At 38.0% G+C, this 72,089-nt stretch overlaps 1 long non-coding RNA gene across 1 annotated transcript; it reads left to right on the forward strand.

Moving 5' to 3' along the window:
• Positions 1 to 932: 932 nt before the first annotated feature.
• On the forward strand, positions 933 to 31,293 carry LOC125388247 (uncharacterized). The gene is made up of 4 exons (XR_007228160.3): positions 933 to 1,045; positions 3,110 to 3,272; positions 28,783 to 29,046; positions 30,892 to 31,293. It is a non-coding gene; the product is annotated as an uncharacterized LOC125388247 (long non-coding RNA).
• Positions 31,294 to 72,089: the final 40,796 nt, after the last annotated feature.

Here is a 72,089-nt window from a genome sequence, read left to right on the forward strand (position 1 = left end):
GCCAAGCTTCTTAATTACTTTAAATATTATGAATGGGTGGCAACTATCATATAGATAGTTGATTTAACGTTCATTATTTGGCCACTGCTCAGTCTTAACACTACATTCTTTTTTTAAAATCTCAAGTTTCTTGGGAAAGATTCTCATTGTGACCTTGAAGTATCTCAAGAGAGGAAAAGACAGTCTTGCTTAGCTTTCCTCCCACGTTTCCATTGAGAAGAGGAATTTTAAATTTTTGAGAACTTTATGCGTAAGTACTGCTTCTATAGCACCCCTGCCTCTCCCTCTCCAAATACTCTTGAATCTCTCCTTTTTTCTCCCAAATTAATGGCCTATTCTTTAGTTATTAGTGACACTTGTGACACATGTATATACGCATATGTACGTACACATGCAATACAGCCTATTGAGTTCTTTTATCATTGTTTCTCAGGTATCTAGGCAGATCACTTGGAACTGGATTACTTACTCGGGTTCTTTTCCCTAGAGCAAACTTATCCCTCTGTCTCAACAGTCACCGACTGCCTGTGGCTAGAAGAACAACTACAAAAGCTACAGGCAGCTTGACTCCTTTGAGGGACAAGAGAGTCAGGATGCTGTAAGACATGATCTCCATGCAGGTTTACAATGCTTTCTTGAGTGTAAGTACAGTGAATTATCTCTGCGTATAAAGAAAGCAATAGTGATGTTATTGGGCATCTGGCCCTTGCCATTGGTTACAGAAAAGTCACATACCAGGAAACTGGAGAAAAAGTTTTACTCTTAATCTTCTCTTTATTTCTCATATGTAAGGTTATAGGTTAAGCAGATTTGGGAAGCCTCTGGGAAAATCACAGACTAGAAGTATGGGATGAGGCTGGTAGGGAGGAGAACAAGCAGAAGTACACTTGTTGATTCAATACTTCTGATGTTGAAATTGTCTCATTCTATCTAGGTTGGCCCAAGAGACTGTGAACATGCCTCAGGATCTACCCAAGCTAAGAAATCTACCTACAAGACTAGCTGCCTCCTTGGGATTCCTCAGGGAAAGTCCTGGTCTACTCAGGTGACTAGCAGGCTGCCTTGGCAGAGAATGTCCTCTGGTGTATATGAAGGAAGTTTGTGCAGTATTGAATAAAAAACAGTAGAAAATTCTGAATTTGCAGAGGTGGGAGTTTGGAGGAAAAGATACTCTGCTATGCAAAGATAAACTTGCTCTCAATTTTAAGAGAGAGGAAAAAAATGCAAATCCTAAAACTGTTACACTACAGAAATAATCGATAATTTCCAAAGAAAATCTAATTATTTTTGACATATTAGAAAAGGTAGTAAAACAATACAAACCCTCTAAATAATGCTATATTAACCTAATTAAAAATTGGAAATGCCCCAGTTATTTACAAGAGACTTTCATTTTAGTATAGCTGATAATCAATAACAATGTTATTTCTTTTATCTTATGGTCAAAATAGAGGGAGATACAGGTGGTTAATTCATAAAGAACAACTAACATGTTGATGGATTATTGTTGGTTTTTCTGATTTAGTGTGTACAATCTTTTCATTTTTTAAATTATTTTATTGCTTTTAAAAAATACCAATCCAAATTCCCATTCCCTCTCCTCCTTCTCCTCCCTCCTCATATCCTCCCACCTTTCCCCCCTTCAATCCTAAGAGAGGACAAGGCACACTGTTCTGTGGCAAGTCCAAGGCCCTCCCTACTACATCTAGGTTGAGCAAGGTATACATCCAAAAAGAATAGGATCCCAAAAAGCTAGTACGTGCAGTAGAGACAAAGCCCAGAGCCACTGTCAGTGGTCTCTCAGTCTGCCCCAACTGTCTACCACATTTAGAGGGACTAGTTTGATCCCATGCTCATTCACTCCCAGTCCAGCTGAAGTTGCTGAGCTCCCATTAGCTCAGGCACACTGTCTCAGTGGGTGAACCCCTCATAGTCCTGACTTTCTTGCTCATATCCTCACTCCTTCCACTCTTCAGCTGAACCTTGGGAGCTCAGTCCAGTGCTCTGATGTGGTTCTCTGCCTCTGTTTCTATCTGTTTTTGGACAAAGGTTCTGTGGTGATATTTAAGATAATCATCAGTCTGACTACAGAGCAAAGCCAGTTCAGGCACCCTCTCCTCTATTGCTTATGGTTTTAGCTGGGGTCATCCTTGTGGATTCCCAGGAATTTTTCTAGGGCCAGGTTTCTTGCTAACCCCATAATGGCTTCCTCAATAAAAAAAATCTCTTTCCTTGCTCTCATATCTGTCCTTCCTCCATCTTGACTATCCCATTCCCTCAAGCTCTCCTCAACTGTCCCCTTCTCCCCTTCCTTCTACCCCTGCCCCCGTGCTCCCAATTTTGTCAGGCGATCTTCTTTTATAGATAATCTATTTAGTATTGAAAAAAATGTCTCAGGTTGAAGAAATAGCCCAGTGGATAAAGTTCTTGCATGAGGTCCAGACTTTATGTTAAAGTGCCAGGCATGGCAGCATGTTTCTGTCTATAATCAGATTGTTGAAGAGGGGGAAGACAAAAAGATTCTTGGGAATTGCTGGTCAGTCAATTTATCCTAATGGGTAAGTGTTAGGTCACCCATTGAGAGATCATATCTCAAAAGAGGTTAAACAATCGTTTTGAGGATAAAACATGTGTGCATATGAGTGTGTGGATCTGTATTCACACATGAATATAGACTTGGCTAATTAGAAAAATCTATGTCTCACACTTGCCCAAGGGTTTTGTAAGGTTGCTTTTCTGAGTTAAATCTTCTCTTTTAGACAGAAGCATCATGTATTATCCCAGAAGATTGTGTCTAGGGTTTTGAACTCTGCATATTTTTTTGTAATACATACCATATATGAATATATTAGGAACATATCTAAATTTTCCTTCAGGAAAAATGGCTACTGTGATTGATGACACAAAGGGGTAGAGAAAAACTTGGGTGTGATGAATTGAGACTGACTGATTTTTTTTTTATTAAGAATGAAATAGAAAATCCTGGATGCATGTTAAAAATAAAAATATGTCAGTATAATATGGGAATGCCTGTTTTGTAATAGTTTTTATAAAACAGATCTAGGGCTTTTAGTCCATTACAAGTTTAAAATGAGCCAATTTATTTCAGCTGCCAGAAACCCTAATGTAGTTTCAGACTGAAGGCATAAAATCACCACGTCTGGAACAAAGGGAGTTCATCCGATGTTTTCCTTGTTTGATTGTGTCTGACAGACTGCTCTGTTCTGAAGGCAGAACATCTCAAAGCTGCTGGGATTGCAGAAGCCATTTAGGTATGTGCCCTTTGCCAAGGTGTAGCCTAACTCTTTCCTAAAGGTTAAGTTCACTCAAGTGTTTAGTAATGGAAAAGAGGTTTCATTAAAGGTTTAATAGTTCATTACTATTCAAACCACTGAAATTATAAAAAAAATATTTTCATGTTTAAAACACATATTTGATGCTATGAAGTAGAATGCAAAACTTAAATACAGCTCACTTCAAACGTCAAAGAAAAGTCAGTTGAGGTGGTGGCATTGAGAATTGTGTTGATGTCTCTTGAAGATGTGAAATCAGCATCCTTTCTAGGTACTCTGAGTTTTAAGTATGTGCTATAAGCACTAATACACACACACACACACACACACACACACACACACACACACACACACCTAATGGAATCCTGGTTTCATGGGAACTCATATTCTGAATGGAAGTTTGAGAACTACAGTATACCTTAACCTGAAGTTTTAGTTTGATAGGGGAAAATATTAGAAGGCACACGAGTGACCCTAGACTTTCCCTGACTTCTGTCCTTTGCTGACTGCAATTTGGGCTGTTATTTGATTTCTTTAAGACATAATGTTGTCATCCATACCACTATAGATTAATGCTGATATACTTAATTGATGGGAATATTAAATGGAATAACATGAACAATGTGCCCAGGGACATATGTGATATAGAGTACATGTTTATTGGCAAGTAATGATATTATTACAGATATCAAATGACTTGCTCAAATCTACCCAGTTACAGAGCAACTGATTAATAATCAGCCTCGTATCTTCTGAGTTCCACTCTTGAGTTCTTTTTAAACCAGTACCATTTGGGTACGTTACATAGAAAATTAACACACTTATTTCTATCTTACCAGTTAGTAAAATACTTTGCTCCTGATAAATAGTTTGGAAAGTGAATAAATGCAGAAATCAAACTAATAAAAGGCTACAAAAAAACCACTCTGTAATTCATAATATCTTAATTAAAACTGTCATATAATTTGTCGGTCCTCTTTTGAAATGTATAATTCTATTTGGTCTTAGCGTTTACTTTTCATCCACCCATTCAGTTTTATATCCTCTTTTCTCTATTTATTTTTGAAACAGAGTTTCTATCATGTTGTTGGAGAGATTTTTATTGGTATAGTGTTGAATACTAGCTTTATGTATTGGTGCTTTAGAGAACTCAGGCTTGAGCCTACTCGCCCTTTCAAACTTCCTTAGTCATCCAAACTTTTTCTAGGAAAAAAAATTTTGGCAAATATTTTCTGGGTTGCCCTTTTCCCTTTTGGCTCCAGTCTTTTTTGCTTCATAATTATGCTTGTTCTATATTATTTTCTATGGTTTTCTCTATACTCATTTCACAACGTATAATTTATTCTATTTCTACCTGTCTTCCCTGTATTTCAGAATCTACTGATCAGTTAAGTATCTGAGAGTGTTTAATAGGTGTGTGTGTTGAATTTGTGTCTACATGAACATATATGTGAGCAAGATGAGCTGTAAGTCTGTCTATAGTACTAAGAACTTCTAGAACACTGAGCTTTTGGGTTGTTAGAATGAGACGATTTTCTGTATGAGTTGCATGGGTTATTCATTTATAATATATCACTAGGGGATGGTTATTGGAGGAAGTTTTATACAGCATGAAAACATCCATTGCCTTTCTAATATCCACTGTACTTGAAAAGATGATCATTTCAGATAATCTGCAATCCAAAGAAATACGACTGAGTGTCCTTGGTCACACCATTCTGAAAGTACTGCTGAGAAACTGAAACACATTTCCCCATAAAATATGAGAGAACGAACAAGATCTCAGGGAGGCAAGCATATACTTTCTTTGTTTCTAGTATATTGTGGAATAAATGTAAAACACCAGCAAGGCTTTATCTGAAGGTCAAAAAGTTTTCAGGGTGTTGATTTTATTAACATCAGGTTTTCTGAATTAAGATTCAGAATTCGTATCTAAACTTGAGGCTGTGTGCTGTTCCACATGGCTGATTTTTCTTCCTGATACATCAGATATTCTTTTCTCATTGTAATTAATGCCAACCCACTGACATCAGCAGAATGTACATGAAATTCTGATTGAATATTCCATTAAACTCGACTCTTAGTTCTTCTCAAATGTCAGGAACAGAGACAAGAACATAATCAACCCTGTTTTACCAGGAACTGTGAACACTACATACTTGGAGCATGTTGAGCTTAGAGGGAAAATATTTGTGTACTCTTCCAGATCAAATATTCATTACTCTGAAGATCAGGAATTACGAAAAGGTGGAGTTTTCAGTGCCAGGCTACTAAGGTGTTAGATGCTCATGTTACAAGTTAGTTAGCAGTATGATGGCTTTTTTGGACTTCCTTTTTGACATTTTTGTGACGCTATTAGCCTTGGACACATGCATCCTGTAAGTTTGGATTCTCACATAGAATATGTTGGATGTTTTCTCAAAAAGGTCATCCAATTTTCTAAACCTCCAATGAACATATATTTCTATATGATTGCCCCCTTCACGTCCCTTCTCTGTATCTCTGCCATTGGATAACTCTTACTTATACCCTGACATTTTTTCTCTATCTCAAAGTGCATTTTTTCTCATCATAAATTTTTCTGTTCTACAGGCTAGGAGGCAGAAGTTTGGTCTGAGATGCTCACAATGCTCACAGTGGTTAAGGGTTATGGGTCTCATGAAGCTCACAGGTCTCATGGGTCTTTATAAGATCGTCACAAAATTGTTACCTTCTCAAGAATGTGCAAAAGGTAGAAAGTCGAATGAGGATGAACTCTTCAGTGATGTATCTGTTTAGTCAGCCATGGTGATTCTTCAGTGCAATGACTTTTCATGAACTCTGTATGGTTTAGGTGTGACTTTTTAGTGGTATAGCTGCATACAAATTGACAGAGGACTTGCCAGTAGTAAAATTGTCTTCGGGTTATCCTATGGACTGTATTGGTAAATGATGCCATAACTAACTTAGTTTAGGAAAGTATGATGTTTTCACAGTTATGGAGTCACCTAGAAATGCATTTCTCAGAACATACCTTATTGTTAAGTGACACATGAAAAGTTACTCATTAAGTATTAGCTAGATCAATGAACAGCTGCATATATGCATGAGGGTAACAAACAACTGGGGATCATTTATGTTTTTAGCACTCCAGCCTCAGTGAGGTATTCTAAATTAGCTTTAAAACAGAGGTAGGGTGTTAAAGACAGATATGGTAGAGGAAACCTGGATGTATGAGATGGAATATAGGGAAAGTAGATGGAAACAGTGAGCCATTTCTCATAGGATAGAGTGTGTGGTAGAGAGAAAACCTGAGTAAGACAAAGAGCTGAAGACAGACTCATATTTCAGCCTGCAGAGCCTCAAATATCAGGATCAGCAGTAAGACATTTTTTTATGTGTGTGTGTGTGTGTGTGTGTGTGTGTGTGTGTGTGTGTGAGAGAGAGAGAGAGAGAGAGAGAGAGAGAGAGAGAGAGAGAAAGAGAGAGGGAGATAGAGATAGATTGAGATAGCTAGATAGACAGACAGATAGATAAGCAGACAGACAAGTGAGAGAGAGAAGGGGGGGATAGAGAATGTGCTATGATGTACATGTGGAGGTAATATTTCCAGAGTTCTCTCCTTCCACTGTGAACTCAGGCTGTTGGGGTACGAAACAGACGTTTTACACAATAAGTCATATTTTCTGAGCTATGCAGAATATATGAAGAACTTTTGAGACCGCATTGAACTTATTCTAAGTCTATTTTGGAAGAGCTCTTAGTGACTTATTAAATGCATTAGAAGGAATGAGGCTTTGGGAGAACTATGATGAGCAGGCACTACAGTGATCTAACTCTAGGCAAGAGGGACAGTGACGAGAATGAGGAAACAAAGAGGGAGGCTTTGCTAGGATGTGGTGGCTAAGGATGAGAGGGAGTGTTCCTTCCTCATCAGTACAGGTCTGTGTTATTTCCATGACTTTGTCAGCTAAACTGTTTGTCGTTGGTGACTTCCTTTCTGTGGTGGTTTGAATAGAAATGATCTCCATAGTTTCATATTTTGAATGATTAGTCATCAGGGCGTGGTATTACTTGAGAGGGATTGGGGGTATGGCCTTATTGGATAGGTTTGCCCTTGTTGGAGGAAATATGTTACTAGGGGTGGGCTTTAAGGGTTTTAAAGAACAAGCCAGGCCTAGTGTCTCTCTCTTTCTGTTGCCTGAAGATTCATATGTAAAACTCACAGCTTCTTCTCTAGCACCATGTTGTACTGCATGACACCATGCTCCCTACTACAACAATAATAGACTAAGCCTCTGAAATTGCACGCAAGTCCCAATTAACTGCTTTAATTTATAAGAGTTGTCATCATCACAACATCTCTTCATGGCAATAGAATACTGAACAGGGCAATGTCCCAATACTCTTATTATATCAGTGACTCTCTTATGGTCCTTTTCTAAATAGTGTTCTCCTCTCAGGGTAGAACAAGGTTGTGGGAGCCTACAGGAGTGGATCCATTCCAGATTGACCAAAGGTCAGAGAATCCAAGCTTATTCCTGCTTCTTCAAGAATATAACAGTAGGCTTGATCAGGAGAGTGGCTGGCTACAGGATGCTTGGTCTAAGGTGTGGTCTTGCATGTCCTGCCTAAACAACAGAATAATTAACTCAGGATATAGTTGTTTGATACTTCAAGTATTGAAATAGGTAATTGCTCTGTTTGTCCTTTGTATCATGTTAAAGTAGTCCTTTGCCTTCCCATCCCCCCCCACTTTTGTATTGGGGTATATAAGTATATGGAAAATAAACATGGCCAAATTCTGATTTACTGGATTGCCCTCCTGGTTCTTTTCTGCTTTTCTATTCCTTTTCTTTCATATCTCTGTTCCTATTGCCTAATATTTCTGTGATTAGCTACTTGTTTGTAAACTCTCTCAATGGAAAGTTGGCTCAGAGGTACATAGTGCCTAACTGTGCACTCTCCCCAACAGAATACTTAACTCAGAATACACTGAATATTGAACATTGTTTGTGCTTTGTATCATGTTAAATCAGTCTTTTGTCTTTTTCCACCCTTTTAGAATGGGGTATATAAGTAAATGGAGAATAAGTTTGGGCAAATACAGTATTCATTGGATTGCCTTCCTGGTTCTACTTTGCATCTATGTTTCTTTTTTTATATATCTCTGTTCCTCCTGTCTAATGTTTCCAACCCTCATGCCTTTACCCTGGAATGTGCAAATTCCATCGAGGCTGGACCACAACACAAGGGTCCATCTAGAGTTATAGCAAGGACTTGACTACTGCTTTAAATTAGAGATAGACCAGTGCATTTAGTGATCTACATGATATCATTTGCACTTAGTGACTTTGTAGTTGCTCTGTAGGGAAAAGAAGAAATATAAGACTTCAAATCACTTTAGAGAGAAAGTAGAAACAAAGACTCTCTCTCTCTCTCTCTCTCTCTCTCTCTCTCTCTCTCTCTCTGTGTGTGTGTGTGTGTGTGTGTGTTGTGTGTGTGTGTTTTCATGTGTGTGTCTACATATGTGTGTGCATTTATGTGTAAATAGAATTAGCTCATTGGTTAAAATGATCCATACTAGTGTAATAAGTGACACCATCTCAAACTACAATGAGCTTACAATTTATAAAGAAAGGACCACTTGCAAGAGAAACATCCTTTTTAATTATATTGCAGCATGGCTGAATCTAGTACCACGTTTTCTGTTATATCTTTCGTTTTTTATTTTTTATTTTTGGGAATTTTCTCTAACAACACAAGCTTCTTACTCATTCCAGAAACCACTCAAAATGCAAGAGTCATTTTCTTTAAGCTCTCCAGCTAGAATGTTCTCCTTATAGGTGATGATGCAGCTTTCTCTGGGTCCTTGCTCAGGTCTCTTCTCAAAGGGAGTATCTGTTCTCAAAGTATCCTGACTCCCATCCTCAGCATGTACAGCATGGTGCTGTCATTCATCACTCCCCTGACCCTGATTTTGCTTTTGTGATCCCTAATGATCCCTTATGACTGAAATTCACCCACTTATTTAGTGTCTGCTTGTACTTTTCATTAGACTGTAAGCTCTGGGAGGGCGGGGTTTTCTTTTGTATACAGCTATGCCACCGACAAGTGAAACATTTAAATAGGTTGTCAACATAAATGCTTAAATGTGTGAATTTACCTTGTGAGTCAGGTTGATCAAATATGAAAACTGGGTTTCAGATAGTTGGGGTGACTTGCCTCAGGCAAAGACTTGGAATCAAGTCCTCTTAGCTCTAAGTTTGTAGGTATCATATTTGATCACTTAAGTGTTCTCAAAAAGGGTGTCCTTGGCAACTCTTTAGTCATAGATTATCAGAATAGATTTAATTTCATGCATACTTTTGAATACTTTGTTCTAAATCCAGTGATTTATGCAGATAATACAAATCTTTCTTTTCAAATTTATTTTCTTGTTTCTCCAGAGAAACCTAGTGAAATAAAGAGTTTTATATTTTTGCTGTATTCAGCAAGTCTCAACAGGACAGATTTATGAAAAGTGGTATTGCAAAATGATTTTGTCTTTTAAGCATAATGCAAAAAAGCCTTAGTGTTGAAGAAGGGAAAGGAAGCTTTTTATGCTTCTCTGAACTTATTTTGCCACTAGCTTCTGAATTTAAAGAGACCTCAGGGCCATGATCAATCATCTAGGATTTAGGAACAAAGAGGAAAATGATAATGAATGTAAAACCTTTGTATTTGGAGTCACTGTGGCAATCTGAACTATTTTGCACTGAATGAGCAGGTTCTTTCCCCCCATTTGTTAGTATGTCTATCCTCCTCCTGCCAAGAGATTCCCACTTTCCCTGTCTCTTTTTACTTCTTAAAAATTATTTTTGTTATGTGAGAAAATGCCATTTCATTTTTTGCTTCTTCACTGAAAACTGATTCACTAAATATTTTAAATTGCCTATTCGCTGTCAGTTACTATATTAGAACTAATGAGCTAAAACTATAATGGGTCCATCAAAACTGGCAAACCATGATGTTATCCTAGGAGTCCAAGTGGGCTCTTGATCCAGGCTCAAAAAGCCAGAGTGGGGAATGAGGAAACGATGTTGGAGATGATTCCTGCAAGCTAAAGCAGAAGCAAAATCCAGAGCATAGAGATCAGTTGCATAGGGAAGTCCTGTTTAGGTATCAGAAAGTTTCAATTGTTTTAATAAGAATTTATTTTTGGTAGATTCTGAGAGCAATTAGTGCATCTAAGAGAAAATGTTGATGGTGTTTCTAAGCAGAATGGAGCCAGCGTCCAGGGACACTAAGAAGCTTTGATTTCCTAAGTTTATTGGTTAATAATGTAGGGCAAAGACTGAGGAAGTGGACTCTTGTATGATGACCCCTGTTTCTCTGCTGAGCTACATATAGGTGGTACTTTGCTGTTTCGTGACAGAGAAGATAAAGGAAAGGGAGATCTTTGGACATGACATGTTTGATTACTAGTTAGAGATGTACAAAAATTATTCAGGTTTCTTATCAGGAGGTCAGGATCAAGAATAAGTGAATATATACTTTTGGAAGTTTGTTATTGGAAAGGAAAAGTGAGAAAAGTGTTGATTTATTTAAGAGAGCATTTATGAAATGTGAAAAAGGGTCCAGTATGGTCAGTTTTTTCTTTTTCTTTATTTAAATAACTTTTTCATTTATTTTACATATCAAACCAGTTTCTCCTCCCTCCACTTTTCCATCTACTCCCTCCCCATTCACTCCTCCTCCATCTCCATTCAGGGTAAATATATGGTACTGGTGTAGGAGGTCCTTCTGTCTATGTGTTGCCTTCATTGGTTAATAAAGGAACTGCTTTGGGCCTATAGCAGAGCTATAAGGGAAGAGAGCTAGATGGGGAAAACTGGACTGAATGCTGGGAGGAAGAAGTCAGAGTCAGGAGAAGTCGTGGTGCCACCACCGCTGTACATAGACTTGCTGAAACTTTTCTGGTAGGCCATGGCCTCATGGTGATATACAGATTAATAGAAATGGGCTAAATTAAGATGTAAGAGTTATCCAATAAGAAGGTAGAGCTAATGGGTCAAGCAGTGATTAATTAACACAGTTTCTGTGTGATTATTTCAATTCTGGGTGGCCAGAATGAGCAAGCGCCCCTTCCTTACAACACGGTATAGCTAAGAAGTGGTAGAAAGAGAAAGTATGTTTTAAAAGGTAGAAGGAGATGTAAAATTATGGCATTACAGAAGCAAATACATTGAAAACAGTGAAGAAAGGAATTAAAAAAATGTCCACTACATTTAACAGTGAAAAAGTCATTTGAGGCTCTTGTCAGGAAAGTTTAATCTGAGCTGTCTCCAGGAATCAGGATTGTTATATGTTGATGAGTGACTGGGAATAGGAAAGAATGAAAATTAAGGATGATTACTCATTTCAGAAAGTCAGGACATTGTGGGAATAAGGGGACAAGAAGTAAATGAAGGGGAGGAGGAAAAGGTAAGTTGGGAGAAAATGGAAGAGTGGAGGTTCCAAAGAGTTAAAAAAAATGCTGTGTAATAATGGGTGAAAGATCCACAGAGATACTGTATTTGAAAACAAGGAGCTGAAATTTAAGGTTTTAACGTCTTCCTGGAAAAAGGCAGTTGTGGGGGGAGCTTTAAGAGTAGGCGGCCAGGAAAAAGAAAGGGAACCATCAAAGTCGGGGGGACTAAGGATGTATGAGCATGTATGTGCTTCTCCATAACACTGAAAATAGCTTTAGAGCTGAAGGCTGTTGAATAGCTGTTAGTGGCCATAACTATAGTCATTATGGTTCTGTCACTGAGACAAAACACCTAAGACAAGAATACAAAAAAAAATCTTTTTACTTAGTTTCAGAAGTTTCATTTCACAATTGGTTGACCTTGCTACTTTGGGCATGTGATAAACACCTTCTCAGAGGAGAAAACATACTGGACTGAAGTGTCTTTACTGAGGTAGACAGGAAGGAAAGGGAGAAAGAGAATGAGGGGGAGGGGGAAGGAGGGGCAGGTCTGAGCACTCCCTTCAGGAGTTTACATCACATTTCTGATGACCTACTTTCCTTCTGATAGGCCCTGCCTCAGAGTTCTACTACTTCCCAGTTGTACCATCAGCTAAGTGACCACACCTTTCCACACATAAGCCTTTGAAGGAAATTTAAACACCCAAACTATAGCAATAGCAAAGAGGTCCCAGGGGTTGATGTACAGGAGGAGGACTAACCAGATGGCAGGAACATAAACAAGCATTTGAATTTATAGGCATGGCTTAAGTTTCTTAAGAATGCAAGAAGCTAATGACATGAAAAGTGGCTGGAGGAAAAGTATGAGCTGTCTGAGTATTTCATGTGGCTTAAGAAAGACAAGGGCAATAAGGAAAGGTTGTTTTGAGCCTGTTTGAGGGAAAGCAGAGTATTAAATAGGGACTATAACATAGAGGACTGTGTGTGTGTGTGTGTGTGTGTGTGTGTGTGTGTGTTAAGAACAGAGTACCTATGAGAGATTGTTTATAAGGAGAACTTAAAAGTCGGAGAATGACTTAGGGTGAGGAATGAGTAGACAAGGAAATCCAGAGGAAGTAGGTTGTGAGTAAAGGAAAGGATGTGAAAACAGCATAGGGCTGTGGGAATGAATAATAAGAATGAACAGTTGAGGTACTTTTCCTATCTATGACACCTTCCCTGAGAATAGGAATTTGAGCATCTTTGGATTTGGTCTGGAGGGTCTTTCTGCTCAGGAATGGAAGCATATAGAATCTCAAGACACCAAGAGTAGATCCAGAAGTAAGAGACAGAACTAAAAGACAGCAGCTGGGAATATTAGCACACTCCATCCCAGTAGTGTGAGAACAGAAGGATGGAGGTGAGATGGAAAGGCCAGAGAGGTAGATGGGTCCTGCTCCATTCGCTCTGACTTTTAAACTGGTATTTTAAATTTGTATTTTGTGCTGGGCATCAGGCCAAAGCTGGTTTCTTGCTTACTCCTGGCTCCACATTCAATTCAGTCATTTATTACCTCTCACTGCCTAGGGTTCTAACAATCAGATAGTCATTCCTCCAAACATACTTATCTGAATCTTTAAAACATGGTCCACTACATTTCTGTAGAACTTTAAATAAATCACCTAACAGTATTTGCGAGAGAGGAAGAATATCAACATTTATCAAATTGGTTGACCAACCCTGAACACCTGAGTTTAGACAGGTAAGAAATGATCTGTCACCATGGGAGGAAGTTTGCTGTTATTTGAAGTATTCAACTTGAAATATGAACCTGTCTAGAATTTCCAGGGGCATTTTGAAAATGGAAACACTGTGACAGAGAACTTAGTTGTCATTGTGGCATTATAGTATTGCATAATACAAGCTTCATATTGGATTGATCTTGGATTAGAACAGTGCACATGGTGCGAAGTGGAGACAGTCCAGTGATGATTATTATTGATTAATCTGGTTGATTATTCAAAGACAGGGCACATGGGTACAGAATAAGTCTAAGAAAGCTGTCAGTTTTAGTTAACCAAAGGTAAACTCATTTGTAAGTTTCTAATTTCACTGATTTCAGTCGGTTGAAAAGGTAGTTCTCTTTCATTTATTTTTATCTTTAATTTTTGATCTTCTCTTTGTATTATAAGTATTATAGTTATAGCAGTGATGGTGCCCCTCAGCTGATTATGAATTTTGCAAGGAAGTGAAAATAATGTTCCAGTGGATCAATTAAGAAGTGGGATAGGGTGTGGGAGGAAGTATAGAGAATATAGAATACAGAAATTCATTAATTCATCCATGCACACATATAGTAAATATGTATTGAAGACTTAGCATTTGCTGACACTTATTTTGAAAGACATAGAGGCAATTGATAAGGAGAAATGAGAGTAAGATGTAAGACAAACAGTAAGATATAAGTGGTTAAGGCTGTTTAGTGGAAAGACCTTTTGGAAATAGAAATATGTAGAGAAGCTTAAGTGGGGAGTAAAGTTCAAAATAGATAGAAAATAAAACGCAGGAAGAGTAGTTCTCAACAAGAGAATAGAGTTATGTAGGGGAGTCAATTAATCATTATTAAGCCACAACTGGCCAAAATGCCTAGAGCAATTGACAGTGGGGTTACAGCATCAATTGATTCATCTACACAAAAACCCTATGCCTACAGGAGAACACCATGAAGAAGGGCTGGAAATGGTAAGAACAAGAAGATTAGGCTGATACATCTGCTTTGACTGAGTTTTCTACATTTGACAAGGAAGCTACACCCAGGAAATGTCAACAATATTGTTGCCTAATCAAAACCTAAAAATGACATTGTCAATTGGCATACCAACATGGACTGGAGAAATCTCACAAGGATTCACCCTTAGAAGAGCTATATGTTGCTGAAAGAGGAAGAATCAGTCTTTTTTTAGGGATGAACCTTCAGAGATTAGTCAATACCTGATTAGTCAATATCTTTCAACACATATGAAAAATACTAAGTTACCTCAGCAGGTTGTGTCTATAAACTTATATACATATAAACATTATATATATATATATATAATTATAATTAAAGATTAAAAGACTACTTGAGAAGGAGTGGGAGGGACCTGGGAGAAATTGTAGTGATGTGTGTGTGGGGGGTGGGAGGAGAGAGAGAGAGAGAGAGAGAGAGAGAGAGAGAGAGAGAGAAGAGAATGATGTCAAAACAGTATTCATATATGAAATTCTCAAAAAGTAAAAGAAAAGATTTGTTATGAGTAGACCTCCTCACCAGACCAGAAGAAGTACAGCCTGTGAGGTCATAACCTTTAAAATGTACAATCCCTCCTCCCTCACTTCAATTATACTCCTGGAGCTCGGCCAAGTCCTTTGGCTATGGATCTCTGCATCTGCTTCCATCAGTTACTGGATGGAGACTTTCTGATGACAATTAGGGTAGTCAGCAAACTGATTACAGGAGAAAGCAAGTTCAGGCACCCTCTCCATTATTGCTAGGAGTCTTTGCTGGGTCATCCTTGTGGATTCCTGGGAGTTTCCAGGTTTCTCCCTAACATCAAAATAGATCCCTTTATTCATATTCTCTTTCATTACTCTTCCCCTCCATGCTAACCCTAACCCCACCAATGTTCCCATTCTCTTGTTCCACACTCCCTCACCCCTTACCCCCCCCCTACACGCCCCTAGTTTACCCAGGATATCTTATCTATTTCTTTTTCCCAGGAAAAACCATGTCTCCCTCTTAGGGTTCTCCTTTTTACCTAGCTTCTCTGGGGCTGTGGATTGTAGCCTGTCTGGTATGAGCGAGCAAGGGAGGTCAAGATCATGACAGGTAACCCACAGACACAGCTGACCTGAGCTAGTGGGGGCATATGGACTCTAGACCGACATCTAGGGACCAACCTAGTCTCTCTATATATGGGTGACAGTTTTGGGCTCCCTAATGGTGGAATCAAGACCTATCCCTGGGACTTGAGCTGGCTTTTTGGAACCTATTTCCCATGCTGGCGTGCCTCACCCAGACTTGATGCAGGGGGAAGAGCTTGATCCTGCCTCAGCTTCATATGCCACATCAGACAGAGGGCTGATCTCCAAAATATATAAAGAACTTAAGAAATTGGTCATCAAAAGAACAAATAATCCAATAAAATGCTTTAATTTTTTAAAGAACAAAACCTTCTAAACTTTATTTGAATGTACCTTAATTCATCTTGCTCTTGAATGCAGTGTCTTTATGATTACACTAAGGTTCCTATCATCTAATATTGCAGGTGAGTATAGCATCTACCTTTTAATAACTTAAACTACAAACTTTTGAATTAAAACATTTTAAATTAACAAGGGAGGCAAAATTAAGGAAGAAGTGATTTTTTTCTAGGGTTAGGTTCTTTTTGGCTCTTGTTTCATGTGACATTTGAAGTGGTAAGGAGAGGTTTGTACTAATAACATATAGAGCGCTATTAAAGGCTCTAAATGATCTTTGAAAGAATACAGCTATCAATGTAATTTAACAAATGATATGTCAACTGTAAATCTAGAAAAAAGAAGAATGAATGACTTAGCTCTAGAAAACATGCTAAGCTGATTTAATATCTACTGCTGTAAAGATGACAAAGTCACAGCCAGCAACAGTAACACTAACAGACAAATTGTTAATTTGGCAATTGGTAAAATTTAGTCAGATGTCTTCAGTCCTATTTTGTTTTAGATAGAATAAGACATGGGGTTAAGCATTTTAAAGATGTTTTAGAACCATTCTCCTAGTTGAGCTTTCCTCACAGAGACTATGATGTTCCTAAAGCTAGCAACAACATATTTTCTCTTGAAAATAAAGGCACAAGAGATATTATTTTATCTTCTTTTTATTATTAAAATCTGCTCTCAGATAATTTTCTGTAATATTGCTATAAAACAGAACTTATAATTGACTTACAAAATAGAGTTTGAGTGCTCTAACGGTGGCCAGTGGCACACTGGAGAGGCAAAGAAACACACTGCTGATCAATCTATAAAGATGGATACCTGAAGAAGCTGGAGCCTGATGTTAGCAGCGGTAGTGATTGGTTCACACCTTTATGAAATAATGAAGGCAGCAGGACCCACTCTTTTCTCAGATCTCCTTATATCTAGGCCACCCCCATCCCCAAAGAGACCACCTACTCACCTACAGGTTACATCTTCATCTTACAGCTATCCTTTTGGGGAACACCCTCACAGGCTTTCCAAGATGTGTGTGTATCTGAAGGTAATTGACAATGAAGAGTAACACTGCACACTCCGTCTGTCACTGTGGTTGCTTTATTTATGTGTCCTGATGCCAGCATTAGCTGCTGATTACAGAGCTCGGTTTGTAACACATTAGGACTCATGTTTATCCAAATTCTTATTATTTTTCTTCAAATGTTGAATGCAGAAAATATTGGGAAGAAAAGCAGGGACTTAGGAAATGAAACAAGAACATTTAAGATTACCAGGGGTTTTGGCTGGAGGCTTCTTGATAAGCTTGCTCTCAACTAAATTGAGAAAAGCTGCCAGTTCCATAGGACACTTCTAGTGGAGGCTTCCAACTAGCTGGCTGTGCATGCTAGAACAGCTCACAAAATCCCCATTTTTTATGTCCCTCATAAGTGAAATGAGGATACCAAACCATAGGCCTAAGAGAATTTGCATCTGTTTGAGTTTATAAAGTGATGGCTTTGCAATCCTCTCTGCTCAGATTGTCATTGTGACCTGTGGACACTAAGGTTTGTGAAGCATAATATAGGGCACTTAATAATAATACGTCTGTACACTGTGACTTTATTGTTTTAGGTATTTTTTGATTATTTGGGCATTTCACATCATGATCTCCTTACCATTATGACCTACACCCACACTAAAAGTAGAAGATGGAAAGTAGAAACAAAAAAATAAAAACAAGTCCAAAATTTGTGTTGCCCATGTACTAACTAGCACAACTCCAGTTGTTAGCACCTTAAAGAAAACTGAGTCAGTTCATTTTTATAGACTGTTGCAATTAGCATCTTCCTACTGGAAGTCACACATGGGGTGCTTATTTATCTGTGTTCAGTGTTGGCAGAAGGATACTGTGTGTCACCACAGACATGTTACCTGTAGTATTGGCTGTGCACTGCTATTCAATCACTAAGTGCTGGACAATTTGAGGCCATGTTTAGAAGAGAAGACACCCAAGTTGATGAAGGTAAACATATATTTGAAGACCTGGGAGCCAGGTCATCAACCCAGAGTTCAGTGTTCCTACATTATGTTCATAGCAAGTGTTTCTGAGCATCTAAAGTGTAACAGCATTGATTCAAGTCACGGTCATTAAAAGCTATGAACTCTGAGTTAAAACATAAGATGTATCTCACTTTCATTTTCCTTCTTTGCTGATGTTTGACAAAATGATAGTGTTTAATTTTGTGCTGCTCAGAAACTCCTTTAGTATAAACTATATTTCTGCTTGGTCAGACTATAAACTGTAAGATTTAAATGAAAAATTGCCTGCTATATGTTTTAATTAGAAAACAGCATATATCAAATAAAATATAATGCAGTGTTTATAGAAGATGTTCATTGCTAAGGATCTGTCCTGTGTGGTCCCTTCTGTCTTTTTGGTATGATGATCTACAAAATTAGTTGTTAATATAAAACATAAGGTTAGTTCTATGCTTTCTAAATCTTTTGAATATTGTAGCAAGTGATATTAGCTATGTGTTTGATCATTGATGATGTGATTTCAGATTCTCAGGAAATTTATTTTACTTGGGAGATAATACTAATAAAATGCACAGGTGTGGAAGAGATTGCCAGTTGGTTAATGTGACAGGTTGCTAAAATGTACAGGTCATTAACCTAGTAAATTATGTATGCTAAATAATAAGAATCATTAAATGCACTAGGTTGTGAATGCATGGAGGACTAAATCTTATCCTTTTTGTTTACTTCATTGGAACTTAAGACGTTGATCAGATACAGAATAGAAGCTTCTTAAGCATTTGTCGTTTGAATATATTTGAATACATATATTAGCAAATTAATATTATAGTTAGAAAACTCAAGGAATTTGAAAAAGAATTTAACCAGGTCTGGTGGTTTGCACTTTAAATTTGAATCACTTTAATCTTTAAAATATCTTCTATTTTATTTATTTTTGAATAATGTCTTATATTGCATCCCATTTCTTTACTGGTGGTTTTTGTCTTTTCTGAAGTCTTTTGGAAAGAATTGAGACTCTGCACGAACATCTATGACTATTAACATCACACACTGCTGGTAATATTTACTGTTAAAAAACAAAACACTGAACTGGCTTTTTAAAATTGATTTTTATTGAGTTCCACATTTTTCTTTGCTCCCCTCCCTGCCTCTCCACTTTCCTTCAACCCTCTCTCAAGATCCCCATGCTGCCAATTGACTCAGGAGATCTTGTCTTTTTCTACTACTCATGTAGATTAGATCTATGTATGTCTCTCTTAGGGTTCTCATTTTTGTCTAGGTTCTCTGAGATTGTGATTTCTAGGCTGGTTTTCTTTGTTTTATGTTTAAAAACCACTTACGAGTGAGTACATGTGATACTTGTCTTTCTGGGTCTGGGTTACCTCACTCAAAATGATGTTTTCTAGTTCCATTCATTTGCCTGCAAAATTCAAGATGTCGTTATTTTTTCCTGCTGTGTAGTACTCCATTGTGTAAATGTACAACATTTTACTTATCCATTCTTCGGTTGAGGGGCATTTAGGTTGTTTCCAGGTTCTGGCTATGATTTTAACATCAGATGATATAAAGGTAGTTTGGAGAAAGATCAGGAATGAGACAACTGTAGGTTGGTTGTTTAGCATTAAGGATATGAGAAAGGTCAAAGTCTGCTTTGGAAGACAGACTAGACAGGAGGGAAACAAGACATAAGGGAGACAAGACGGGCAACTGAAACAGGTTTTCCAGAGGCAGACAGAGAATCTCTTCAGAAGACTGATTTCAGGACCAGAGACAGACCCTGAATTTCTTTAATTTTAATTTGCTTATTAATCTATAAAAATACAGACCAGTTTCATTAATTTAAATTTCTTATCCTCATATCTATCTTTAAACTTATCTACTTGTTATGCATCATTTGTCCTCTAATGTGAATAAGTTTAAGAGCAAAATCTGGTAATTGTATGGTATTAAAATTATGAAAACAAGCTGGGCAATGGTGGTACACACCTTTAATCCCAGCGTTCGGGAGGCAGAGGCAGGTCATTCTCTGTGAGGTCGAGGCTAGCCTGTTCTACAAGACAGGACACACTCCAAAGCTATAGAGAAACTCTGTCTCAAAAAACAAAAATTATGAGAACAAAAATATGAAAATGTTGCTGGTAATAAAGATGCTGACTGGAGGACTTAGAGACCATATACATGTTGCCTTCTTTGTAGAAGCCTTAATTTGAGATCTTGATAAATTTAATTCTGATGGAAATGGTATGAAGGACACATGGAAACATTTGTACAAGCTTCTTCAGCTTGCCATCTGCATCATTCCCTCTGAATGCTTACTGAAGTTTCTTTATTGGTGCCTTTGACCTTGTTGGATTCGATAGATGAGACTCAGGGTCCACATGCAGGCACAGATGTGAGTACCACAACATTGTTAATATTTCCTAGTTTGTTTTGTAATAATGAACAAGCTCCTAACACATGTGAGCTTTGGTTTCTCCACTATGAAGTAGACCGGTGGCCTTCATTGCTTGGTCTCTATAGAGAGAAGTGAGAGAGCTATATAAGTGCCGGATGCTTTGTGGCTATTACTTTTCCCTCCCAGTCCTTGCCTCAAGAGATGTATTTCACCTTGGTGATTTGGTTTCCCTTCGTCGTTTCAGCTTGTCAAGAATTCATGATCACTAGAAAGATCATTTACAGAACTGAAGCTCATAAAATGTGCCATTTAGACAATGCTCATTAGAAATATCAGTCACCGTAAGTTCTAACCAAGCAACAATCGGAAATACTGTGCGTGACAAAGCATTTTGCTAGGCAACAGCCCATTATGTTTCACATTTATATGCAGTGCAGATAGACTTGCCATCATTTCTCAGTGTGATTGCTGACTGCTCTGAGCCAGGGTTGGTTATCTTTCCACTCTCCACATATTAGGATTCCTGAGTATTTTACAGATGTCTGCTATAGTCTAACTTAATCATGTCAAATATAACTGAGCCAATAGGCCCATTTCTTTGTATTATTTATACTTCATTTTATGAAATGACACAGCTTGAGTATCCGCAAGACTTAATTTGAGGTATATCCTTCTGACTGAAAACCGTGCTGCTGTTAGCTGTGCCTGCCACATAGGGACCCTGACTAGAGGTCACACAAGTAATCTGTCCTGTGATGTATAAATATTAAATGATTGTAACTCACACAATTAATCGAAAGGATGTCTGGATCCCTTGAAGTCTCAGTCCTCTGTAGTATACATTTTCCCGTGAGAACTATTGCTACATCTCAGAAGCAGAGAAGAATTTCAAGCATAAATCACAATGCATAATATGTGTGCTCTAGTTTCCTTTCCATCACTGTAACAAATATGAATATTTAAAGAAACAGAGGAAGTAAGGATTCATTGGACATACGCTTCCAGGTTCAGTCTAATTTTAAGGGAAGTCAGGGTAAGTATTTGAGCAGCTACTTGAAATAGAAAGCATGGAGGAAAACTTCTTTCTGGCTTGCTAACCAGTTCCAGCTTAGAGAGTAAGCTTCCTTATACAGCTCAGAACCATATGCCTGGGGAATGGTGTTACCCACAGTGGGCTGGACCCTCATACATTAATTAACAATCAAGATGATGCCTCACAAACATGCCTATAGACCAATCCAATCTGGTAGTTTCTTAGTTAAGGTTTTCCTTCTCAGATGATTTTAGGCTATGACATTTAAAACTATCCCAAACAAACGGGAATAAAAAATTGAACTCTTTCTAATCTTCAGACCCTACCAAATCTATCCCTCTTAGGGTTCTGATCATCATTTTCCCCAATTCCAAGTTCCTTGAATATACAAAAATCCTTACATTTTGGAACAGGATCTTCCTGTTCTCCCTGCCGAGAACACTGTGAGTCCAATAATGTCTACTCTCTGTAATGTAACTCAATCTCAGCTCAGTGCCCTTTGGTTTGAGAGCTGTTTCTCATCTCATATAGGTTAGGCACTCACTCCTTACTGCTAAGTGCATCCCTGTACATTATTTTTTCACAGTACAAATGATTTCTAAAATGATTCTATTAATGTCTTATTATCAATGCCTTCTCCTGACTGTAAGTTCTACGATAATTGGAGACTTATGTTTCTTATTTGGTGTTGGATTGATTGCATCCTAAGGTACCTGGCCAATTCACAGTCTCAGTACGTACTTGAAGGAGCTGTAGACATAAAGCAAATAGAAATGAAAAATACCTAGAAAATAATCTTGAATTAATATATTTATTCAGATATGTAATAAAAATCTTTCCTTATTTAATAGTAATTTCATGAACAGAAACAAACTTCAGATTGTATGAGCAGATGATTTCAATTTATTCACTTTTTCCTTGATAAGAGTACTAGCCAGTATATAAAATAAGATTGTGTCTGTGCCCCTGTACATGTGCGTGGGTTTGTGCCTGCATGTGTGGGTGTCTACATCCGGGTTCTAATGGTTTATATCCTACTTCTGACATTCATATGTGTTGACTGAGAATTGACTCTGAGAAAACACCAGGCAATTAAACATAAATTAGAGACTCTCCGTTGAACAAAGCCTTCCTTAATGTTTAGAATAAAAATTCTTTCTCAAAATAGTCAGAACTAGTAATGATTGTAATTCCCAGAGTGTTCAAGTGTCAGTAGGTGGAAATTATTTTCAAAGGTTGTCTGTTAATCTATTTTATAAATCAAAGCTTCTTAAATATAAATGGCAAAGCATGCTTTTGATAGGTATTGACTGCATCACTAGAAATATCCTGGATGCAAGTTATTGGAATATGACTTATCCTGTTAGAGTCTAAGGGACATAAATAAGAATCATGGTTTGAGATTTCAAGGGGCAGGAGTGAAGGGAGCTGGCAGATGCCTGCTGAATCCCCAGTGGACAAACCCATGCTGTAGACCTCCAGACAGCCCAGCCTCCTGAACTGGCATCTTAGCTTCCAGTTCATGGAAACAGCACTTGTTTTATTTTACGATAAAGGCCTGAAGGCAAGACTAAAATTCTCTATTATGAAAAAGCAATAGAAAACCTCATTTGGTGTTTACTCACCGTGGAAACAGAATTAATTTTATTCTGTACACTTCGCAGAACACAGCAAAGCTTGCATGCGTATAGAGACTTGCTGTTTCTTTTCAGTGGATTTAACACAAATGAGGCTACATTAACAAATTGACCTAAAACAGATGAAGAGTTGGGTGGTGAGAAGGGAAAAAAATGTAGCGCTCAATAAATAGAATAAAAACCAGATGAATATGGAAGTAGCGAGGATGGAGCATGAAGTTTGCTTGTGACTGATGACTGCGCATGTCAGAATTATTGTAACACAAACTAAATGGAAAGGACGGTTAATTCCTCAGAAATCTTCTAATTTCACAAAACCAAAGGATTATTCTGGTTTTTGCCACCCTGTAAGAGGAAAACAGAAATTCTTGAAGTATTAGGAGTTCAGTCGTACATTTTGCCTGCAGTTTAGCTGCTGTCATTCCAGCATGTAATATCTCTTTGGACATTAGTTAACTTTCAAGTGTTATCATGCATTGCAAATTATGGATTGTTCAACTTCATTTGCATTTCATTGTTATTTTCTTTTCCAGTATTTAACAAAATGAGATTTCCCAGACTCTTCTTGTTTTACTTCAGCTGGATTTATGCTTTACATCAAATTTAATTGGGGGGAAAGAATTAATATGGTGAACTGGGAAGTATTGCAAAATGCCAGATAAGTCTCCTTACTATCTGAAATTCAAGTTTTATCCCTAACACTTCAAAGTTTCTACCATTTTATATTTTATGCTTAATTTTATAAAGGGAATATGTAATGATAATCATACAAGTTAGTGTTAAACAACCCTCAGACACTTATTTAAATGGACTGTTTAGTTTGGTTATCTGAATGGCAGCTTTGGATTCAAATAGGCAATAAGTCAGCCTTCCTTCCTTCCTTCTTTCCTTCCTTTTTTTCTTTCTTTATTTCTCTCTTTCCTTATTTCTCCTTATTCTGATGAAGGAAGTGGAAAAATGGAATGCCTTTGCCATAAAATAGAACTAAAGTAGGGCATGTCACATGACACTGTTAATTGCTTGTGGCAGATAATCCAATATTTGATGTGAAAATCATTTGCTTTATTATAAGATTTTTTTTTGGATTGGAAAGGCTCAAGATTAAAAATTTATAGAACCATTTGCTCTTTTAAGGTTAGTCCAAACCTGGCATTCTTGAAAAACGCATTCATGTTTGGTTATTTCCTAACTTCTCTTAACAATACATTTCTTGTAAAACAGACTTTATGATGTTTCCAGCAGACCTCTGACACGGAAACCTTGAAAGGACTCTGAGGGAGGATTTCTTTTTCTTTTATCTAGGAAAAGCAAAGCAGAAAGTAAACATTGCCTCCTGCTGAAAGTATAACAGGCCAGGCAGGTATCATGCCCCATGGAACTGACCCCAGTCCAGGGCTCAAATTTCAAATAGAATTGTATGCTCTCTTTTTTAGGACTAGACACAGGCAATGGATAGTTTCTGTAAAAACCAAAAATCCTTGTGTTGTGGTTAATATTGTCAACTTGTAAGCATCTGGAAACACCAAGGCACAAACCTCTGGCCGTGCCTGTGAGGGAATACTTAGATTGGCTTAGCCCCTGTACTCGATGGTGGGATAATCTTGATTAGTCTTAACTGTGGTGGGAAGATCCATCCTTAAAGCAGGTATTCCTGTAGGCTAGGATCCTGGACTGAATGAAAGAGAATGCTAGATGATCACAAGCAGTCACTGTTTTCTGCTTCCTCTGACCCAGAATACTGCATGAGCAGCTGCAGGCTTCTACCACCAGGCTTCCCTGTCATGATGGACCATGTCATGTAACTATGAGTCAAAATCCTTTCTACATGAGGTTGCTTTAATCAGAGTATTTTATCACAGTCAACAACAAAGGCTCATGATAAAGTATGATGTGCTTCATCTTTTCCTTATTTTAAAATTATAAATTTGTAAGTCTTGAATTCAAAATTCCCATTCAACCCCCTCCCCAATTTCTAGTATTACAACACATCCCAAATCTTGGGTTCTAGATTACAGTCCTGGTGACCCCCATTCAATATAAGACCTCAATGTGTATTAGAACCTAGTATGGTTTTGATGCATTCTAGATTCAATGCTAGAATAAACTGGCATGTTACAATGGGAGCAATCTCAATGCATATGGAATAATGTGTTATTCCTTAGTTTTCCCTTAAAGAGATAAGAAACTCTTTACCAGTTTAGTCAAACAGATATGTAGAGACTCAAATGTCTTGTTCAGTTGTATGGGCTTCTTAGTCAATGTCTTCTCATCCACAAACAACACTAACTTCTTTAGAAGGCCAGTGTTGTCTCCCCAATGTGTGGAAGGTGGCAAGTGGACACTCAGCATAGGAAGAGAATGTCTCCATTCCTCCTAAAGAGTTTTTCACCCTGATGAGTTGTAAATAAGGTCCGGATGGCAAAGACACAGTGATGCTCATGAAGTCATCCTTCCTGAAATCAAACTCACAGGGCTTAGTGGATAGGTTATGCTTATTTCTCTGACAGTTGCTGTCCTGGCCACATCCTTACCTTATTCTGTGGTTCTTCTAAAGTTGGCCAGCGTAGAGAAGTTCTTACTCTACCCACCAGAAGACGGACTAGTGAGAGTGATGTTTCTCTTAAGTATTAATTACTTTTAGAAATCATTCCAAACAAACTTGAATCATGTTGGGGAAGTGCAACATATATTAAGGAAGTAGAAAACTGACTAGAATAAAGATAAATTCTGTTCCAATGGAGGAAGAATCTAGAATACAAAGAACTAGAGATGTTTTACTAAAAAAAAAAAAAAGGACTGCCCCCACTGTGTCTCTTAGATTTTGGTATGTTGTGTTTTCATTTTAATTTAGTTATAAGAATTTTATGTTTTCCTTTTTGACTCTATCATGGTCCATTTATCAGTGTTGTTTGGTTTCCATGAATTTGTGTACTTTCAGTAGTTTCTACTGTGGTTGACATCCAGTTTTATCCCATTGTGGTCATATAAAGTGCAGGATGTGATTTTACTTTTCCTATATTTGTTGAATCTTGTGTTGGGCCCTAACATATGGGGGTCTATTTTGAAAATTTCAAATGAAAGTTTCATTGCCTGCTGAGAAAAGTGTGTATTTTTCAGTATTTGGATGGGATGCTCTGTGGGTATCTGTTGGTGAGACTTTTCCTTGAGGTTTTTAATTGGTTTATTGAGTTTTTCATTTGCAGCATTACTTCAAGTCACATTACAACTGGATGCGGGAGTAGAGGGGCCAGGATAAGCCAAAGTACTTCCCTCTCCATTCTCACAGGTCCAGTTGTTCTTTGCTAGAGATGGGGCTTTTCCCTGATCATCATAGTGATTGACTAAACTTTTAAATTTATGAAGACATACACCTGAAGACACTTCAAAATGTTTGTCAGCTAATATATCTTAACTTAAAATCTAGGGAGCGACGCGAGGGGTGCGATTACCCACTGATACAAGGGGACTGATCTAATGAGAGTTTACCAAGGCCAGTTGTCTGGGACTGAACGAGCATGTAATCCAGCCAGATTCTCTGAATGAGGCCAGATTCTCTGAATGTGGCGGGTCCGGAGTCTTCCTGAAAAGCCATTGACAATGACACTGGGACTTGTTTCCTCTGCATATACTGGATTTTTGGGATCCAGTCTGTTTGGATGCTCACCTTCCTGGACCTGGAGGGAGGGAGGAGGAGCTTGAACTACCCACAGGGCGGGTGACCCTGACTGTTATTGGGGATGGAGAGGGAGGAGGGGAGGGAGTGGGGGAAGTGGGAGGGTGTTGGGAGGAGGGGCGGAAATGGAGACTTTTGTATTTTAATAAACTTTGAAAAAAAATCTAGGGAGCAAGGGAGAGAAAGAATAACACACACACACACACACACACACACACACACACACACACACATATATATATATATATATATATATATATATATATAGAGAGAGAGAGAGAGAGAGAGAAAGAGAGAATATGAATTAGTTTCAACTCATAGGCCAGTGGCCAGTCGTCCAAATCTTTGATTGTGGTTTGGACAAGATGTGATTAGACGGTTGGACAATCTGAAAGTGTATACTTAATACATGCTAGTGCTCTGATCTTGGATACAGTAACACATTTATGTCGAAGAAGGAGACCCATCTAGAGAGCTTTCTTTGCCTTTTAGTGTATTATGAAGTCAATCAAGTGTGCTAAATTATTCTTGTATTACTGTTCCATGGATGTGAAGAGATCTTGTCAAAAGTTCTGGTTTGTCCTCAAGTATTCATTCGAAAGAGTATGAGGATGCTTGCCAATTAGGGCTGTAACTATGTAAACTACATTCTAAAAGACACCAGGGATAGGCCTGTAAGACTGTCATAATTAGAAAATTTGATATCATACTTTCTATCTTAATATGCTAGGAGTCTAATTCCTATATTTTGTTGAGTTGAAGGGCATAGAATTTATATCTATAGTTAAAATAAAGGTACACAGAATGAATGGCTTAAAATAATGGAGATTTGTGTAACAGTCATTGGAGATTAGAAGTTCAAATATAGTTTTTAAGATTGATTTCTGGAGGCACTGAGAGATTCTGGTATTGTAGTTATTTTCAGTTTCTGTCCAGTGTCCTGACCATTCCCCTGTTCTGTCTGTACTATGCTTGTGGGTCCATCAGCAACCCACTAGCCTTGTCCCAGCCCTCTTTTGAGTCATCATTTTTCTTGAAGAAAAGACGCTGTCTTCGACTGAGTATCTTTATTGTCCTGTCTCCTGCTGATAGAACTCCAGAAGTCCAATAGCCTTTCTTTTTTACCTAGGCTCCACCCTCTTCAGTTTAAGCTGATTTCCTTTCTGCTGAAAGGGTTTTAGAACTATCCAGCCTTTCAGCACCAAATTTGAATTCATTTTCTAGGGTTGTTAAAGTCCTGAAAACTCAGTGGCTCATCACATTTCAGATTTACTATTGTCCCAATTCTGAATCATAGACATGCCAAATATCAGGATTGGTTCTTTCTGGAGGGAGTAAGGGAGCACCATGAGCTCAGGTCTGTCCTTTACAGTTCAGACATCAAGGCATCATTCTCCAGTGTGAGATATTTAGGCAGAAGGTCTTTTAGGACTTAATTTAGCTTAAATGAAGTGCTGAGAATAAAGACATAATTAATTCCACAGGACAAGTGACTTTCTCAAAAGAATAAACTCTCTCTCTCCCCTTCCCTCTTCATTTCTTTCTCTCTTCTTATTTTCTCCTTCTCTCCTCCAAGAAAATATTATGTTAGGATTCATAATGAAGATGGGCATCTACAAGCTAGGAAAAGGAACCTACTAGAAACAGAGCCAAATGTTACCTTGTGGTCTTCGATTTTCTGGAATCTACAATTTTGAGGGCATAAATTTCTTTACTTTTGTAGTTTATACCTCTAAATCTATAGTATTTTGTTATGACACTCCAAGTAATAGAAGATAACATTATTCCGTGTGCCTTTCCCAGTTTTTTTGGCTAAGGTTGCAAGTTATAGTTAGTGTTTGTTTATTTGTAGATCTTTAATCTGTCTCTTCCTTTGTTGTATATGATTTTCTCACCTGTCATCAGGGTTTCAGGAATTGCATAAAGACTCTATCTCACCACAATCTCTTCTTAATTTGATAACATCTGCAAAGATCCTTTTTTTTTTTTTTTTTACCATGACAATGTTTAAGTCCTTATGTTTTTCCTTAAGGTCCAATGCTATGACTTGGGATGAACTGTATTTAATTACTTTGTTTCTGAAATTTAGCTTTCCTAGGCTTCTCCCAAGGAGCAGTATCTACCTTTGATGGTCAAGAAGAGACATCTGGTCAACAGAGTATGCTGCATTAGTGAACAGAAGAATAAGGCAGCAATATGTCAGTATTAATACTGTATCCACCACCTACACATTGGAAGGAAAAAATTAAACTGTTCCAAAATATGGGAAACCTGGAAGAGGAGAATAACACATTTATTTAAGTGGAATAAAAGACCACTCAAGGGGCAAGGCTTACAGGTTGTGGATACCCTGGTAATTATTCTTAACTTTGCTTTACTGAAGACTCTTATTCACAGCGCACATTGTGAAGTAAGGTTACCTACTTGTCCTCCACAGCATCAGTAATGGTTACCTGAAGAGGCACAATAGAATAGTTGCAGCACTCTGTCTTTAGCTCAGGAATTTATGGACTCTGGGAGAAAAAGGAGACACCCCACCATGGAACTGTGGTCAGTTTCACATTGAATGATTTAGTATGTACATGAGAAAACACAGAGAGAGTCCAATTTTAGTTTAAAGGTTCACGCAAAGGGTTTTCATAGCCTGGTATACTTTATGTGAGTTTCTGCTGGCATGTTGTCTTAAAGAAAAGAAGTACCAAGCAACCCCCACAAAATGAGCAGGCTCCTGATTCACTTAGCATTGTACTTTGAAAACTTTCTACCAGGTGACAAATTGACTTCCGTTTCCTGCTTTAGCTACACTGGATTCCTACTTTAAATAGGTTCACCTAGCAAAGTAACAGAATGAAAAGATTCACACACTTTCTGTCTTGAATTTTTTTCTGGAAAAAAATATTACTTTCCTTTCACACATCACTACCACCTTCTTGTGTCTCATTTAAGCTGGTGATCAAGTTGCTACCATCGTCCTGTCTTTCTAGGAGAATAGGATGCCCCTAAAATGTGATAACGTGATGATAAGCTTAATATGTCTGTTTTATTTCTTCACTGGATTGTAGAAATGAACACTGTATATGCAACATTTTACCATCAGGGGATTCATGTATGTTGAAAATATTTAGAGTTGGTATAGTGTTTATTGCAGTTTTCCAAACAAATAAGAGAAATCTGGAAATTTTGATGGTTAGCTATCATTTTGACAAATACATAGAACAAGTTTGGAATCATTAAAGTCTTAAGTGCCTGGAGAGATGCCCCAGTGATTAAGAGCACTTGTCGCTCTTACACAGGACTCGGGTTTGCTTTCCAGTACCAACATGGCATCGTAAACCACCTATAACCCCAGTCCCAGGGTATTTGACCAACTCTTATGGCCTCTATGTACATTGCATTTACACAGTGCACACGAATACATACATTCAGGTGAAACAATCATGTACATACAATAAAAATATCAAAATAGTTGTGACAAAATGTCTTATTAACTGTTGTACTGTTTAATTTTAGTTTCTAAAAAGTCACAAACTGTAGAGTAGACAAGGGCATGCACAGGAACTAAAGCATTCCAGAGTTGTGAAGTTTGTTGAATTGAGCTTTAGGCCTGTAGTACTCTACCTCATTCCTAATTTTTAATTTTTAGTTTTAAAATTAGATCACTTCCCCCTTCCCTTTACTCCCTCCAAACCTTACCCTGCTATTTCTCAAATTAGCCTCTATTTCTTTAATTATTGTATATATAGATATATAATCTTAAATATAGAAATACAGTATACTTAGTCTGTATAATATTACTTGCATGCATATGACCTCAGGGCTGACTACTTGGTATTTAATTGTTCTTGCATTACTCCTTATTAACAAAGGAGCCACTGAACCTAATCTTGACGCTACCTAATACTTGTAGAAAAAAAATATAGGCTTACCCAGAAAGCAATGCTCAATGAAAAATACTGTATCTGAATTCCCAGCAGACAGTCCAGATGAGATTTACTCTATAATGTACTTAATCACTAAAGTGTACTTTCTACTCCTAGCAAACACATACAGTTTGATAGATAATAGGGATAGAGAGATAAGGTAACCTCATATGAGATAGTTGAGGACACAGAAGCCAGGAGGGTTAAGAAAGTTAAGGTACACACAACTGCTTGGCAGTAGAGAGTGGAAAAGAATTAAATTCTGATTCCTCTTTCAGAATCTTGCCCTGAGGATTCTGTCATGCAAGTGGTGAACTACTTAATGAACAAAAGAAGGGAAGAAATGATGGCAAATCCAAGCAACTGCCTATTTCATGGAAATGTCTTTCTTTTGCTATAATCATCAGGATCATTATCTGGTGGAAAAACTCTAATAAGACAGGATGCACTTTTGCTTCTCCCCCATCCTCGTCATTTTGGCAACCTTGTGGAGAAACTCTCTTCTCTGTCTCTGAGGCAGTTCATCAGAGTTTATATCCACCACATGGCGATATGGCTCTCTCTGCCAACCTTCAGAAAGCTTGTTCCAACTAAATTTTTTGAAGTCAGTAATAGAAGTTAGTGAGCCACATCCTCTTTGGAAAGCCTTGAAGGGATTAAACATTTGTCAACTTGCATAAGCTGCTGAGTAAGGAGTTTACATCTATTTTGGAGCTACGGTTCCTCAGTGCTTTTGCTCAGGCTCCTTGCAAGCTCTGATTGTAGCAATATAGGCCTTCAGTGAAAAACAAAGAAATAGTGAATGTTTTTAGTTATCATCTCCAAATCATCATAGAAGACATCTGAAGTGAAGATTGTAGGAATCAACTTTTCATGTTTAAAAGACATTGTCTGAATGTTGTTATCTAGCTTCTCTGGGTCTGTGAATAGTCGCATTTTTTTTGAAAGTAATTTTATTACTATCATAAAAGTTTCCACTTCCGCCCCTCCTCCCAATACCCTCCCATTCCCCCCACTCCCTCTCCTCCTCCCTCTCCATCCCTAAGAGCAGTCAGGGCTTCCAGTCCTGTGGGAAGTTCAAGTTCCTCCCCCCTCCCTCCAGGTCCAGGAAGGTGAGTATCCGAACAGACTGGATCCCCAAAATCCAGTATATGCAGAGGAAACAAGTCCCAGTGTCATTGTCAATGGCTTTTCAGAAAGACTCCGGGCCAGCCACATTCAGAGAATCAGGCCACATTCAGAGAATCCGGCCACATTCAGAGAATCTGGTTGGATCGCGTCCTCGTTCAGTCCCAGTCCAACTGGCCTTGGTAAACTCTCATTAGATCCGTCCCCTTGTATCAGTGGGTGATTGCATCCCTCGCAGTCCTTATTTCCTTTTTCATTTTCTTCATCCTTCTGTTCCTCATTTGGACCTTGCGGGGCTCAGTCCGGTGCTCCAGTGTGGGTCTCCGTCTGTATCGCCATCCATCGTCGGATGATGGATATGGGATCAGGGAAGAATAAATTTCAACTAAGGAAGTCATTTTAGGGTTTACAGGAGACTTGATTACAAATGGGATCCCAGGTCCAAGGAGAGATCCCCAGATTGTTCTCTGGACAGAAGAGAGGGTGCCTGAAACGGCCTTGGCCCATAACCATACTGATGAATATTTTGCTTATCACCATAGAGCCTTCATCTGGCGATGGATGGAGATAGAGACAGAGACCCACATCGGAACACTGGACTTAACTCCCTAGGTCCAAACGAGAGGCAGAAGGAAAGAGAACGTGAGCAAAGAAGGCAAGACCAGAGGGAATTGTCGCATTTTTATCCTTTACTTTATAGTTAATATCCACTTATGAGTGAGTCATACCATGTCTGTTTATCGGGGTCTGGGTTACGTAAGTCAGGATCACTTTTTCTCGTTCTATCCATTTGCCTGCCAATTTCATGATGAGTATTTTTAACAGCTGAGTAACATTTCATTGTGTACATGAATGAACACTGATAGAGAGATACTCAACAAAATATTGGCAAACCAAAGCCAAAAACCCATCAAAAAATCATCCACCATGATCAAGTGGGCTTCATCCCAGAGATTCAGGGATGGTTCAACATATGAAAATCTGTCAATGGAATCTACCATATAACAAACTGGGAAAAAAATCACATGATTATCTCATTACATTTTGAAAAAGTCTTTGACAAAATCTAATACCATTTCATAATAAAAGTCTTGGAGAGATTATGGATACGAGGAACATACCTAAATATAATATAAGCAATATACAACAAATTGAAAGTCAACATCAAATTAAATGGAGAGAGACTCAAAGCAATTTCACTAAAATCAGGAACAAGATAAGACTGTCCACTCTCGCCATATCTATTCGTTATAGTACTCAAAGTTCTAGCTAGAGCAACAGACAACAAAAGGAGACCAAGGGGATACAAATTGGACAGTAAGAAGTCAAACTTTCACTATTTGTAGATGATATGATAGTATGCATAAGTGAGCCAAGAAAAATTCTACCTAGGAGCTCCTTCAGATGTTAAACACATTTAGTAATGTGGCAGGATTAACTCAAAAAAATTAGTAGCCCTTCTTTATACAGATGATAAACAGGCTGATAAAGAAATCAGAGAAGCATCACCCTTCACAATAGCCACAAATAACACAAAATACTTTGGAGTAACTTTCACCAAGCAAGTGGAAAATCTGTATGACAAGAACTTCAACTTTTTGAAGAATTAAATTGAAGACATAAGACAATGGAAGTATCTTCCATGCTCTTGGGTAGGTAAAAATTAACATAGTAAAAATGGCAATCTTAGCAAAAGCAATCTACAGATTCAGTGCAATCCCCATCAAAATTCCAATACAATTATTTAAAGAACCATGCTCAACTACTCAACTTCACATGGAAAAGCAAAATACTCAAGATAGCTGAAACAATCCTATATAATAAAAGAACTGTCTGAGATACCTCAAGCTCTACTACAAAGCTATAGTAATAAAAACAGCATGGTATTGTCATAAAATATACATATTGATCAATGGGACAGAATCAAAGACACAAACATAAATACACACACTTATGTACACTTTTGACAAAGAATACAAAAGTATTCAATGGGAAAAAAAGTACCTTTAACAAGTGGTACTGACACACCTGGATATAGGCATGTAGAAGAATGCAAATAGATCCATATGTGTCAACATGCACAAAGCCCTAAGTCCAAGTGGATCAAAGACCTCAACATAAATCCAGGTACACTGAATCTGATAGAAATGAAATTGGGGTCGCATTGAATGCATTGGCACAGAGGACAATTTACTGAATAGAATGCTAGTAGCACAGACACTAAGATGGACAATGAAAAATTGAGACCTTGTGAGACTGAGACGCTTCTATAAAGATCATTGTCAATAGTACAAAATAGCAGCTACTGAATAGAAAAATATCTTTGCCAACCCCACATTGGACAGAGGGCTGGTCTCCAAAATATAAAAAGAACTAAAGAAACTAGACTTCAAAATAATGAATAATGCCATTAAATTAGAGTATAGATCTAAACAGAGAATTCTCAACAGAAGAACCTCAAATGGCAGAGAAACACTAAGAAATGTTTGTCATCCTTAGTCATCAGGGAAAAGAAAATCAAAATGATTCTGAGATTCTATCTTATACCTGTTAAAATTTGTATTTTAAGATCAAAAACACAAATGGCAGCTTATGTTGGAGAGGATGTGGAACCAAAGGAACATTCCTACACTGCTTGTGGGAGTGCAAACTTATACAGTTATTTTGGAAATCAATGTGGTGTTTTATCAGAAAATTGGGAATCAATCTATCTCAAGACCCAGGGTACTAGACTTGGGTATATACCGAAAGGATGCTCAATCATGCCATGAGTTCACTTGCTCAGTTATATTCATACCAGCTTTATTTATAGTAGCCAGAACCTGAAACAATCTAGATGTCCCTTAACCCAAGAATTGATAAAAAAAAATGTGGTACATGTGGTACATTATACAATTAGATTCTCAAGCTGTTTCTTAATAGTGAATTCCAGGACACTGCAAAGTTGACATCTCCCTGCCTCATATCCCTTCTCTTTAAAAGATGGATTCCAGATTACTAATTTTTATGATGTTATGATCATATCCCAAATCTTAGTTTTAGACATTTAAGATGTGGCTATGCTGATTCTTTTCCAGTTAGTTGCTGATCCTCTCACATTTATTCTATTTCTCTCTCTGTGCTTCAAAACATGTTTTAAGCTCAAAGACATGGTTGTGAATATTAATTAGCACTGGCTCTGACTTGTATTCTGCATTTAAATTCCTGAATCACTACCATAGCTTCCTAGACTATCCTTTACCCTCTGGGCCACACCCTGTGCATCTATAGGTACCATTGGAGTAATTGTCCATCTGTTAATATCTTTAAATATTCTGTACTCCAGAAGTTAACATCTTTTTTTTTTCTGGTAACAATACTAACTTTGTACCTTCTGCAGTGAATTAGATTGTAGTATTTCACATATATTTTCACTGAATGCTAAGGGCAAAAGATTCACTGTCTTTGTTCCTCCATCAACTTCCTTATTGTTCTCGCTGTCACCCACTACATAACCAGCCAAGTCCTGTACACCCTACCTCATAAATGTCTCGCAAACACATCCACTTGTCTCTCTCAAACCATCTTCACACTGGCACCTAATGCTTGGAATGTCAAAGTAGTTTCCTTCTAACTTTACCTCACATGGTGATTTTGTGTTTACATTATAACCATTAGATTTATTTTGCAAAATACCTTTCAATGCCTTTTTGTTTCCTTTCCCACAATTTTCAAACCTTAGAATTACTGTAAAAGTCTGGATGTGTCATCAAATAGCTTAATATTTGGCTGCCATGCTTAAGGCCTGACTTTCACTTAGAAGGGGAGGGGGCAGGTTGCTTAAAAATCTTACACAGGCAAACTAAGAGAAGAGAAGAGAGCAGTTATTTGTGTAGTAGGTCATATATAGAACAGTTTGCTAGAGAAGAGGTAGCAGAAATTCCATAGTCTAAACATCCCTGTTTTTTCTCATCAGTACTTGTGTTTTGTCATTTTGTTTATCATGGTGTTCTCTGTCATCCTGTTCACCACTCCGATAACTTACTGAGAGGGAGGCTGGGCTCATGTATACTGTATGCTTGTCATGCCTGGTTCCTAATTTATAACAGGGTAGTAATTGTAATTGTCTATGGTCTTGTCAATATTGAGTAACCTAATGTTTCAGAATCATAATAGGGTTTACATGGAAAGCCATTCACATTTCCTATTATGAGAGGTCAGTTTTGCTTTAGAGTTGTGTTTAAGGTGAATAAGTAGTCAAATAAATCCTAGTTTGGTAAATTCTGTAACATAAAAACATAAAAGATGCACTGAGAGTTTAAGGTGGTGGAAACTAGAAATCTTGAGGTTATGATGAATCAGGAAGACACAGCATATTTAAAATTAGGAAATGGCATGCTGTGAGTTTTATTTTTAACAAGTTCACTTTGACTCCCATCTGGAGGGCAGGCAAAAGGGTGAAGCCAGAGTGAGAAAAACCTGCTTGGAAGCTGTTTCTGCTGATTACTGCTCATATTAACAGAGCGCTAACAAGCACTCTTCAGTGCACATTACCTGAATTCAATCCATTCAGCTCTCCAGGACACCTAGTGAGGTGGGTAACCATTTTATTTTATTGCTTTGTTTTATAGATTAAACAAAGAGAAATGGAGTAGGTTTCCAAATCATACCTTTGGTCAGAGAGAGTGCTGGGAATAGAATCCAGACTGTCCAGTTCTAGAACCTGTGCTCTAAAACAGGATGGTATAAAATAACTCAGGAGGACTTGATGGCAAACAAGTGACATTAGTTCCAGAAATGATTAGTGGTTGTCTATATAAAATGGAGCTAGAGTCAGTAGGGTTTGATGCTTGATTATATTATGAGGCTAAGGAAAATTAGATCATTTAATGGTTAAATGTTTGGCTTGATTTTTTTGGTGGATAGATCTGCTTTTCTTGAAACTGTCATCTTAAGGAGAGGGCTGATGATTGTGGGGTAGATAGATAGGTGATGATAAATACTGTGTGTTTAGTGGGCACCCAAACTACAGTTGAGTCCTTCTGTAACAGTTGATAGATTTTAAAGTCCGCAGCCCCATCTACCTGCCAGTCACATTATCCTCTACCCAGATCAGCCACTGCACCCTGTGTGGAGCCTTAAAAGAACATCTATTGAGCTGAGACAATTTTAGACACTCCATTCACAAACAAACACACAGTGACCAGGATACTGACACCAATAATTTTCAAGAAAATGTAATAGGTTGGAATAATACCAAACAATGATCCAAAGAACGACTCAACACCAAGAAATATCACCAAAGTTGATTCCAGATACCTAGGCTCAATGACAAAATATAAACAGCATGGATAACCAAGACAACATGTCTTCTTCAGAAATGAGCATCCCCAGTGTATAGATCTGTGAATAAAGCAACTTAGCCAATACACAGGACAATGATTTCAGAACAGCAATTATAAATGCATCCAAGAAACTCAGATAAGAAATGAATAATTGCCTAAATGTAGACTGTGAAAACACAAACAGTCAAATAAAATGATAAGAACAATTTAAGATATTAAAATAAAATTTAATAAGGAGATAAAAAATTTCGAAAGAAAACAAAAGTAATAAAAACTCAAAATGAAAAGCTCAGGAAGTCAAAGAGCTCAGAAGAAAATAATCACTAGCAGATTGGGTCATGTGGAAGGCAGCATATCATTCCTCAAAGACAAGGTAAGAGATATGGACGGCTAAATCAAGGAAAATATTAAATTTAAAAAGCAGAAACTCAGAAATGAAACATGAAAGAAATTTGGGAATGTATAAAAGAACAAATCTACAAATAATAATACACAAAGAGAAGATAACCAGGTCAAAGACAGAAAAAGTATTATCAATAAAATCATAGGTGAAAAATTCTCAAGTCCAAAGAAACAGATACTTATTAAGGTGGAAGGGACATATAAACACAAAATACCAAGGTTCAAAAGAGAAAACTTCCTATGTTACATAATAATCAAAACTCTAGGTTTGCCTGTGAGCTTCCTGGAACTCTGCAACACAGCTTGCTCCAATACTGAGGGGACCTAAGAGCCAGAAGGGAGTGTTTTTTGCCCCTGGGCTATACCCCAACACACTCTGCCCCCAACCCTCAAACCCGCCTGTTTGCCTGTGAGCTCCTTTGGAACCCTACAACACAGGTTTCTCTAATACTGAGGGGACCTAAGAGGTGAGTCAGTGGCCATAGGGCCAGGCAGCCAGATGCCCCACTCTCTAGGACCTCCACAGTGGGACAAAACTGAGGATCCCCTCCCCAATTCCCTTGGCTTTTCTAGCCAGCCAGTAGGGAGTTTTCCTGCTGCTGGGATTTCCCCCAACTCACCCCGCCCCCAAACCGGCCTGTTCACCTGGAGTTCCAGTGGAACCCTGCAACACAGCTTGCTCCAATACTGAGGGAACCTAAGAGGCAGCCACAGCAAGAATTGGACCAAGATACCAAGACACTACTGGCTTCATTTGAAGGAAGAGATGGGTAGGCGCCAATGCAAGAAATCCTTCAACATTTTAAAAAGTAACATGGTAACACCAGAACCCAGCAGACACACAACAGGAAGACTTGATCATCCTAACCCAGAAGAAATAGAAGAAAACGACTTTAAATGTAATTTTATGAAAGTAATGGAGACCTTTAAGACAAAAGGAAAAACTCCCTTAAAGAAATGGAAGAGAAGACAAACAAAAAGTTGGAAGATATTAATAAATCCCTCAAAGATACCCAATAAAACCAAGAAAAAAAACAATCAAACAGGTGAAGCAAACAGTTCAATACTTAAAGACTGCAATAGAGGTAATAAATAAAACATAAAATAAGGGAATTCTAGATATGGAAAATCTGTGTAAAGGAACAGGAACTACAGAGACAAGTATAACCAACAGAATACAAGAGATACAAGAGAGACTCTCAGGTGCTAAAGATACTATAGTGGAAATAGACTCATCATTTAAAGAAAACATTAAATCCAACAAATTCTTAACAGTGTTTTAATTGTTATAACAATTATATATAAGAAACATTGTTTTTAAGAAACATTCAGGAAATCAGGAACACCATGAAAAGTTGAAACCTAAGAATAATAGGGGAAGAAAAAGGAGAACATCAGCTCAAAGGCACAAAAAATATATTCAACAAAATTATAGGAAAAAAGTATTTCCCAACCTGAAGAAGGATATCACTATGAAGGTACAAGAAGCTTACAGAACACAAAAAAGACTAGATCAAAAAAAAAATCCCCTCGCCATGTAATAATAAAAAGGCAAAGCATACAGAGTAAAGAATGAATATTAAGAACTGCAAAAGAAAAGGTCAAGTAACATATAAAGGTAAACCTATCAAAATTACACTTGACTTCTCAATGGAATCCATGAACACCAGAAGGTCCCAGACAGTTCTGCTGCAGACACGAGGAGACCATGGATGCAAACCCAGACAACTATATCCAGCAAAGCTTTCATTCACATTGATGGAGAAAACAAGATATTCCATGACAAAAACAGATTTAAACAATACGTATCCACAAACCCAGCCTTATGGAAAGTACTAGAAGAAAAACTTCAACATAAGGAAGCTAACTACACCCACAATAACACAGACATCTGATAACCCCCACCAGAATAACCCAAAGAAGGGAAACCAACATGACTAATGAAAAATAACCATAGTTAACAACCACTGGCCATTAATATTGCTTAATATCAATGGTATCAATTCGTCTATAAAAAGACACAGGCTAAGAGAATGGATACAAAAAGAGGACCCAGGCTCATGTTGTTTATAAGAAACATACCTCAACCTCAAAGACAAACATTACCTCAGAGTAAAGGGTTGGAGTAAAGGTTTTCCAATCAAGTAGACCTAAGGAACAAGTGGGTGTGGCTATCCTGATTTCTAGCAAAGTTGATTTCAAACTAAAATCAGTCAGAAGAGACACTTTATACTCTTAACAGGAACAATTCATCAAGATGAGGTTTCAATCCTGAATATCTATGCTCCTAATACAAAAGCACACACATATGTAAAAGAAATATTACTAAAACTTAATTTGTACATCAAACCACACACACTAATAGTAGGATATTTCAACACTCCTCTCTCACCAATGAACAGGTCAACCAGACAGAAACTTAACAGAGAAATAAGAGAACTAACAGATATAATGAATCAAATGAACTTAACAGACATGTATAGAATATTTCACCCAAACACAATATACCTTCTCATCACCTCATGGAACCTTCTCTAAAACTGATCACATACTCGGTAACAAAGCAAACTTCCACATACAAAAAAAATTAGAGTAACCCACTGTTTCTTATCAGATCATCATGAAGTAAAGTTAGAATATAACAACAACAATACTACTCTCAGAAAACCTAAAAATTCATGGAAACTGAACAGTCAACTACTGAACCACCCCTGGATCTAAGACGAAATAAAGAAAGAAATTAAAGTCCTACTTGAATTCAACAAAAATGAAGGCACAACATATCCAAACCTATGGGACACTATGAAAGCAGTGTTAAGAGAAAAGTTCATAGCACTAAGTTCCCACATAAAGAAAACAGAGAAAGCTCACGTTAGCAAATTACCAGCACACCTGAAAGCTCTAGAAAAAAAGAAACAGATTCACCCAGGAGGAATAGAAGACTGGAAATAATCAAACAGAGAGCTGAAATCAATGAAATAGAAACACAGAAAACAATAAGAAGAAACAATAAAACAAAGCGCTGGTTCTTAGAGAAAATCAACAAGATTGACAAACCCTTATAAAAACTAATCAAAAGGCATTGAGGTAACATACAAATTAACAAAATCAGAAATGAAAAGGGGGATATAACAACAGACACTTAGGAAATTCAGAAAATCATTAGGTCTTACTACACAAATCTATACTTCACAAAATTGGAAAATGTAAAAGCAAAAGACAATTTTTTTTAGATAGATACCATATACCAAAATTAAATCAAGACCAGGTGAGCAATTTAAATAGACCTAGAAGCTGTGAGGATATAGAAGCTGTAATTTAAAACCACCCAACTAAAGAAAGCCCAGGGCTGGATGGTTTTAGTGTAGAACTCTACCAGAACTTTCAAGACAAGCTAATACCTATACTCCTCAAAGTGTTTAACGTCATGGAAACAGAAGGGTCATTGTCAAACACTTTTTATGAGGCTGCAGTTCCCCTGATACCAAAACCACACAAAGACTCAACCAGGAAAGAGAATTACAGACCAGTCTCACTTATGAATCTGGTTGCAAAAATTCTCAATAAAGAACTGGCAAACTGAATCCGAGGACACTTTAAAAAAATCATCCATCATGATCAAGTAGGCTTCATTCCAGAGATTCAAGGATGGTTTAATATACAAAAATCTATCAATGTAATCCATCATATAAATAAACTGAAAGGAAAAAATATATGATTATTTCATTAGATGATGACAAAGCATTTGACAAAATTCAATGCTGCTTTATGACAAAGGTCTTGAAGATATTAGGGATACAAGGATCATATCTAAATATAATAAAAAGCAATATACAGCAAGCTGACAGCTAACATCAAATTAAATGGGGTAGAAACTCAAAGCGATTCCACTAAAATCAGGAGCAAGACAAGGTTGTCCACTCTCTCTATATCTCTTCAACATAGTTCTTGAAGTTTTAGCAATAAGACAACATAAGGAGATCAAGAGGATTCAAATTGGAAAGGAAGAAGTCAAACTTACATTATTTGCAGATGATATGATAGAGTACATAAGTTACACCAAAAACTCTACCAGAGAACTCCTACAGCTGATAAACACCTTCAGAAATGTGGTAGGATAAAAAAAAAATCAGTAGTTTTCCTATACACAAAGAACAAAGAAGCAGAGAGGGAAATCAGAGAAACATCACCTTTCACAATAGCCACAAATAACATAAAATATCTTGGGGTAACACTAACCAAGGAAGTGAAAGACCTATTTGACAAGAACTTTAAGTGTTTGAAGAAAGAAATTGAAGAAGATACCAGAAAATGGAAAGATTTCCCAATGGTCTTGGATAGGAAGGATCAACATAGTAAAAATGGCCTTTTGACTGGGAGAACATCTTCACCAACCCCTCATCAGACAAAGGTCTGATATCCAAAATATACAAGGAACTCAAGAAACTAGACACTAAAACTCTAATTAACCCAATTAAAAAATGGGGTAATGATCTGAACAGAGAATTCACAACAGATGAACTTCGAATGGCCAGAAGACACTTAAGGTCATGCTCAACCTCCTTAGCGATCAGGGAAATGCAAATCAAAACCACTTTGAGATACCATCTTACACATGTCAGAATAGCTAAAGTTAAAAACACCAATGATAACCTATGCTGGAGAGGATGTGGAATGAGGGGAACACTCATCCATTGTTGGTGGGAATGCAAACTTGTGCAGCCACTTTGGAAATCAGTGTGGCGGTTTCTCAGGAAACTGGGAGTCAACCTCCCTCAGGACCCAGCAATTCCTCTCTTGGGAATATACCCTAGAGATGCCCAAACATACTACAAAAGCGTTTGTTCAACTATGTTCATAGCAGCACTATTTGTAATAGCCAGAACCTGGAAACAGCCTAGGTGCCCCTCAATAGAAGAATGGTTAAAAAAGGTGTGGAACATATACACATTAGAGTTTTACTCAGCGGTAAAAAATAATGACATCTTGAATTTTGCATGCAAATGGATGGAAATAGAAAACGCTTTACTGAGTGAGGTAAGCCAGACCCAAAAAGAGGAACACGGTATGTATTCACTCATAAGTGGTTTCTAACCATAATTAAAGGTCTTTGAGCCTATTATTCGTGATCCTAGAGAAGCTAAATAAGAAGACGAACCTGATGAAGATTATTTAGCTATCCGCCAGGAGGTAGGAAATAGTCAAGAGTCCCAGGTAACCTTGGGTGCATGGGGGGGGGGTGGGAGGGTTGTTGGAAGGGGAAAGGGTTAGAGAGAAGGGAGTAGGGGAGGAATGGAGAAAGCTCGGTTGACCGGGATGGGGGGGAAGGGAGGAAGGATGAATATGGGATCAGGGAAGAATATATTGCAACTAAGGGAGTCATATTAGAGTTTACAGGAAACTTGATTATATATGGGATCCCTGGTCCAAGGAGAGATCCCCAGATTGTTCTCTGGACAGAGGAGGGGGTGCCTGAACCGGCCTTGGCCCGTGACCATACTGATGAATATTTTGCTTATCACCATAGATCCTTCATCTGGCGTTGGATGACGATACAGATGGAGGCTCGCGTTGGAGCACCGAACTGAGCCCCCCAAGATCCAAATGAGGAGCAGAAGGAGGAGGAAAATGACGAAGGACTGCGAGGGATACTATCACCCACTGATACAAGGGGTCGGATCTAATGAGAGTTTACCAAGACCAGATGAACCGTGACTGAACGAGCATGTGATCCAACCAGATTCTCTGAATGTGGCCGGATTTTCTGAATGTGGCTGGCCTGCAGTCTTTATGAGAAGCCGTTGACAATGACACTGGGACTGGTTTCCTCTGCATATACTGGATTTTTGGGATCCAGTCTGTTTGGATGCTCACCTTCCTGGACCTGGAGTGAGGGGGGAGGAACTTGGACTTCCCACAGGGCAGGAGACCCTGACTGCCCTTGGGGACAAAGAGGGAGGAGGAGAGGGAGGGGGGAGTGGGAGGGCATTGGGAGGAGGGGCGTAAATGGAAACTTTTTATAATTTAATAAAATTACTTTAAAAAAAAATGGCAATTCTACCAAAATCAATCGATAGATTCAATGCAATCCCCATCAAAACTCCAACACAATTCTTCACAGACCTTGAAAGCACAATAACCAACTTCATATGGAAGAAGAAAAAAGGCAGGGTTGCCAAAACAATCCTATACAGTAAAGGAACTTCTGGAGGCATTACCATCCCTGACATCAAGCTCTATAACAAAGCTACAGTAATGACATGTTGGTATTGGCATAAAAACAGAGATGTTGATCAATGGAATTGAACTGAAGACCCAAACATTTATTTATTTATTTATTTATTTATTTATTTATTTATTTATTTAAAATTTACACACCCCCCGCCTCCCTTTTCTCTCCCCCTCCCCTCCCTTTCTAGTCCCAAGAGCAGTCAGGGTTCCCTGCCCCGTGGGAAGTCCAAGGTCCTCCCCCCTCCATCCATATCTATAAAGGTGGGCATCCAAACAAACCAGGCTCCCACAAAGTCAGTTCATGCAGTAGAATCAAAACCCAGTGCCACTGTCCTTGGCTTCTCAGTCAGTCATTATTGCCAGCCACATTTAGAGTGTCCAGTTTGATCACATGCTCCATCACTCCCAGTCCAGCTGGCCTTGGTGAGTTCCCATTAGATCAGTCCCACCATCTCAGTGGTTGGATGCACCCCTTGTGATCCTGACTTCCTTGCTCACGTTCTCCCTCCTTCAACTCCTCATTTGGACCTAGGGAGCTAAGTCCAGTGCTCCAAAGTGGGACTTTGTCTCTATCTCTATCCATCGCCAGATGAAGGTTCTGTGGTGATATGCAAGATATTCATCAGTGTGACTATGGTACAAGGCCAGTTCAGGCACCGTCTCCTCTGCTGTCCAAGGAACAATCTGGGGACCTCTCCTTGGACCTGGGAACCCCTCTAGATTCAAGTCTCTTGCAAACCCTAAAATGGCTCCCTTAATTAAGATATTTACTTCCCTGCTCTGATATCCACCCTTCCTCCATCCCACCCATCCCATTCCCCCAAGCTCTCCCAAATCCTCCCCTTCTCCCTGCTCTCTACCCATGCCCCCTTACATCCATCCCCCCAACACTCCTGTGCAACCAAGTTTTGCCTGGCAATCTTGTCTACTTCCAATATCCAGGAGGATAACTATACGATTTTCTTTGGGTTCACCTTCTTATTTAGCTTCTCTAGAATCACGAATTATAGGCTCAATGTCCTTTAATTATGGCTAGAATCCACTTATAAGTGAATACATACTGTATTCCTCTTTTTGGGCCTAAGTTACCTCACTCAGTAAAGCATTTTCTATTTCTATCCATTTGCATGCAAAATTCAAGATGTCATTGTTTTTTTTTTTTTACCGCTGAGTAAAACTCCAATGTGTTCCACACCTTCTTTAACCATTCTTCTATTGAGGGGCACTTAGGTTGTTTCCAGGTTCTGGCTATTACAAATAGTGCTGCTATGAACATAGTTGAACAAATTCTTTTGCAGTATGATAGGACATCTCTTAGGTATATTCCCAAGAGTGGAATTGCTAAAAGAAAAAATCCCAGGATAGCCCAAACAATCCTATACAATAAAAGTACTTCCAGAGACATTACCATCCCTGACTTCAAACTCTATAACAGAGCTTCAGTAATGAAAACTGCTTGGTATTGGCACAAAAACAGCGATGTTGACCAATGGAATCAAATTGAAGACTCAGATATTAATCCTCAAACCTATGAACAACTGATTTTCTACAAAAGAGCTAAAACTATACAATGGAAGAAAGAAAACATCTTTAACAAATGGTGCTGGCATAACTGGATGTCAACCTGTAGAAAAATGAAAATAGATCCATATCTATCACCATGCACAAAACTCAATTCCAAATGGATTAAAGACCTCAATATTAATCTGACCACATTGAACCTGATAGAAGAGAAAGTGGGAAGTAGTCTACAAGACATGGGCACAGGAGACCACTTCTTAGGTAGAACCCCAGTAGCACAGACAATAAGAGAATCAATGAATAAATGGGACCTCCTGAAACTGAGAAGCTTCTGTAAAGCAAAGGTCACTGTCATTAACCTACATTTGACAAGTAGGTTGTCAAAAAGGCAACCTACTGATTGGGAGAAGATCTTTACCAATTCCTCATCAGACAAAGGTTTGATCTCTAAAATATACAAAGAACTCAAGAAACTAGACACTAAAACTCTAATTAACCCAATTAAAAAATGGGGTACTGAACTGAACAGTGAATTCTCAACAGAAGAAGTTCGAAAGGCTAAAAGACACTTAAGGTCATGCTCAACCTCCTAAGTGATCAGGGAAATGCAAATCAAAACAACTTTGAGATACCATCTTACACCTGTCAGACTAGTTAAAATCAAAAACACCAATGATAGCCTATGCTGGAGAGGATGTGGAGTAAAGGGAAGACTCATCCATTGTTGGTGGGAATGCAAACTTGTGCAGCCACTTTGGAAATCAGTGTGAAGGTTTCTCAGGAAACTGGGAGTCAACCTACCTCAAGACCCAAACATTTATCCACACACCTATTAACAACTGATTTTCGACCAAGAAACTAAAATTATATAATGGAAAAAAGAAAGCATCTTCAACAAATGGTGCTGGCATAACTGGATGTCAACCTATAGAAGAGTGAAAATAGAGCCCTATCTATTGCCTTGCACAAAACTCAAGTCCAAATGGATTAAATACCTCAATGTAAATCTGACCACACTGAACTTGAGAGAGGAGAAAGTGGGAAGTATCCCTCACTGCATGGGCACAGGAGACCACTTCCCGAGCGACAATAAATAAATGGCACCTCCTGAAACTGAGAAGCTTCTGTAAAGCAAAGGACACAGTCATTAAGATGAAAAGCAGCCTACTGAATGGAAAAGGATCTTCACCAACCCCACATCAAATAAAGGACTGATCTTCAATATATATATATATATATATATCAAGAAATTAGACATTAAAGTTCTAAATAACCCAATTAAAAATGGTGTATGAACTAAACAGAGAATTCTCCACAGAAGACTTTCAAATGTCCAAAAAAATATTTAAGGACATGTTCAACTTCCCTAGTTTTCAGGGAAATGCAAATCCAAACAACTCTGAGATACCACCTTACACCTGTCAAAATGTCTAAAATCAAAACTGCTAATGATTGCTTATCTTGGAGAGGATGTGGACTAAGGGGAACACTCCTCCATTGCTGATGGGAATGCAAATTTGTGCAACTACTTTGGAAATCACTGTTGCAGTTTCTCAGAAAACTGTGAATCAACCTACTGTAGGATCCAGCAATACAACTCTTGGGAATATATCCAAAAGGTGCTCAATCATACTACATTTGTTCAACTATGTTCATAGCAGCATTATTTGTAATAGCCAGAACCTGGAAAGAATCTAGATGCCCCTCAACTGAAGAATGGATTAAGAAAGTGTGGCACATTTGCACTTTAGAATACTACCCAGAGTTAAAATACAATGGCATCAATGTACATTGCATTGTACAATGCAACGAATTTTGCATGCAAATGGATGGAATTAGAAAACACTATCCTGAGTGAGGTAACTCAGACCACCAAAAATGAATATGGTATGTACTTACTCATTAGTGGGTACTATCCATAAATAAAGGACATTGAGCCTATAGTTCGTGATCCTAGAGAAGCTAAGTAATAAGGTGAACTCAAAGAAAAACATATATAGACCCACCTGGGAATTGGAAACAGACAAGTTCACCTGACACAATTAGAAGCATGGGGGCAAGGGATAGATGGAAGAGGAGAAGGGGAGGGATGAGGAGAACTTGAAGGAATGGGATAGTTGAGATTTATGAAGAACAGATTTGAGAGCAAGGAAAGAGATATCTTGATTGAAGGGGCCATTATGAGGTTAGCATGAATCCTGGACCTAGAAAAATTCCCAGGAATCCACAAGGATGACCCTAGCTAATATGCTAAGCAATAGAGGAGAGGGTGTCTGAACTGGCCTTGCCCTGTTGTCAGACTGATGATTATCTTAAATATCACCATAGACCCTTCATCCAACAACAAATGGAAACAGAGTCGGAGAACCACATCAGAGCATTGAACTGAGGTCCCAAAGTCCAGTTGAAGAGTGGAAGGAATGAGAATATGAGCAAGGAAGTCAAGACCATGAGGGGTTTACCCACTGATACAGTTTGTCTGAGCTTATGGGAGCTCACCAACTCCAACTGGACTGGGAGTGAATGAGAATGGGGTCAAACTAGTCCCTCTGAATGTGGTTGACAGTTGGGGCAGACTGAGGGGCCAATGACAGTGGCACTGAGATTTGTCTCTACTGCATGTACTGGCATTTTGTGATCCTATTCTCTTTGAATGTATACCTTGTTCAACCTAGATGTAGTAGGGAGGCCCTTGGACTTTCCACAGGGCAGGGTGCCTTTTCCTCTCTTAGGATTGGAGAGGTTGGGGTGGGAGGGTGTGTGGAGGGAGTGGGAGGGGGATGGGAGGAAGGGAGGGAGTGGGAATTTGGATTGGTACTTTTTATAGTAATAAAATAAAATAATAAAAATAATCAAACCTCTAAATGTACAGAAAGAAGAAAGGATATTGAGGAGAACGAGAGAAAAAGAGCAAGTTCTGTATGTGGGCAGGTCCATCAGAGAAACATATAATTTTAAGTGGGAACTTTGAAACCCACAAGGCCTTAGACTTATGTTCTACAAATTCTTCATTGTCACAGATGCCAGCCCGACTACTGTACCCAGCCAAATTACCAGTCATAATCATAGAAGAAAAATTTTTCCTTTAACTATCTCCACTGTAACCTATTCCCTTTTCTTTTATATCTATTTCTGTTTTATTTACACAGATGTTGCTACCATAAATGCCGAACACTGTAATTTCCGTTATTGTATGTGATACATATAATAAAGCATCACTAAGGCAAAATGGTGGCCAGACCCATCCAAAGTAGTTAAACCCATCGATTGTATTAGCATCACATGTGGCAGTGTACTTAGTTACATGCATCTGTTATTACAGATTTCTAGGCAAAGATTCTGCAGGCTTGATTCAGTTACACTAAAAATTTGTCATTAGCAGCCCCTACTTGCTTAGAGATATTTAGTATGTCAAGTCTTTTCACCTTCAAGTCATTTTAAGAGTACAAAGGGTTTCACCAATGTTCCCAATTATCTGCTCTCCCTTTCTAGAAAGCCTATAGAAATTGGTCCTGGTACGCCTTTCCAAATCTATTCCATGTTTTGGTTACATGACTTGATTTGGTCAATATAGGTACAAATAATGTATTCCTTGTTCCTGTAAAATATGTGAAGAGTCATCTTGTGGGTTCACAACTGTCTTTCTTCCTTCCGTCTCAAGAACAGAACATATAAGCTAGACAGGAAGTTCTTCTATAGCCTACATCCAATTCATAACTAGATCAGAGCTGTAGACAGCCAACAGCTAAAAGGAAATAGCAAATATAGGTCATATTGGGAGATAGGCTTCTACAATCTGTTTTAACTGTTGTCAAAGTAGAAACTGATTTCGTTTTTCATGTTCTTCCTCCTTCTGCTTCTCATTTGGACCTCGGGGGGCTCAGTCCGGTGCTGCAATATGGGTCACCGACTGTATCGCCGTCCTTCGTCAGATGCAGGATCTATGGTGATAAGCAAAAAACGAAATCAGTACTGCGAGGGATGCTATCACCCACTGATACAAGGGAACGGATCTGATGAGAGTTTACCAAGGCCAGTTGGACTGGGACTGAAAGAGGACGTGATCTAACCAGACTCTCCGAATTTGGCCGGATTCTCTGACTGTGGCTGACCCGAAGTCTTTCTGAAAAGCCATTGACTATGACACTGGGACCTGTTTCCTCTACATATAATGGATTTTGGGGATCCAGTCTGGACACTCACCTTCCTGGACCTGGAGGGAGGGGGAAGGAACTGGAACTTCCCACAGGGCAGGAAACCCTGACTGCCCTGTGGGACGAAGAGGGAGGAGGAGGGGGAGTAGGGGGAGTGGGAGGGTGTTGGGAGGGGGGGTGGAAATGGAAACTTTTATAATTTAATAAAATTTACTAAAAAAAAAAAAAAAAAAAAAAAAAAAAAAAAAAAAAAAAAAAAAAAAAGTAGAAACTGTTTAATATCGGTAGATTCTTGAAGCTTTCTAAGCTTGATGGCACTCATTTTGGGGCCCTTTTCTTGTTTCTATTTACTAAATAAGTTCATTTCATCCTTTCCTAAATTATTAACCTGCAGAATTTGTATTAAATAGTTTAATAGCTTGGGAATGGCATTAATCTCTGTAGAAAGTATTACAATTTAGCTTTAAAAAACGGTAAAGTCTTATCACTTATACAAATAAGTCAGGCTCCTTTCAAATTGAACATTAAAATTTTACTTTCTGGAATTTAAAATTCAGATTAGGTATGGAGTTATATATAGTAATATTTTCTTGCTTTGTTCTTATATTTATTTCACTGGGTTTTGTTGGGCCTATTAAAAAATATAACAAACGGTTTGATCGCATACTCATTCAGTCCTGGTCCAGCTGGATTTGGTGAGCTCCCATTAGAACAGACACACTGTCTCAGTAGGTGGACCAACCTCTCATGGTCTAGACTTCCTTCCTCATCTTACCACTCCTTCTGCTCTTCAACTGGACCTTGGGGGATCAGTCCATTGCTCTGATGAGGATATCTGTCTCTATCTCCATCCTTCGCCGGACGAAGATTCTATGGTGATATTCAAGATATTCATCAGTGTGACTATGGGACAAGGCCAGTTCAGGCACCCTCTCCTCTGCTGCCCAATGATGTAGCTGGGGACATCTCCGTGGACACCTGGGATCCCCTCAAGATCCAAGTCTCTTGCCAACCCTAAAATGGCTCCCTTAAACTCCCCCAAACTCTCCCCAATCCTCTTCTTCTCCTTTCTCTCTCCCCCTCTCCCCTTCCCCATACCCCACCCTCATCCCCATGTTCCCAACTTTTGCCCGGGGATCTTGTCCACTTTCAATTTCAGGGAGGATCTATATGTTTTTCTTTGGGTTCACCTTATTATTTAGCTTCTCTAGGATCACGAGCTATAGCCTCAATTTCCTTTGGTATGGCTAGAATCCACTAATAAGTGAGTACATACCATATTCATCTTTTTGGGTCTGGATTATCTCACTCAGTATAGTGTCAGGACCGGGCGGGATTCGTCCACCCATGGAGACGGTGTTACTGATCTAAGGGGAGCTTACCAAGGCCAGCTGGCCTGGGCCTGAACGAGCATGTAATCAAACTGGACTCTCTGAATGTGGCTGACAATGGGGGCTGACTGAGAAGCCAATGATAATGGCATTGGGATTTGATTCTACTGCATGTACTGGCTTTTTGGGATCCTAGTCTGTTTGGATGCAAGCCTTCCTAGGCCTGGATGGAGTGGGGAGGGCCTTGGACCTCCCACAGGGCAGGGTACCCTGCCCTTTCTAAGGACTGGATGGGGAGAGAGGAGGGGGAGTAGGAGAGTGGGAGGGAAATGGGAGGAGGGGAGGAGGTGGAAATTTTGAATGGTATTATTTATAAAGCAAAAAATAAAAATAAATAAAAAATAGAAAAATAAAAAAATACATTATCACTGAGTGTATTCTTTTGAGAGCATATGTTGGATTTGAAGATTACTGAACTTTAGTCTAGTTGTGAGCTTTTCTTTTTTAAAATGCAAATTTATTTTTAAATATTGATAATTTCCTACATGATTATGGTACTCTTGCTATTTCCACCCCTCCATCTCCCCACTCCAACTCCTTCTCTTGTTCATCCCATTTTCTTTCAAATTCACGACTTTTTAAATTTTTGTTAAATTAATTAATGTGAATAAAACAGATATAAAGTTCTGGGAAGATTGGTAAGATTGGATGAAAAACTAGTTTTAGATTTCAAATGATTGGGACCCCAACACAGCCTAATAACAGGAGCATTACTTTGCCCTTGGAAGCGATTTGACAAAAGTCACTTTTCCAAACAGCAGATGTTATTATGCTTCTAAAATTCATTTCCATTTTTTCTTCTTTCCCTCACTGGTATTTACGGAGGTTGCAAAGCTTCTTAGCTGCCCTGAATGCAGAGCCTGCCTTACAGCTTTTTGTGTCTGCACTGGAGAGTATGGTGGAAGAAGCCCAAAGTGTTCTCCATGGCAGGTCCTGACTCCAGAGAAATACTTCTTTGCATCCAAGACAGAGAATTATGGGACTACAGAGGAGTCTTTGCACATGGTCAGACCGTGAAATTTGAAGGCATGTTAAACATACTTGGACTTCAGGCAGTTTTTCTAGGAATGTTGCCTTGGCAGAGGCAAGGTATTTTCTTCAGATTTATTAGGCAGGAGAGAAAAGTGTATTTTAATGTTACCCCTGGCCCTGTAAGTTATTTCTCTTTATCTGCTACAGAGGAAAATAATTAAATTATTGATGTTTGTTGGCTTATATGTGCAGCTGCTATTTCATTTATATTGTTCATATTGTTGCCCAGTGAAAATACTCCAGAGTTCAAGGAAATCAGTGACTCAGGGCTCCTGATGTATTAGCTTGCACAGCAATGCCAAAGTTTTTATTCCCTCTGAGGAAAGTGTTATGGGACTTATTTTATCTGATGCCAATCTAACATTGAAGTGTGTGTTTCCAGGGTTTAGAAAGTCTCTTTCTAGGATTGCTTAGATATTATACTGATCATTAGTTACTCTCTCTCTGTTAATATTGAAAAGTAAGTGTGAATTCTCCTCTGTCAATGTGCAACCTGGAAAAGTGGTTGGCTCAGAAAGGAAGGACAGACACAAATTTTCAGACATCTATGCTCTGAATTCAATGTCAAAAAAGATCCAACCTCTCTACTCCACATTGAAGCTTGGCCCTTTCTGTTGAGTCTAGAGGCTTCATCAGAGAGTCTATGATATCTTGGCTATCATAAGACAATGTGAAATAGGGTATTTGGCATCCTTGTAATGAGTTTTCATAATCTGCACATTGGATGTTTCCACACTAAATTTCAAAGACACAAAAGATTTTTTTAGACACAATTAACAATATCTTCTGTTGAAGTAAGATTAGAGAGTGCAATCTGGAAACATCAGAAGAAAGTATAAATGAAATGTTAAGTACATTTTTTGGTGTTCCTTTAGTGGACAAAGAGTTTAGACATGATTTTTCATCTGTTGTGATATTGGTGAGAAATGCAGAGTAGAATGTGCTTTCCATGGATGGCCATTCATTTCACATTGCTGTCTTGACACTTGCTACATAAGAAGTGGAACACTCAGTGATCAGAATCCTCTCTCTGAGGAGTTGCTGCAGCCACTGATGCAATAATCCAGGACAAATCCTTTGTCCTTTTGATTAGATCAACGCAAAAATCCATTTCTCATATTATTGCAAAAGCTTTGGATAACATTGATTGCAGCGTAAAAATTGGAGATTACATTAACCTTGACTAGGGACAACTTGGTACTCTAGGAAGTTGTTTACCTTTTTGGTCCCTAAGGCAGGTAATTCCAACAAAGGGCTTTCAAAATGCCCAGCAGCTTGCAGGATTCTATTTTCATCATTGACTCCTTTAAGCCTTCCAAGTCCCTAGTCAGATATGAACCAAAGACTAACATGGGCCAAGGGAGAAAACTGAACAGTGTGTGTGCCCTGACAAAAATATTCCTGATGCATTAATAATAGCAACCCACTAACCACATTGTTTCATTACTGAAAAAGTACTTTGGAATGCGGATAATTTTAGCCAATCATTAGTGTGTCTGTATTTCAAACCAACATATATACTGTAGATTGTTGCTTTATCTTTTGCACAGAGACTGCCCATGAATCTACCACTGCCTCATCTGTTGACAACACCTATGCAGCTGCTGCCTCTGCTGCTGCCTCAGCTACCTTTATGTAGGGGCACTGTGGGGGAGGCCGCTTGTTGGTTCCCAGCTGCTCAGATCCTAAATAACAACACCGAAATTATATTATTTGCAATACTGTTTGTCCAATAGCTTAAACATATTTCTGGCTAACTCTATATCTTAATTTAACCCATCTCCATTAATCTGTTCATCACCATGAGATCGTGACCTATGAGCAAAGTTTCAGCATGTCTGTCTCCACTGGCGGCTCCATGGCTTCTCTCTGATCCCACATCCTTTCTCCCAGAATTCAGTTTAGTTTTTCCTGCCTTTCTCTATTCCCTGTGCAGGCCCAAGACAGTTTCTTTATTGAACAATGGTATTCACAGCATACAGAGAGGAATCCCACATCGGGGGCAAACGTTTTTTTTTTTTTACTAAATCTCTATCTTTTAATTTTACCAGTAAAAACTTGGTAGCCAGATGCTGGGGTGAAAACCTGCTAGCTCAGAAAGGCAGAGAAAGCAGCCAGTTCATCTTCCTCCACTGCCGTTGTCTCAGAGTCCCAGAAAGAGGCTTCTCTCCTATCATCTGAAAGGAAAACTTCTCCAACTGGATGTCCCTTCTACTTCCTGCGCCTATCTCTTTCTAACATTCTGATTTCTGCACGCTGTCTATGGTCACTTCCAGTTAGCAGGTTGCTTCTTCTACATCTTGACCTATGATTGATTTTATTTAAATAATGAAATCAAGGGATTACAGTGTGAGCCAATATCCCACAACAATAGACACATAGTTTTTTACTATACCTAACTAGGTTTTGTCAGTTAAAGAAATTTATTAATCAATTTAAGTGTAAAGTTATTTTAGGGTTTCATATTAAAGGCTAAAGATTAAATAGCTAAATAGTTCATTTTGAAGCTATTATAGGACATGTAATTGCTCTATAATTCTTAAACAAATGTCACATCCTTTAATGAACATAAGGAACTAGGTAGTGAATATATTTCTTGGTTTATTGCTTAAGACAACAAGATGAGAGATGACAGTCGGCCAGAGAAAAAGCTCAGGCCCTGAATACTGCGTACAAGCCACACATGCTTTCTTCTTTTGTATGTGGGTCAGAAAAAATGTAATAAAATTATAGTTTTAATGTGCACAGCCTCCTCAGTGTCCTCTTACTGCCATCTACACACATGCTTTAGTGTTTCAATGACAAGTCATCCATAATTGACTTTGGAGGTTTTTGAGTACATGATGGAAGCTGTGGAAATATACAGCGCATGACAATTTGAATGTCAACCCACCAGAGTGACTCTGATGGAGGTTGATCCTGTACAGACAAGGCCTGCATGACCATCAACTCTGGAGATTGTTGCTTACTTTGGCTAAAACAGTTTGGTGTCTCCCCAGAACCTGTATGTAATCTCATGTGATATGTTTATGTAATCTCATGATTACATATCAGTCTTATGGGCACATATATCTGTGGCTGGTCAGGAAGTTAACTTTTCATTTAGCTATATAATTTTGATATATAGAATACATGTTTCATGACTAGATCTATTTGTCCCATAAGGGCTATGGACACTTAAACATCTGCTTTGTTCCTTTTTGCTCAGACTACATTCACAGAATTAACTCACTTTCACCGCAGAGCAAGTTCAAATTAGACTAAAGGCTTTTTGTAAATGGACCATAAGTTTAAAACTTTACAGCTATATACAATGTCAGAGTTGAAGATATCAATCAGGTTGCTACACGAAGCACCCTAAGAAAGCATGCAGATTCTTTGCTTGCCTTTCTGTTAACAATAGACCTATGCCTCAATGTTTGTCACTGGACTCTGGGCTCACCCGTCTGGTCACAGACTTACTCCTGTAACCTTGGAACCTTGTGTTTCTATGGCAAGGGCTCAACTCCCTATCACTTACCCTAGGAATATGCTTTTGACCAAAAAAAGGTAACTCTTGTAATTTTTTTTTATCGCTTCAAGGCTCCTGTAAGAAGAAGAGTTTTCAGGCTAGAGAAGAAGCTGGGAAGAATTAGACTGAGTATAGGAGAATTAGAATAGAAGCAGAATGATAAAGAAATTGATTCAGAAAAGCATGCAATGAGAGGGCTCATTCATTCGCCCTCAGATTCTCAAAGAATAAAGTTCTTTCTGCTTGTTGCTGTGTCTAATCAGAATCCTGCAGAAAGTCTTGGGACTGGAACTCAAAGGCTCTTGATAAGTACCTTTTTCACACACAGAGTCCTAAGGCCTGGAGTCTCATCAGTTACCTTTATCAAAGTGTATGCTTTCTTCTTTTGAAGATGATAGCAGTTAGTTAGCTTGAAAATTGCTTTTTAATTAATTTGGAATGTCTTCTTATTCCAATAGACTAAAGATATACATGTGTATATGTACATATCCACAATATACAAATATTATATACAATATGAATACAATATATTGATTAGTTTATGAATCCTTACTGCTTTGTACATGTTGTCATTATTAATAATAGTTATAAAGAAAGTCAACACCAAAGTAGTCAAATATCCTTATTTAGATAAGGGAAATGAATACTTAAAAATAATCCAGAAATGAATTCTTCTTTTTACAGGAGCTGTTAGCTATATGTAGATAGATGTGGGACTGTGTTGGATTTCCTTTGTTCTAATTGGCATGTCAGCTGGTATTAGTATTGTTATTATGTTGGTCTTATTCAGGAGTTATTGTTGAACACATGTACATATGAGCAATACTAAATGGGCTCAATAGGTTGTTTATATTTGTATGTTTCTATATATGTATCATCCATCATTTATCTATCTATTTGTCTGTCTATCTATCTATCTATCTATCTATCTATCTATCATAATTAAAGAAGACACCATGAATTTGAGAATGTGACATAGGAGGAATTTAGGGGATATGGGAAGGGTGGGAGTGATATACATACAATTTTCATGGAAGAAAATCTATTTTTTATTTAAATGAGGAATATGGAATTCTGTAGGAATATTTGGGAATTTGTGAGGATGCAGATGAGAGGAATGAGTGTACCATAGACTACATTTCCTGGGTTCATTTAGGATTGTATTTACCATTAAAATAAATCACTACATTTTGACTTATTTTTATTAGTAATAGTAATTTTCTAATTTTATTTGTTGTCATCCCTGACATTCAATTTTAATCCCATTTTTTCCATATTGTAAACTAGTTAACTCTATATTAGGACAATACAAAGCAGATTAGATGAACACAATTCATACCAAGCACAATTCAAGTGAAAATAAATGCATACACACAAACATAAAGTATTTCCAAATTTGTATACCTGCTTCACCTTTATTCCTCACTTCGTTCTTTTCACCACTTTTCATTCCTGGCAAAAACAATTTGATGAAAGGCAGGACTGTGAGGAGTGCGTTCACCCACTGTTACAAGGGGACTGATCTAATGAGAGTTCACCAAGGCCAGCTGGACCGGGACTGAATGAGCACGTGATCAAACTGGATTCTCTGAATGTGGTCGGATTCTCTGAATGTGGCTGGCACTGGGACTGTCTGAGAAGCCATTGATAAGGGCACTGGGACTTGTTTCCTCTGCATGTTCTGGATTTTTGGGATCCGGTCTGTTTGGATGCTCACCTTCCTAGACCTGGAGGGACGGGGAGGAACTTGAACTTCCCACAGGGCAGGAAACACTGACTGCTCTTAGGGCCCAAGAGGGAGGAGGAGAGGGAGTGGGGGGAATGGGAGGGTATTGGGAGGAGGGGCAGAAGTGGAAACTTTTATAAATTAATAAAAAAAACAATTTGATAAAAGAAATATTTGATTTCTCTTGCTCCTTATGAGAAAATTCCAATAATAAAAATGACAGATTTCCATAGTTACACATTATGTTTTCTACCTCTAGCAAGAGCACAGTCTTTAAACAAGAAGGGATGTAAATGCTTTTTATTAATATTCATATAATGTTGCTTTATACTAACAATAAACACATTAAAATTTAATTAATTGAGTTGGCAAATGAATAAAGCCTGTGTTAATTTTTTGATCATGCTGTTCATATTTGAATCTCTAGTCTGATATAACTTTTTTTCCCCTTGGAGAAAAAAAACAAATGTGTGCATTCAATGTTGTGTTTGTGCTTCATTTTCACAGCCTGATACCTCATAGAACATTAGTTTCCACAATTACAATGAAAGAGTTTCTATAGTTCTTATGGTTTATGCTTCTTGTGCAGTGATAGGAGTTAAAATTAATATACAACACAAATTTAAATAAATCAAATAGTAAATATATTTAGACATGCAAGCCACTTTAAATTGCAGTGAAACATTAATATGTCTCTGAAATATTAGCTTGTTGGTTATTAGAAGGTTTATAAGTTATACCAATACTAACAAATATGAGACTTCTCATCAAAGTCTATGACAATAGTTCCTACTTGGAGACAAATATGCTCCCTAGTTTTGAGGTCATTTGCTAATGTCTGAAAACATGTTTTGGTTTTCACACTGTGGAGGGTAGAAGTTGATACCAGAATCTAATGGTCAGACGGCTGTGGATACATCTAAGCACTCTGCAATATACAGGGCGGCTGTCACCAGAAGGATCCAGGGTGTGGATGGGCTCATACTTGAGACATCGTGACCTTGGGCTATAGTTTTTCACTCTGATATTGCTCATCTAAAATACATTAGGTTCTTTCTATCACCAAGGAAACCTAAGGGTCTGTCCTTTGATTTTATAATCAAGGATATGATTGATAGTATACAATTTTTCAATTTAATAATTATTCAAGTAAGAAAATGTAGAAAAATAAAAACAGTAAGGAAAAATATAACAATAATGCTTTTTTTTTTTTTTACAAGCAGAGCTAACTTGTTTTCAACTACAATTTCTTCCAGAGTTTGTTGGGTCAGCCTGAGCAGATATTTAAAAGAAAAATAAGTCATGGAATCACATGACAGGCTTTTCAAAATTCAGTTTTATTATTAAGAGAAATGTGTTACAATATCAGTCCTCAGACCGGGAAGAGCTGAAAACAATAAAAAGGTCATTTGGTTATAACTTATTCATAGAAAATTCTGATTTCTCTCCCCAATAAAATTAATGGATATACTAAAACACAGATTACCTTAAAATTTTATTGATTGTTCTATTTGATCTATTTTGGTATACACTCAGATAAAAATTACTTTTGAACAATTCTGGTGAAGTTAAAAATAAATTCTACCAAGAACTAGAAATAAATCTTACTAAAGTCACTAGTAAACCGATATGGTGAAATATACTCTCCCTGTGACAGGGTTCTTACTAGTCATGATACCCCTCAGCATCCGACACGCCTAGTACAGTCCCTGCCATTAGATGAACTCTGGACATACCTGTGATTTCAGCATGAACAATAATTTTTACAGCCTGTGTCTACAACAAATATACCTATGTTGGCAAGGTGTAGCTCCCAGTGTTTGTCAAGTATTTACAAGGGAGAAACAATACATTCAGGAGATTCCATTAATAATAAGATACCATATCAGAGAGATATTACCTATTAAAAAAATTCTTAGCATAAGCCAAGGGCTAGGGTATGAGATTTTAGTAACTAAACATGAATAGTTTATATGGCCCATGTTGGCTCGAGACCAAGAAGCATTGTGCAGAAGGTAGGCCATCGAGGCAGCCTGTTTCATATAGCCCTGACACACCTTTCCTAGTCTCGTGTACTATGAAGTGGCTCCCTCCACTAACTTCACATTACTCACAGACAACGAGTGAGGCTTACTCAAATCAACTGGTCTCAAATCTCCTTGAGGGTGTTTAACCATTGTAGCACATTTCATTCTTTCTTCCTGATCATCTCTTTGGAAATATGCACAATCTGTCTGTCTGTCAGTCAGTCTGTCTGTCTGCCTGCCTCATCTGGTAATGTATAGCAGAAAGTAGGTCAGAACGTATCAGAACATACGTGGTTCTTCCATTAGAAATGCACATGCAATATGTTCACTCAAACAGTTTTTTATACATTTTTTATCGATATTTATTGAGCTCTACATTTTTCTCTGCTCTCTTCCCTGCCTCTCCCCTCCCCACTCAATCCTCCCACAAGGTTCCCATGCTCCCAATTTACTCAGGAGATATTGTCCTTTTCTACTTTCTACTTCCCATGTAGATTAGATGTATGTAAGTCTCCCTTAGTGTCCACAATGTTGTCTAAGTTCTCTGGGATTGTGGTTTGTAGGCTGACTTTCTTTGCTTTATGTTTAAAAACCACCTATAAGTGGGTACATGTGATAATTGTCTTTCTGGGTCTGGGTGACCTCACTCAAAATGATGTTTTCTAGCTCCATCCATTTTCTTGCAAAATTCAAGCTGTCGTTATTTTTTTCTGCTGTGTAGTACTCCATTGTGTAAATGTACCACATTTTCCTCGTCCATTCTTTGGTCGAGAGGCATTTAGGTTGTTTTCAGGTTCTGGCTATGACAAACAAAACTGCTATAGACATAGGTGAGCACATGTCCTTGTGGCACGATTGAGCATCCTTTGGATATATACCCAAAAGAGGTATTACTGAGTCTTGAGGAAGATTGGTTCCTAATTTTCTATGAAATAGCCACACTGATGTTCAAAGGGGTTGTACCAGCTTGCCTTTTCACCAGCAATGCAGAAGTGTTCCTTTTTGATAAAGAAGCAAAAATTATCAAATGGAAAAAGGAAAGCATATTTAACAAGTGTTGCTGGCATAACTGGATATCAATATGTAGAAGAATGAAAACAGACCCCCATATCAATCACCATGCACAAAACTCAAGTCCAAATGGATCAAAGAACTCAACATAAAGCTAGCCACACTGAACCTTATAGAAGGGAAGGTGGGAAGTACACTTGAATGCATTGACACAGGGAAACACTTCCTAAATAGAACCTCAGCAGCACAGACACTGAGAGAAACAATTAATAAATGGGACCTCCTGAAACTAAAAATCTTCTGTAAAGCAAAGGCCATGGTCGACAAGACAAAACAACAGCATTGGAAAAGATCTTCATTAACCCCATATCAGAGAGAGGACTGATCTCCAAATTACACAAAGAACTCAAGAAATTGGACACCAAAAGGTCACATAATCAAATAAAAAAAATGTAGTACAGACCTAAACAGAGAACTCTCAACAGAGGAAGCTAAAATTGCTGAAAGACACTTAAGGAAATGTTCAACATCCTTAGTCATCAGAGGAATTCAAATCAAAACAACTCCGAGATTCCATCTTACAGCTGTAAGAATGGCCAAAATAAAAAACACTGTTGACAATTTATGCTGGAGAGGTTGTGGGGAAAAGGGAACTTTTTTTTTTCAGCCATAGCTGAGCATTGTATTTTCAGGAAGTTTTGAAACTAGTTGACAAATAAGGCTGTCACCAATCTAAGGTTCTCCACATCTCACATCTGCCTGTACATGCTGTTCCCATGTGGGGAGCAGTAAGTACCTGCTGTCCTTCTTCTCTCCTTTTTCTTTATTTTTATCTCATACAATACATCCCAGATGAACACAGCCTCCCCTCCTTTTTCTCTTCTCCCTGCTATCTACTCCTCCTCCATTGTTCTTCAGAAAAAAGCAGGCCTTCCAGTGATAACAAATGAATACAGCTTAACAAGATGCAATAAGATTAGGCCCAAACCTTCACATCAAGACCAGACAAGGCAAACCAGTAGGAGGAAAAGGGTTCCATGAGCAGACAAGAGTCAGAGACATCCTCATGTCAACTATTGGGGTCCCATAAGAATACAAAATTAAGAAACCACTGCATTTATGCAGAGGACCTAGCACAGACTCACACAGGCTCCATAACTGTCTCTTCAGTCTCTGCGAGCCCCCCATGAGCTCTGCTTAGCTGATTCTATGGGGCTTGTTTTCCTGGTTTCCTCAACCCCTCTCATTCCTACCATCCTGCGTCCCCATCTTTTGCAGGATTACCATCCTGCTTCCCCATCTTTTGAGGGATTAACCAAAGCTCTAACCAATGTATAGCAGAGTATTGTTAGGAATAATTTCATTTTTTTTCAGTTATGTTTGGTTCTACCTTAGGTCTCTGAGCCATCCAGCTTCCTCTTCCTGGCCCTTGAGGCCATATTGAACTTGGGCTCTCTCTGATGGTATGGGCCTCAAGTTAGACTGGTCTTTGGTTGGTCACTGTCACAAGCTCTGAGCCACCATTGCCCTAGCAGATCTTGACCTCAGGACAGGTTGTGGATAGAAGGTCTTGTGGCTGGATTGGTATTCCAGTTCCACCACTGGGAGCCTAGCCTAGTTGTAGAAGATGGGTGATTTGGGCTCCATATACCCTGTTACTAGGAGTTTTTGCTAGCGTCAGCCTCATAGGAAGTTTCCACTGCTCTTGGTTTCTACATTACCCACTAAATGCCCACCTATTCCTGTTGCCCTTCTCCATACTCCCTCCCTCCATCCCTGCCTTTCCACTTGATCCTTCCTCATCACCAGCCTCTTCAGTCCACCCACAAAAATCTATTCTGTTTTCCTCCCCTAGAGCCCTCCTTGTCACTTAGCTTCTCTGGTCTGTGGATTGTAGCATGATTTTCCTTTATTTAACATCTAACATATACTTATGTGAGTACAGATCACATTTGCTTTTCTGGGTCTGGGTTGCCTCACTCAGGATGACTTTGTCTAGTTCCCTCTGTTTGCCTGCTCTTCCTAATGTACAGCAGCAGTCCACTCACCAGCTAGCTCCAGAGTCCTCCCTAGTTACATTTATAGTAAACCAAACACACTGTCATTTACACCCAAAACTGTCTTCACATATTATTTTCGACCCAAACCCATGCATTTCCCTAGTTTCTAAGAACTGTCGAAAAGTTTGCAAACCACAAGTAATATTAACTCGCAACTCAATTATGTTCCTCAGATCATTACAATTCTAATTACTAGTGAATAAACAGAAGGCAATTTTCCCCCTGAACTTATGGTGTGTTCTACTAGTGATTACTCATGCCAGTGGGTTATCTATGCAACATGTGAAAGAAAAATTGTTCATATGTACATGTGTTCAGTGATAACTCCTGAATAATGACAATACCAATACTAGCTGACATGCCAATTAGAATAAAGGAAATCTAATACAGTCCCATATATATTAAGAGCTACATATAACCAACAGCTCCTGTAAAAAGAGGAATTCATTTCCAGATTATTTTTTTATGGATTCAATTCCTTTATCTAAACATCTGACTCCCTTTGTGCTGACTTTGTCCATAACTTTTATTAATAATGACAACATGTCCAGAAGTAGTAAAGATTCATAAACTAATCAATATATTGTTTCATATTGTATGTAATATTTATATATTGTGGGTGTGTGCATGTACACATGTATATCTTTCAGTTTAATCAAAACAAAACTGTATATAAAATACAAAATGTTATCACATTATCAAACAGGCTAAAATCACCTGGATGTTTTGAAATGAAAGAGGAATATCATGAAATTCCCTCAATTCGAGCCTAACTTCTTCCTGATATTTTCTTTCACTTCACAACAGTCAGTGAAATAGCATGCTTGTTTCAGGATTTACAGTTATATACTTTCCTTAACATTATTATGACTGAGTACTGAGTCCTGGTTGCTTCCAGGGTGTGAGGCACTAAATGAAGCATTTAATGGAAACTAGAGAAGACATTGTCCTTAGCATTAAACTGCTCTCTGTGAACACATTTTGTGGTTGAATTGTTTTTATTAAACATCTGCTTCTTCAGAAATGGACAGTGTCTACTAGACAAGGGGAAAAGAGAGTCAGGAAAGAATTTTCAGAACAACGATGAGCTGATGCTTTGAGTAGCCCAACCTGATCATACCCAAACTGCAGTATAATTTCCATGGTTGGCGCTTGATTGCTTTCTGACTGTGTTCCCTGTGCTACAGGAACTTAGCACATAAACTACCTGCACTGAGTAAAGAGAAAATAATCGCACTTCCAAAGACTGAGACATCTGAGGTCAGGGTGGCAATAGGGGTGTTCTTGGAGACTCCTCTTCATGGTTCTCAGGTGGCCACCTTCCCACTGTATTATCACATGGTGGGAAATACACATGTAGAGAAAAAGAAATCATGTCCTCTCATTGTTTTCTTACGAGGGCTCCATTCTCAGAAGCTTAATGTTGTGCTATGATTTTGACATACCCCCACAGTCTCATTTTGAAGATTTACTGCCCAGTTAATGGTGCTATTTGCAGATGCTATAGACACTTCTTGAGAGAGGGATAAGATGGTCTAAGTAGGAGAGTATAGGTGGATTATATCTGGTCCTACTTCTGGCTTTGCTTTCTGCTTCCTTTCCCACCATGATGAGAAAAAATACCATCATTTGTTCCCACTGCTGAGCCTCTCCAGCCACATTGAAATGAAATCTTCCAAATCCATGAACCCAAACCAATCTTTATTTCCTTAAAATATTTCTATTAGAACCTTAGTCACTCTTATGCAAAAGCAATTAACAAACATGATTCCTCTAGACTCCAAATACTATCACAATGAGAATCTGATTTTCGGGGCACACATATTCAGACCATGGAACATTAGAACAATTTCTTTGAAAGAAAAAAATCTATTTTCTCAGTTGACCTAATTAGAATGACTTTGGATGTCTGTTTAGTGTTTACTATGTGCCAGATACCAGGTCATGGTGATAAAAAGATTTTTTTTTTAAAAAAAAATCCCTTGTCTTTAGTGAGCTCACAGACAGTGCCAGACATTGAATGCTGTTTTTTGAGAAATGAGTATGCATGAGTGTTAGCAGGGAACAAGATACCATGGGACTTAGATGAGAAGTCTGGTTTTCTAAAAGAAAGAATCCTTAAACATTTTCAATAATAAACAAGAATTGATTGTATCTACTTTCTCTCTACAATCATGGTTTGTCATTATCCATTGTATTAGAGTAATTATTTGATTAATATCTGTGCTTCCCACTTAGATACTAAGTTTCATGACATCGGGCTAGCGTATTTTCTTCCTACCTTATTTCCTAAATTTACTATGGTGTTTGTAAATTACCACACTTTCTTTCTGAGATAATATATTTGTCTGCTTATTTACTTTGTCTAAGTATTTGATATAATTTACTAAAGCCAATGCACATATTCTGTGACAGTATATCTCACTCCAACAAATGCATTCAACAGGTGACAATATATGTTCATCTAAAAAGTTCATGATAGTAGGATTTAGTAATCTTTTTAATAATTATCTCCTTGATTACATCTATACACTTAGAATCAATTAAATATCTCTTAACTATGGAATTATTAAATTGGGGCTTATTTATACAGCATCATGAGTAAATGAACAAAATTTATGTGAAACCCTGGATATATTTTAAAAGTATATTAGGTCTAGAAGGTAGACACAAAAGAAAACATGTGGTTAAGTTTAGAGACAGCATCAACATAGGCAAACTTAATTAATAGTTTCAGAGGCTAGGATAATGGTCACCTTTGGAGAAGAGGTTGTCTGGAGAGTGGAGTTGGGTGCCCAATCGCAATGTGAACATTTTGGTCGTTGTCTCGAGGCATGGTGCCTGCACTCTGAAAACAGGATCTTGATGAACCATTCTCTTTACTTCATATTTCAGTAGAGAAGTTTATAAAACAAACGACAACTTGGAGTTGCTTGCTGCTAACTGTCTGCAGATTGGAAGGGGCCTGCAAGAGGAAAGGGAAGTTTTTTTTTAAATTTTTTTATTAATTTATAAAAGTTTCCACTTCTTTCCCTCCTCCCAATACCCTCCCATTCCTCCCACTCCCTATCCTCCTCCCTCTCCAGCCCTAAGAGCAGTCAGTGTTTCCTGCCCTGTGGGAAGTTCAAGTTCCTCCCCCCTCCCTCCAGGTCTAGGAAGGTAAGCATCCAAACTGACTAGGATCCCAAAAATCCAGAACATGCAGAGGAAACAAGTCCCAGTGCCATTATCAATGGCTTCTCAGACAGTCCCAGTGCCAGCCACATTCAGAGAATCCGACCACATTCAGAGAATCCAGTTTGATCACGTGCTCATTCAGTCCCGGTCCAGCTGGCCTTGGTGAACTCTCATTAGATCAGTCCCCTTGTATCAGAGGGTGAACGCACTCCTCACGGTCCTGCCTTTCTTGTTCATGTTCTCCCTCCTTCTGCTCCTCATTTGGACCTTGGGGGCTCTCAGTCCAGTGCTCCAATGTGGGTCTCTGTCTCAATCTTCATTCATCATAGGCTGAAGGTTCCCTCTGGTCCTGCCTTCCTTGCTCACGTTCTCCCTCCTTCTGCTTCTCATTTGGACCTAGGGAGTTAAGTCCAGTGTTCCTATGTGGGTCTCTGTCTCTATCTCCATCCATCGCCAGATGAAGGTTCTCTGGTGATATTGCAAAATATTCATCAGTATGGTTATGGGCCAAGGCAAGTTCAGGCACCCTCTCCTCTGCTGTCCAGGGAACAATCTGGGGATCTCTCCTTGGACCTGGGTACTCCTCTAGAATCAATTCTCTTGTAAACCCTAAAATGGCTCCCTTAGTTGAGATATATACTTCCCTGCTCCCATATCCATCCTTCCTCCCTCCCCCAATCACAATCCCCCAAGCTTTCCCCAATCCTCCCCTACTTCCTTCTCTCTAACCCTCCCCACTTCCATCCACTCCCGCCCCCATGCACCCAATGTTGTCTGGCACTCTTGTCTACTTCCAAGATCCAGGAGGCAAACTACATGATTTTCTTTAGGATGAGATACCATTTTACACCGGTCAGATTAGCTAAACTCAAAAACACCAAAGATAGCCTATGCTGTAGAGGATGTGGAATGAGGGGAACACTCATCCATTGTTGGTGGGAACGCAAACTTGTGCAGCCACTGTGGAAATCAGTGTGGCGGTTTCTCAGGAAACTGGGAGTCAACCTCCCTCAGGACCCAGCAATTCCACTCTTGGGAATATACCCAAGAGATGCCCTATCATACCACAAAAGCATTTGTTCAACTATGTTCATAGCAGCACTATTTGTAATAGCCAGAACCTGGAAACAACCTAGATGCCCCTCAATAGAAGAATGGATAAAGAAGGTGTGGCACATGTATACTTTAGAGTTCTACTCAGCGGTAAAAAACAATGACATCTTGAATTTTGCATGCAAATGGATGGAAATAGAAAACACTTTACTGAGTGAGGTAACCCAGACCCAAAAAGAGGAATATGGTATGTACTCACTCATAAGTGGATTCTAGCTTTAATTAAAGGTCTTTGCGCCTATTATTCGTGATCCTAGAGAAGGAAAGGGAAGTTTTGACGTGACGCTCTTCTGAGGTGGTGAGTAGGGATGAGATAAACTCCCTTTTTTAGGACAGCAAAGGATTAGCAATATTTTTCATCTGTCAGGACTTCCTCCTTTATTTTGAATCTTTAATTCTAAACCATTTTAACCAATCTGAGTAGCTCTGATTTGCCTCAGGCTTTTACAAGAAAAATGAAAATTGCTTTAGTATAATATTTTTGGAAAGGTTGTGAGTGGTTCCGAAAAGAGCTCTGGAGGATTGTGTTCTTGGTTGCTCATGCCACCCTTATGGTGGGTAGTAACAAGATGCGTGATGTTTTCCTTTTCCTCTTTTACTGCACAAATTAGAAGAGAGATTTGATTGTGATCGCTTCTAATAGTATTGAGTACAGAATGAGCACACTCTCTGCAAGGAATTAAACTCTAATAAGGCTCTTATACATACTAGAAGAAATTTATTATATTCTAACAACTTGATTTTCTTTTCTGGAGAGAGTGAGTGCCCTGCGTCTTGTGTCTCGTCACTTCCCGTACTTGATGGCTTCATCTTCCCGATGAAATTGTCCTTATTGCCCTTTTCAAGTTTCACTTAGCTGAAGGTGTAGGGGTTCTTTCTTTCAGAACTGGATCAAACGAGGCTGACTTCTTTGTGAAATAATTGCAAGATATGGTTTGCAGAGAGTATAAAGAAAAAAAAATTGCCGGGGAAGTGAAAACCACACTTTGGAATTTGAGCTAACTATGCAATCATTTGAGAATTATGAAAGCTTTTGACTGACATCATATCAATGAAAGAGTGTAGGTACATAAACTTCTTTAAGGTATTTGTACAGAATATTTCTTTGTGACTGCCCTGTTTGACTGATTGACTGATGGGGAGTGAGTTTGTACAGATGGCTTCACAGAGTCTCAGAAATGAAGTGAGTAGTTTAAAATTAAATAATGAGAAAAATAGTTCAACTTACCTCAATTATCATAGATCTAACATTTGTTCAATAATCTATATACATATATATATACTGATAATCCTCTTCCTTCATTCCTTCCCTTCCTCCTTCCTTCCCTTTCTTTTTCCTTCTTCCTTCCTTTCTTCTTTCCTTCCTTCCTTCCTTCCTTCTTCCCTCCCTTACTTCTTTCCTCCCACCCTCCCACCCTCCCTTTCTCCCTTCCTTTCTGTCTGTTTCCTTCTTTAATTAGCCATCTTACTTAATAATCATTTCTAACAAACACAAGCTGGAATGCCAAGCAATATTTATGTCAGACAATTTTTAGTCAATGCTTACCATCGAAACTAACATCTATGTCTTTATGTAAAATTACTACAAATATTAATTTCTTTCTTTTGTGCACATTTAAAACTTTATACACTGCCTACCATTAATTAATATTTACACAGTATATCTGTTTTACAACCTGTTCCTGTTTGACATTTCCAATCTAAGTAAGGCTTCTAAGAAGAAATACTTCCTGTTTATTCCTGATGGATAGGCAAGTCTTACCGTGTGGAGAGGAAAAATTACAACCTCAAGTGAATTTCAACAAACTTTAGTAGGTGGCTTTTTTTTAAGTAAATCACTACTTAGTTGGAGTCTATACATAAAATAGCTTGATAAAATCGAATTAAATCTGAACCCAACTTTTCTTAGGAAGTTAACATAAAAATTGGAACTTAGGAATTATAAGTAACTTAGTCATTTAGGTTCAGAAATAGTTTTTCTTTTATGGTTTGGAGTTGACCATCAACATCTGCATGCATACAAGAATTTAAGTGTGTACCAGTAGTGGATGAACTGACTTGATTACAAACTTCTTGACTGGATCATTTTATAACTTGTATAATTTATAGCCAAATGCTTCTGTTATGGTGCCTTAGTCATTTCCTTTTTGTTTTCCTTTAAACTTAAAAAAAATATAATAGCAACAACCAGCAATGGAGACAATTTGTTTTATGGCAGGTGACACTTCTTGTAATTATACCATTTTATTCCTATAGGAAAATAAGGTTCATCATGCGAAATACCAATATTACATTTTATTTTGATTTTATAAGAATGGTTTTCATTTTTAAAAGGCTCATTGTATATAACTATGAAAGGATGCTATTATTTTAGCTTGACTTTTCTAGTGAAGTCTAGATCAGTACCTTTCTGTTTGTCTGCTTTTCTTTCTTTCTTCTTTTTTCTTTCTTTCTCTTTCTTTCTTTCTTTTTTTCTTTCTGCCTAAACACATATGCAACAATTTGTATATGTTTGATGAAAATTTAGATGGCAGTTAACCAAATCACAGCTATTATGGAATCTTCTTATCATAACAAAGCCATCTAAGGCCATAGTTAAAATCAGACAAGGACAGAATGGAAATATAGGTTCTCTAAGACAGAAAGATATATTGGGTTATTAGTTAATAAAATCAGAAAGACAGACCAATCACAACAGGCAAAAATTATCAGGATGTGACTCAGCTGGGATATGGAAATTCTGTGCTTCAATTGTGGAACCTCATTTTTTAACAATTTTCTTTTATTGTGTCAGTGTTATTACACATCTCTATTTGCCAAGAATTTTCTTTTTATTGCCATTTCTTATTTTCTTCATTAAAGTTCTTTTGTCAGCCTAGGAAACCACGTAGAAAAGAGACAGAAAGCATATAAAAACCAGCAGATCTGGAAAAATGCTATAAAATATTAACTTCTGGAACTGGCATTCCTATAGTGAACTCACATCAGTTGCACAAGATCAATACAACTAAAGTTCTGGCATAGATGGGAGGTTCCCTTCAGGCCAGTCCTTTACTGAGGAGCTACTGTCAATTAAGTGAAATCAGCATCTAGAGGACACATTTGCATGACAATGGTTATGTCAACATTAGTCACAAAAATTAAGGCAAGGTATGGCATTTCTATGAGTAAAACAATTGATGCAAAATATGGTAGGTACACATAATGAAGCAGGACTTTAACTGGCAAAAGAGGAGGGTAAGATAGAAGGTAAGATAGGAGGGAGAGTTAAATAACACTAAAGAATACTGAACAACCCATAGGGGGACATTATATTTTATCAGTTCATGTAAAAGTGTGTGTGTGTGTGTGTGTGTGTGTGTGTGTGTGTGTACAGCTATGCTATTATGCACTTTTAGTTAATACCAAGAACAAAACAATATTTTAGTTCACAGATGCAGATGAAAAATAATACAGTTGACATTATTTATTTATTGATTGATTTGATTGATTTTTATTGAGCTCTACATTTTTCTTTGCTCCATTTTTAAGTGAGCAGGTAAACATCCAAAATTAGAAGTCACTGGTAGCTCCCAGTTTAGACCCTAAACAAGGTCTAACAATGTAATAACAATGTAACGACTCCAAAAGCTGAGGATGGAGGTAAGGTGCTAAGAGGGGCTCAACACAAAAGAAATAATTTTGGAGCCCATGTTTATGCTCAGAGTGGGTATACCGACCGTGAATCTGAGCCTTAGTATAGCAGACTATCTGATACTGAGGAATCTATAATATGGAGACCTTGAGGGTTTGAAGAACCAGAATTGATTAACCTGTGATGGCACCACTTTAGGGTACATGGAGGCAATATAAAATTTTCTCTGAAGTATGATTGGCAATGGAAAATAAGGAAGTATACAAGGTCTAAGAGCTAACTCCTTTATGTTAAAGATGGTGACTCTGAGTCTAAGATATACTAATCATTCCTAAAGGCATGATAAAGACTTAGGGACTCATTACATCAAGAGACCCCTTTACTCCCAGCTATTCCTATGGAGAAACACCTGTTATTTATGGTTTGGAAGACCTACAACATTTCAAAATGAACAGAAACTGTCAGGAAACACCCACACGAAGATAATTCAAGAAGGAAATAAGTTTGAAACCAATGGCTTGACACATGGTAAAAATATTTCTCACCTCCTACATAACCAGGAAAACAATAAAATTCCCAGAGGATTATTGAGGTACATTTCAATATTTATTAAGAGATGAAAATCAAATACATTTGATATATGGAAGAGCTGTTTATGGTAATAATTAAGAAACAAGCGGAGTAGAATGAGTAACAGCAACAACAACAATACATGCATGCACACACATAATACATACATAAACATACATGCATACACATATAAGCATATGCATACATACAAAAAATGACACAGAGTGTGGGGAGAGAGAGAGAAAGAGGGAGGAAGGCAAAGGCTTAAGAACTGATTAAATAGAAAAGAAATTAGATAAAGATATTTTTTAAATCTTCTTAAATGAACACAAAGTTATGACACAAGAGAAAGCTACTACATGGACTGAAAATATAAAGGCAAGTGATGGGAATAGTCAAACCCTGTAAAACCAAGTGAAAGATAAATGCATGAGAAAATTTATCTTTGTGTAGAGGGCAAAGGAAGCCAACAAGCAGTTAATTGGTAACTGTAATTCTTTTTTTTTAAAAAAGTAAAAGAAACATAATAGAACAGAGCTCTTTATTAAAGTAACCATTACACATTGAAAAGATCTACTTCATACCTGGAAAGCTGACCAAAAATTGTCAATTTGAGATAGTTAAACAAAGTTAAGAAAAATACTTGAGGCAGACCAAGAGACCAGAATTTACAAAGCAGATTTTTGACAATAACACACCACAAAACTCACCAATAGTGGAAGAACATGCACAATCCTCAAGAAATCAAAATTTAAGATAAGTGTTTTTAAGTTTTTAAAAAATCAAAACTGTAAAAATAGTTATTAATTCAAAAAATTTAACTAAATGCTCTGCTGTGTCATGTACAGTGAGAAATGCTTCATCACTGCAAGAAAAAAATTGTGATGACTCAATAAATGAGGTTTAGTATATAAAACGTTTTGTGGTTGACATATACTTAATATATAGAAAAAAGGATATTGTATGAGTATTAGAATAAAAAATAAAAGACTAAATGGTGTGTGGAAAGCTGGATAAGCTTGTTAGTTGCCACATATGAAATGAGAGGAATTAAAAATCAAGTCAAATTAAAATTAAGTAGAGAAAAAGAGTCTTGGGAATCATTGTAATCCCATGATAATGGTATATGTTTTATAACTGGAAAGTGTTAAAACATTTTTTTAAAATAAGTCATCAAAATGTGTAGTATCACACACACACAGAAATCAGCATTGATGCAAAATAACAGATGTTGGAGATATGCATATGCAATACCATTAAATTCAATAAAGCTAGGCTCACAGAGGGAAATTTCAGGAAATCTCACAAAGATATGTTTAATATATAATATATATGACCTGATTGCATACAAGGTCTGCTGGGCATATTTGAAAAAAAGGTACATGATTGCTGTGTACTGACATAGAGTAGAGTCCAGAAAATTGCTGCAAAGCAAACCAAAGTGTCTACAGAATGTGCATAGCA

This window comes from Myodes glareolus, chromosome 6 (genome assembly GCF_982192425.1).
Source record: "Myodes glareolus chromosome 6, mMyoGla1.1, whole genome shotgun sequence".
Taxonomy (NCBI): domain Eukaryota; kingdom Metazoa; phylum Chordata; class Mammalia; order Rodentia; family Cricetidae; genus Myodes; species Myodes glareolus.